The 72,089-nt window shown below is 41.4% G+C and overlaps 1 protein-coding gene across 3 annotated transcripts; it reads right to left on the minus strand.

The window, feature by feature from the left end:
• Positions 1-9,433: 9,433 nt before the first annotated feature.
• RRP12 (ribosomal RNA processing 12 homolog) lies at positions 9,434-36,725 on the minus strand. Of its 3 annotated transcripts, XM_044662658.1 has the most exons (34): positions 36,587-36,725; positions 31,853-32,082; positions 31,566-31,649; positions 30,746-30,822; positions 28,774-28,879; positions 28,422-28,538; positions 27,656-27,794; positions 27,376-27,503; positions 24,978-25,076; positions 22,939-23,030; positions 22,010-22,121; positions 21,600-21,697; positions 20,616-20,730; positions 19,864-20,006; positions 19,482-19,603; positions 19,309-19,373; positions 19,038-19,200; positions 18,436-18,590; positions 18,076-18,143; positions 17,688-17,781; positions 16,934-17,092; positions 16,690-16,770; positions 16,469-16,574; positions 16,026-16,133; positions 15,640-15,797; positions 15,141-15,232; positions 14,878-15,030; positions 14,546-14,712; positions 14,285-14,404; positions 12,839-12,888; positions 11,256-11,328; positions 10,945-11,006; positions 10,367-10,449; positions 9,434-10,193 (listed from the first exon to the last, which is right to left on the minus strand). In XM_044662658.1, the coding sequence occupies exons 1-34, from the start codon at positions 36,723-36,725 to the stop codon at positions 10,091-10,093; spliced, it is 3,861 nt and encodes a 1,286-aa protein (XP_044518593.1). In that variant the 3' UTR covers positions 9,434-10,090. The 3 variants fall into 3 exon arrangements, with proteins under 3 accessions (XP_044518593.1, XP_044518594.1, XP_044518595.1); XM_044662659.1 differs by lacking the exons at positions 28,774-28,879; positions 30,746-30,822; XM_044662660.1 differs by lacking the exons at positions 28,422-28,538; positions 28,774-28,879; positions 30,746-30,822.
• Between the last annotated feature and the right edge of the window lie 35,364 nt (positions 36,726-72,089).

Raw genomic sequence — 72,089 nt, forward strand, 5'->3', positions numbered from 1 at the left:
CTCTGTAGTCATTCTTCAAATAATGTTTCTGCTGCTGTATATAATGTTCTCTTGATTCTGCTCCTAATGGGAAAGCTAACACATAAGAGATGTTTCCCTTGTGTCAAATGGGAAAATCCCTTGGTTCTTAGGGCACAGTCACAGCACAAATGGGAATGCATCTTCTTTAATGTTGTTTCCACTGGAAAAAAAAAATCACATCTCTTTCTAATATTGAGTCCTTTGACAGGATCAAGGACTTTGAGGGGTCTCATCCCAGGAGGATGGCTGCAGGAGCTGGGCTGGAGTTCAAGATCCTGGAGGGGGCAGGTAGTTAACAGGAGTTTGACTTGTCTAGCACATGAATGAATGAATCAATGATTTATTAAGTGTGTGCAAAGCACTGTACCAAATATTGGGGTATTTTTAAATTTTTAAAAAGTCGGGCAGTCTCCACTCTCAAGGAGCTCACATTCTTTTCCCCCCCCTTTCAAACCTTTACTTTCTATCTTAGTAACAATTCTAAGGCAGAAGGACAAGAGCTAAACATACAGGATTAAGTGACTTGCCAAGAGTATTTTTTTGCCCAGAGTATTTGCCTAGAAGTATTTGAGGCAGGAGTTCACATTCTAAAGAGATAAACAATTCATCTGGAAGGGTTCAGCTGCAAGACAAATGGAACAGTCCCATGGTCCTTAGAGCATTAAAGCAAAAAAAAAAAAAAAAAAGAGTGATGCCCCTTCTTCAATGCCATCTCCACAGATAAAAGGATGTTAGTGTTTGATTCGGGGCCATTTGATGGTGCCAAGGATTTTGGAGATGAAGCGCTACCCTGTCTCTCTCTCCTCAGGTCCCTTGCTGCTCTTTGGCTACTTTGGCTTGCCTGACCAATGGGTTGGTTGGTAGTTAGTGGTAGCCTCTTCTCCAAAGTAATTGCCTGCCCCAGATGATGGCTGAGAGGGCTGGGCTAGAAGAGCTGGTGGTTAGGAGCTCAGACTGGCATTCTTGAGGCCCTTGGACTTCCCTGCCCATGATGAGAGGCAGTCGATCAGTGTTGGCATAGTAGGTTGGCCCTTCCCCATCTGGGATCATCCCTTTAATGAAGGATGTGGGGGCCCACACTGAATTGTTTCATCCACAGAAATAAGGAAGTTGGGAGGACAGGAAGGTTTAAGGGGACAATTTAGGGAATTTAAACAAGACCCTAGAGTTGGGGACTCTCACAATAGCAAATGTGAGTTTTAAGCTTGGATTTTTCAGAAGCCTTAGTGACTTCTCTTTCCAATCTGTTTAAAAGAAATGGGCAAAGATGGAATTGCATGTTGGCTATGGGAGGGGGATGGGAGAGAAAGAATATGAATCATGTAACCATGGAAAAATGTTCATAATTAATCAATAAAATAAAAATAAATTAAAAAAATAAAAGAAATGGGCAAGTAAAAATGCTATTTTCTGGGACGAGCAGTATGAGAACAAATCCTAAGTGTGTATGTGTGTGTATATATATATAACATATATATAAAACAGGCACTAAATAAATCTGATATTTGGACAAAGAAGAGGATCTATTTGAGTTTGAATCCTGCCTCCCATATTTACTAGTAAGTCGCTTAATCTTGTTTGTCTCAGTTTCCTTATCTGTAAAACAAAGGGGTTGAACATCTTTGCTGTTTAGGCAGCTGGTAAACATTTCTCCAATCCACAAAGGGGATAATGAACTGAAATGATCCTTAAAGCATTATCAGAGAAGCCACTATTGGGATTATTGTTTTCCTTTTCCTACTTTTGAAGATGGAACCAAAGGAAAATATGGATCCTCGAAGCCTAGAAGTGAAGCAATGGGGATTGAGACCAGTTAGCTTTGAAACAGCACTCAGAGGTATATAAAGCACCTTCCACCAGATTATCTCATTGGTCTACACAACCACCCTTATTACCCCGTGGAAACAGAGAACGCTGAGAGGTTAAGTGGGTCATTCAGTGAGTGTCAGATGCAGAACAGGAACTCCAGTCTTCCTGACTCCAAGTCTAATATTCTATCCATCTTGTTGTTGTTCAGTCATGTCTGACTCTTCGTGACTACTTTTAGGGATTTCTTGGCAAAGATTCTGGACTGGTTTGCCATTTCCTTCTCCAAGCTCATTTTACAAATGAGGAAACTGAGGCAAACTGGGTTAAGTGACTTGCCCAAGGTCATACAAGTAATAAGTATTTGAATTCAGGAAGATGAGTCTTCCTGAGTCCAGGTTGGCATTTTACCCACTGAACTTCCTAGATGCCCACCTTAGAGGCTTCATTAGGCACAATGCCATTTAAACGGCCACATATCATCCCTATTTACATAAAATCAGAATTTGGCAAATCTGATACTTAGAGAGGGGGGATGCTTCCAAGATCTGTTTTGATCCTTTGAAGAATGTTTTGCAATCAGATTTACTTCAAACTTTTTGGGCCACTGGTATCTGGAGAGTCAAATGATATTCATTTTGGGTTCTGCTAGACTTTTTCGGCATGCATAGCACATTTTGAAACCTCTGGTATGTGCAAAGGTACAAAACTGAGCCATAGTGTAATGCTAGATTCGATCTTCAAATAAACATCAGCTTTTTTAAAGCTAGTTAAGGTTTTTGTGTTGGAAAGGACCTTAGAGAGCAGGTAATAACTCAATTCTCTCATTTTACCTATGAGGAAACTAGGCTTAGAGCCCCACTCCAGGATCTTGTTACACCATAATGAACCGTAGCTAGCCAACATAGTTAGCTAAGGGTCTGCAATCCTGCTTTTCAGCAAAGTATCGGATCATCCTGGCAGCCTCTAACCCCCTCAATCCTCACCAGTGGAAACCCTATAGTAAGGCAATATTTATTATGGACGCCACTGTCAGCGATGTCCAGATAACTGTCAGAATGATAGCATCTGATCCAGGACAACTCTGAGGGATGTATGAGAAAGATGCCATCCACATCCAGAGAAAGAACTGTGGGAGCGGAAACGCAGAAGAAAAACAACTGCTTGATCACATGGGTCGATGGGGACATGATTGGGGATGTAGACTTTAATCGATCACTCTAGTGCAAATATTAATAATATGGAAATAGGTCTTGATCATGTGACACATGTAAAACCCAGTGGAATTGCTCATTGGCTATGGGAGAGAGGAAGGGAAGGAAAGAACATGAATCATGTATCCATGGAAAAATATTCTAAATTAATCAAATAAATAAAAATTTTAAAAAGACAGGATCTGAGACCTTTTTCTCAGAGTCACTTTCCAACCCTCTCCCTCTAGCTTCTGGCCCCAGGATTCAGCCTGAAATCACTCTTTCCATGGAGTCATTGTGGATTCCTAAATTGCTAACTTTTCTCAGTCCTCGAACTTCTTGATCTCTCTACCTTTTGATGTCATGGATCACCACCTTTCCTCCTGGTTACTCTGTCCCTCCTGGATTTTTACAGCTCTCTCTCGCCCTCCATATCCAAGCTGTTGCCAAGGACTGTGCATTTCACCTTCCCAACATCTCTCTGATACACCCCCTTCTCTCCTCTGACATTTCACCCTGGCGCAGACCCCTTAACATGTCATGCCTAGACTATTGCGATAGCTGTTGGGGGGGGGGTGGCGCTTAACTGCCTCACATCTCTCCCCCCTCCCATCTGGCATCTGCCTTTCACTCAGCTAGTAATTTTCCTAAAGCACAGGTCCGCTATATCCCCCCTTCAACTCTGGTTGCCTCCAGGATCAAATGCAAGATGCTATTTTTGGCATTCAAAGTCCTTCATAACCTAGCCCCCTCCTACCTTTCCAGTCTTCTTTTAAACCCTTACTTTCTGTCTTAGAATCCATACTGTGTATTGTTTTCAAGGTAGAAGAGTGGTAAGGGCTAGGCAATGGGGTTAAATGACTTGCCTAGGGTCACACTGCTGCGAGGTTATTTCTAGTCTTCACACACCTTACTCCCCAAAATCTACTCTTTGATCCAGTGCCTTTGACCTCCTGGCTTTTTCACATACAAGACATTCCATGGCTCAGTTCCAACCACTTTCACTGGTTGTCCTTCATGCCTAGAATGTTCTCTCTCCTCAATTTTGGCTACTGGTTTCCTTTAAGTCCCACCTAAAATCCTACTTTTTACAAGAAGCCTTCCAGAATCCCTCTAAATTCCAGTGCCTTCCCTCTGCTGATTATTTCTTATTTATCCTGTATACAACCTGTTTTTTATACTTGTTTGCATGTTAAATTAATTATAATTATATACAATTTTATATTTATTAAATTAAATTATAAATTATAAGCTCCTTGAGGACAGGGACTCTTTTGTTTCTCTTTTGGGTTGCTAGCACTTAGCACAGTGCCTGGCACATAGTAAGCACTAAATAAATGTTGATTGATTAGATAGTTCTCTTGTCTGACTTGAGACTCCTCCTTTCATGGTCCTGTACCCTATGTACTCTACCCTGCCACTGGTGTTTTCCCCAGGATCCTCTCCTGAGCTTTCATCCCTTTTCTTAGCTCCCATAAACTGCTTAAAAAAAAAAAAAACAAAAAAAAAACTCTGACCTTCCATCTTGGAATCAATACTGTATATTGATTTCAAGGCAGAAGAGCCCTAAGGGGTAGGCAATGAGAGTTAAGTGACTTGCCCAGGGTCATGCAGCTAGGAAGTGTCTGAGGACACATTTGAACCCTGGACCTCTCTTCATTGGATCCACTGAGCCACCCAGCTGCCCCCCTAAACTGCTCATTTCTATGAAGATGACTCCCAAATCTACACATCCCACTTTCATCACTTTCCTCATCTCATCCTACATGGATTCATTTGCTGAACAAACCTTTATGAAGCTCCTCCCAGGCATTAAAGATACAAAAAGTGAATGCAAAATACACAAAAAGTCAAACTTCAGTCATTTTCTAGCTGGGCATGAATACCCGTAGAGGGCGAGTGAAGGAAGCTTCGAAGGAAGCCAGAGGTTTGGTGCATTTCTGGCACGAGGGGCAGCCAAAGGAGAGGTCGAGGCACAGATGTCACGTGGAGCGTGGGGAACAACCAGCCAGCAGGCCGCTGGGCTGGAATAGAGAGTGGGTGGAGGAGAGTAAATAGCTAAAAAAGGTAAACTAGAACCAGTCTGAATTTTATCCTGGAGGCTGTCGGAGCTTCCTGGGGAGGGGTGTGAAATGGGGCAGGTGTGTGCCCGTTAGGGCTATTTTGGAGGAGGGGAAAAATAGGGTGCCAGATAAATTTGGAGCCATTTCAATGCCTGTACCTGTACTCTGGGAAGAGAAGGGCAGCCTGACACAGCGAGGAAGGATCCTCCGGTACCGTCGTCGCCCTTGTCCCGCGTCAGGTCTGAGCCCGGTGGCTCCAGTCCTGGAGATGATGCCCAAAAGCCATCTTGTCTAGTCAGGGAGCAGGGCTTGGAGTCCCAAAGGCACGAGCTCCCTAGAGAAGGGTTGCCCCGGCCGCTGAACAGGGTCTTCTGCACGTGTGGGGCAAGAAGGTGCTGCCAAACGACCGGCGTGCCCGTCAACTCTAACCCAGGTCCAGTGCGAAGGACGACGCTGGGGCCGGCTTGTTCCAAGCCGGAGCACACATCCTTCCTTCCTGTTAACAAATGCTTCCCCAAAAGCTCCCTTGTAGAAGTACACTGCCAGAAAAAGAAATCTGATGGAAAACAAAGAGGGAAGTGTTCTTGGATAGTATGGTAATAACATTAGCCGTTGGTTGTAGGTGCTCTGTTCGGTGGCCTCTTGCGTGTCCTTGACTCAATAATCCCGTGTCCAATAAAGCTGAAAACATAAATTACCTAGGAAAGAGCTCTCCGTGCGATAAGGATGCTGGGGGAAATGGAAAGCAGTCTGGCAGAAATGAGGCTTTAACCAATATTTCTCACCATATCCCACAAATTCAAAATGTATGTGACCTGAATATTAAAGATCACACTACAAAAAAATGGAGATAATCAAAAACCTTTAACAGCATTAGCTAGGGGATGAATTCTTGGCCAAAAAAGGGACAGAGACAATTACAAGGGGCAAAATAGATCATTTATTTCATGAAACTGAAAACGTCTGCATAAATATTTTAATAACCATATTCCTTCACCATCCTTCTTCTATTCCCTCCCATGTGTTTTCTAAATACAAAAAAGAGGGAAAATAAGCATAAGTGATCACTACAGCAAAAAGTCCAAAAATATACACCATATATCATACTTGTGGACCTCTTATTTCTACAAAAGGGTAAGGGAGTCTTCTTATATCTCTTCTTTAAAAACACATTCATTCTTTTAAATTTTGAGGCATTCACTTACACTGTTGTAATTTACACTGTTTATTATTTAAATTTGTACCATTATACTGTTTTCTTGGTTCTGCTTATTTCATTCACCCTGCATTAATTTGTGCAGATCTTGCCATGTTTCTCTGTATCCCACACGTCATTTCCTATAGTACAGTAATATTCTATTATGTTCATATATTATCACAATTTGTTTAGCCCCCATCTATGGGCATTTACTTTGTTTCTAATTCTTTGTAATTATGAAAAACTACAGAAACAAAATTAATATATCCAAAGTCAAAAAAGGAAGTGGCTGAATGGAGGAAAACTCTTTGCCTTTGCCTTTGATCAAGGTTTGATGTCCAAGACACAGGGACAACAGAAATATTTAATACCAGAAGTCATACCCCAATAAGCAAGTAGTCAAAGAGTATGAGCAATTATCAAAGAACTGCAACTATTAAGAATCATATGGGAAAATGCTCTGAATCACTAACAAGGAAACAAATCAATAAACAAATGAAAAAACTTTGAAGTTTCATTTCACATATCCAGTGAACTGGCAAAGATGATAAAGGACGGAAATATTATTTAGAGAGGTTGTGGAAAGACAGGCACACTGGTACATTATTGGTGGAAGGCAAATTGAAATTTTGCAAATAAAATTTTTTGGCAAATAATTTTTGAAAATAAAAAAATTTGCAAATAAGCAAAGTCATTACAATGCCCATATCCTTAGACCCAGACATTCCCTACTAAGCATACAGAAGGTCACTGACAAAAAGATGTTACAATCAGATTATATTTTTGTGGTAGTTAACACAGAATGGTTAAGCTGTAGAATGGTTAAATATAAATGAATGGAAAGAGTTATATGAACTAATAAAAAGTGGAGTCAGGAAAATAACATCCACAATGACTAAACAATGTCACTGGAAATAATCGCAAAAATTGGAAACGAATGCAACAAAAGTTTTATAAAGAACAAATCTGACCTCAAAGAAAAGATAAAAATACACCTTCTCTCCTCCTTTGCAGAAGTAAAAGGAATCCACAAATATCAAACATCGCATAGAACATCAGGGTTCTCAAAATATATTGAATTTGATAAATTTTTTCTTCTTTCATGAAGAACTCTTTGTGATAAAGGATTTCTCAGGAAGGAGACAGGGCAAAAATCTAAACAATGTAAATATCACTAAGAATCTACTTTAAAAAATCATGAATGTTGCTAAGAATATTTTTTTGTACATATATTTTATTGCTACCAATATCTCCTTGTGATATAGTAGGACCTGTGGAATCTCTGGCTCAAAGGCTACTTTCTTCCAGAATTCCAAATTGTCTTTCAAATTGTCTGAATTAATTCACCAGCAATGAATTTACTGTGCCTACCTCCCCAGAAGTCTCTCCAGCAAGTTTTCCTTCCTTCTTTTGACTTGAAAGAGGTGAGGTAATACTCCATGGTTGTTTTGAGCATTCCTCTTCCATTTTTTTCCAGTATTTTGGGGCTAGTTACCGATGTCAATCTACTGTTTGGCCTGATGTCTATTGAGGAATATATCCTTAAAGAGATTCACATATATCAGTGATAGGCAACCTTTTGAGCTTGGTGCATCAAAAATTCACCAAAAAAAGAGCATAACTCAGGTGGTGTATCACTTTGGGAAAAAAAACAATAATCTCACAATATTTATAGTTTAAATAACGAAAATGTATAATTGTAATATATAACTGTATTTAATAAACCAAAATAGGAAAATTAATATAGGTAGAATTGTCATCTATAGTACCCTACAGCAAATGTTTCATCCTTGGCATGCGGCCCCCTACTTCTCTGTATGCGGCTGCGTGTCATCGAAAATGGCTACGCGTGTCATAGGTTTGCCACCACTGACATAAATGCTCTGAACAGATGGCAGAAATTAAGTTTATGCCAAAATATTCCTCTAGTTTATATATATGTATATATATTTTTTTTGCTCCTAATTGCATTGATTTTTGTGCAAAAGTTTAAAAATTTTACACAATTGAGATTATCCCTTTTGGATTTTGTGACCTTAGAGTTCAGGGTTTTTTTTAATAGCACGTCTTGCCATGAATTTTTCTTTGAGCCATAATTGTAAAAGATACAATTTGTCCTCTGATTTTGCTTAATGCAGTTTTAAAATATTTAGCTCATTTATCCATTTGGAATTCGTTGTGGCATAGTAAGATCGTGGCTTTTTTTAAACCCATACCTTCCGTCTTCAAGTCAATACTAATGATCCATTCCAAGGCCAAAGAGCAGTAAGGTTAGGCAATTGGGGTTTGGTGATTAGAACTCAGGACCTCCCAACTCTAGGCCTGGTGCTCTTTCCACCAGACTCCATAGTTCCCCTTTTCCCCACTGGTGCTGGTGACTAGAGGGGGACTTCTCCTAGAACTTGTAACCTAGGCTTGGAGTCAGGGAGTATTCACTGTATGACCCTGGGTAAGTCACCTAACTTGTTTACCACGACTGTCACCTGTAAAATGGAAATGATAACAGCACTGATCTATCTCACAAGGCTGTTTTAAGGATGAACTGAGATATTTGTCCAGTGCCTGGCATGTGGTAATAAGCACTAATGTTAACTAAATGTTAGCTGCTGATATTACCGAGTTAATTAACCTTAAGGCTCCCTCAAGGGTGCTGCAGCCTCTTCCGTGCTCCACTAGCCCTTTTCTCTCTCTTCTGTCCAGCACCAGCAGATTTGCTGGGGGCGCTGGGATAGAGTGCTGGGCTGAGTCGGGAAGGCTCCTTTTCCCGAGTTCAAGTCCAGCTTCAGATCCCACCTAGTAGAGCAACTCTGAGGAAGTCATAATCCCATTGGCCTCAGTTTCCTCATCTGTACAATGATCTGGAGAAGGAAATGGCAAAACCACTCCAGAATCTCCGCCAAGAACACCCCAAATAGGTCATGAAGCATTGGATGTGGCTGAAATGACTGAACTATAACGACTAATATTTGCTACGGCCAAGTCCCCCTTGTGTCTGTATCTGGTATTCTTGACTTTATTTTCCAAATTTTTAAAAAACAACCCATACCTCCTGTCTTAGAATCAAGACTAAGGCAGAAGAGCAGTGAGAATGAGGCAAATGGGATTAGGTGACTTGCCCAGGGTCACTCGGCGAGAAAGTGTCTGAGGCCAGATTTACAAAGGGATTTAAAAGTTTTAATTCTACAAATGATTTCTCCGGGAAGACCGGACAACCCAAACTATCCAGCCATCTCTCCAGTTATCCACTTCTTTTGTTTCTTCATTGTGTCCAAAATCTGCCTCCTTGTGGACCCCACAAGGTTCGTGTGTCTTATGTTAAATGGAATTTCTCTTCTTTCCTCTTTAATCCCTCTTTCACATGGCCTTTGTGTAATTGTCCTCTCATAGGGGAAGCACTACTTGTTGGGGCCTATCTGCTGGGCCGAAATAAATACTAACAAGTCTGTCATTAAAAGTAAGAGTAGCAAAAGTGATGCTTATTAAGGGGATTCAGCAAGCCACACACACTCTCTCTCTGTCCCAGAAAACAGCGTCCCCGAGAACTTGGCAGCCAGGACTGTGGAATCCCAGTAGCTGCTCTCTAGAGCCGCCTGTCCCAGCCGCTGAGTGAGGAGGATTCCTCCGGGGGGTCCTCCAGGTCCCGGCTCAGCCCAGGCCTTGGTGAGTCTCTGGCCACCAGCCTCCAGGCCCATCGGGTCACTAGAGTTCCCGGTCCCAGGACGCTTTCAGAGTTGTGGCCTCCACGGTGGGCACGGGACAGAGCAGGAGCTTCACCAGGACTCGGACGGTGACCCCCACGGCCCCAGGCCTTAGACCCGAGGCTTCTTCCTTCGGTTCTTGTGGCCAGCCTGGGCCCCGCGCTGGGCAGCTTTCACCAGGCCCTTAAACTGTCCCTGCATCTTTGCCTTTTTCCTGGAAAGCCAAAGACACAGATGAGCTCCTAAGTCCCTGCAGAGCTGCTCTGTCCCCCACTGCCTTCCTCTTGCCCCTTGGGGGACGGACAACACTGGGGCCGGGGGGAGGGGGCCTCCAGCCACGCTCTGCTCCCACCCTCGTCACCCAGCCAGGGCCCGGCTCGGCCATACCTGTGATTGAGCTTGGCTTTGTTAAGGGGGATGTAGGCGTAGGGGTCGGGGCGACCCTTCTTCTTCACATCACCTCTTCCTTTCTGCTCGGCAAGAGAAAAGTAGAAGTTGGGGCCGGGGTTGGCCCAAGACCCTCCCTTCGGCCTTTCAGCCTTAGCTCCTGCCCACCTCCGGGCCTTAGAAGGCATAAAACAGCAGGGCATGGCCCAGGGCTTCCGGCCACCGCGACACCCGGGGCCTCTCTCTGCCGTTTGTTACAAGACCCAAGAAGCTCCCGTGTGGCCTCGGACACTGGCCGGTTGGGTGCTCCTGGGCCGGTCCTCTGCTCTTCTGTCTTGGAGCCCATCCCCAGGACTGATCCTAAGCCAAAAGGAGCCTTCCAAAGGCTCAGGAAGCCTCCCTCCCCTTCCTCTCCATGGAAGTCAAACTATCTTTCCAGACCCGAAGCCAGGCCGGACACCCCGACTCCACCCCTGCACTGTGGCAGTGGCCGCTATGTGAGTGAGGCCCCGCCAAGATGGTCAGCCGAGGGGGAAGCCCGAGCCCGCGGCCAGAGTCTCGGCGGTGGCGGCCCTTACCTTGGCCCTGTAGTCGGCCCCAGGCTTGCTGGCTAGCGGGCGGTGGATTCCAGAACCTCCGGCTAGAAAGAGAAGGACAGCCGGCAGAGGGTCAGGACCAAGTTTCCTCCTCTTCTTGAGCGGGGACAAGGGTGGGAAGGGGGTGTCGGGATGTCGACCCAGGTGGGTCTCAGCAGGAACGAGGGGCAGCTCGGCCCCCATTCCCCCGCTCTGCAGCCTGTCCCTATGCCTCCCACGGGCCCAGCCAAGGTCAGCGGCCGTCAGCCTGCCGTTGGGCAGGGCAGAGCAAAGCGGCTCCAACGTTTTCTCACCTCGGTACTGGGGTGGGGGCTCCGCTTCATCATCGTCCTGGTCCTGCCAAAGCTTGAGCTTTCGGGCTTTTCTCTGGGAAGAGAGAGGGAGAAAACCGACATGGACAGGCACCGGGGGTCTCCTGTGTGCCGGGCCCCGTGCTAAGCACTGCAGATACACAGAAAGGCACGAGCACAGCCACTGCATACGAGACCCACAAAGAAAAGGGGGGACAATGGCGGAGGGAGGGGGCGCTGAGCGCTGGAAGTCTATCTTCCAATCTGTGAGCATGGCGGCAGTGAATAAGCCTTCTGCAGACAGAACACGCAATTCTCTGCTGTGCCCCGGATGCTCCTGGGACAATCCTCAATTCCGAAGGAGCTGAGCCGGAGCAGCTTCCTGTGATGAGGCAGACACGCTCCGCGGCGCCCCACCACACACTCCCAGCAGGGTAGGCTCCAACCCCTTCTGACCCCACAAAGATGGGCCTAGAGATGACCTGGGAGTCGCCGCTCCGAGAGCTTCCTGCTCTGCCTCTCGTCCCTAAAGCGCCCCCCGAGAACCCGGCCAGGCCAGCGCCTCTCTCCTCCTTCCTCCCACCAAGTCAGCCCCTGTGGATGCTAAGACATGGAAGCAGTGGGGGGCTCAGGGGCCGGGATTTGGGTTTGGGGGGCTCGGGGTGACTCCTGGTACAACTTGTTCCTGCTTGGGAAGGAGTTTTTTCCTTTTGGTCTATTTGCAGTATTTTTCTCGTTCCTTACGCAAGGACCCTTTGGGATGGCTAACACATTTTGATAGTCTATTGTCATGTGAGGACATTAAGGCCAAGCACAAAGATCTTACTCAAATTAGCTGGATGTGCACCTATACAGGGGTTATAAATATGGACTTTTTTTGAAACTCATGGTTGAGTAAATTGGCTCCATGACACTGGGGGGGAAACAGTGGGTTAAGGAAAAACAAAAAAACAAAAACTGGTAGCTAAGTGGCCCAGTGAATAGTGTGGGACTGGGGACTCAGGAGACCCAAGTGCAAATCCTACCTCACAACACTTCCCAATTGTGAAATCCGGGGCATTCACTTAACCCCTTTCTGCCTCAGTCGCACCTGTCAAATGGGGAGAACACCTCTCTCCCAACGTTGTTATGAGGGTCAAGTGAGTTAATGCTCACACTACTGGTTATCATTACTCCCCATGTGACCCTGGGTCAGTCACTTCTCCTTGGGTCTCAGATTCTTATCTGAGAAATGAGGGAGTTGGACTAGGGGATCTAGAACTAGGAGACGCAGTGGGCAGCCCAGGAAGGATTGCTGGATTGGGGCCTGAGTAAGAATCCTGCCTCCACTACCTGCTCTTCCAGCTTCCTGAACCTCAGTCCCTCCTCTGTTCAATGAGGGTCTTGGACGAGGTGCTTCCTGGCTTAAGAGGACTCTGGTCCCGGGGGGAACATCTCTCCCCTCCCAGCAGTGGTCTCTGCAGAAGCAGCGCAGCACCCCCTGGCCAAAGTCTGGGGCTGGAGAAGCTTCCAGACAGCGCTGGCTGCTCCCTTCCTGGGCTCAGGCAGGAAATTCCAGGGAACCCAATCCCAGCGAGGACACTCACACTCAGGACGCGTACTTCTTGCTTGAGGTCAGTCATCTCTTCATCCACCTCTGCAGCTGTGGCCAAAGAACAAGCAACATCTCAGAGCTCGGGGGCTCCCCATCACCCCAGAGGCCAAGCCTCACCTCTTTCCTTCCTGCCCTCAGGGATGGGTATTTGGCTGCCGTATTCACAAGGCACCTCAGGGGCCTCCTTTCCTGCCCTGCCCCCCACACATTCTGCCAAGGATGCCATCTCCTGTCTAGTCAGGGGCTACTTGTTCAGGACAAACAAGATGGCCGGCTCTGCACTGGACAGAGGAAGGGACAAACAAACCAAACGCAATCTTTCCTCCAGAAGCTTCCAGTCTAGCCAGGGAAGAAGACGAAAGACCACAAAAAAGCAGGGGAGCCTACAGGGAGGTAACCATTCTGGAGCTGCTGTCCCTGAATTCAAAGCAAGATGTGATGGGGAGGAGGAAGAGAGAGCTGAGTTGGTTCTTTTTTTTTTAAACCCTCACCTTCCGTTTTGGAGTCAATACTCTATATTGGTTCCAAAGCAGAAGAGTAGTAAGGGCTAGGCAATGTGCCCAGCGTCACACAGCTGGGAAGTGTCTGAGGCTAGATTTGAACCTAGGACCTCCCGTCTCTAGGCCTGGTTCTCTGTCCACTGAGCCACCCAGCTGCCCCCGAGTTGGTTCTTGAAGGATAAGAAGGAGACAGACAGGAAAGGGGAAAAGGTCCCGAGGCACCAGGTCTCCCCTAGAAGTAAGGGGATGAGGGAAATCTTGGAGGTTTAGGACAAACGAGAGGGAATGTGAGCTGGGGGAGAAGGAGGGAAGATCAGAAATAAGGAATCATAGAGTATTTATAATGGTTTAATAACAAATGATTCCCTTTTTAAGAAGAAGGGGAAAGTTTGCCACACTAATATATTGAAAAAAAAAATCTTTAGTTATAGTAAATGTGTCTGAAAATGTTTCTTATAAAAAAAAAAGAATTGAGGAATCAGCCTAGGTTGAAATCTCTCAGTACTATATTAACAAACCAGGACTTTATTCTGCAGGCAAGAGGAAACCAGAGCTGAATTTTTGAATGAGGAAGGAGAATTGTGAAAGCAATTTTAGGAAGAATCATCTGTCAGCACAACACAGGATGAACTGGAAAGGGAAACCAATCAAAAGGCTATTCAAGAATGAGGAATAAGGGCTGGAAAATTGATGTTGATGTAGGGGCAGCAGAAAAGGGAAGAAGACACCAACCATGGGGAGATGGGAGCCCAAGGGAGAAACCCAGGCTGACCGCAAGGCTTCCAGCTTAACTGACTAAGGAATGACAAAGCCCCGAACAGAATCAGGACGCCAGGAGAGGAGGATGCTCATAAGGAAGAGCCACAGGGCCTTCGGCCTCCTCTACACTGCCCCCCACCCCCACAGCATGAGAGCTCTGGCCCGGATCTCCCACATACCTTTAGTGGCAGCCTCCTCCTCCTCCTGCTCCCCCTCTTCGCGGATGATCAGACGCCCGTCTGCACTGAGCTTGAAGTCATGGTCCTTCTTCCTCTTTGCATTTGCTCCAGGCTGAGTAGCTTAGGAGAGAACGTGCCCAGGAAGGAGGTGTGAGGACTCAGGGCTTGGCATCCCCCATCTCTCCAGAGCAGGCTTATCAGAAATGGGAAGCCCTGGATCCACAGACAGACCCTGGGGCTCTCAGGCCCTCTTCTCCTTACCGAGGACTCGCTGGGACACCTGGGGATCCAGGAAGTTGAGAGGCTCATCCTCGCCACCCTCCTTCAGCCACGCACTGCTCCTCTGCCGAGCCAGCTTCCTCTGGCCCCTGGCCCCAGGCTTCTCGGACTCCTCGTCCTCGTCCGAGTCAGCCAAAATCTCTTCGATGCTAAGAGAGAAGAGGGCAGTGTGAGCAAGGGAGGAGGGAGGCACCCTGTGGGGACCCAGAGCTGCCCAGGCAGGGCTGGGGGAGGAAGGAGGCACTGCCCGTGTCCTGGGCAGGGCTGAGCTGGGGGAGGAGGGAGGCGCCCCACGGGGCGGGGCGCAGGCTCACCTGTCCCCTCTGGCCTGAGGAGGTTCGTCGTCCTCGTCCACAGACACCGCCTCCTGTAAGGCCCGCTGCTTCTTGGAGCGGGCCTCGGCTTTGCGGATGTTCACCAAGACCCTGTGGTAGTCCTCGGGGAGCAGCCCCTTCACCAGCTCGAATCTAAGGGCACAGAGGCAGGCACACCGCTCAGAGGCCCCCCCCGGACCCCCCAGCCTCGCTCCCACCCACCTTCCTTAGGCCCTTCTCCTGGACTATCCGCCCTCACTGACCCGAACTTGCGGATGAACTTAGTGAACAGGTTCCTGAGCTTCATCCGGAAATGGCGGCGCATGTCATCCGCCAGGTTCCCGATGGCCTCCATCTGTGAAGGAAGGACACCAGTCACCCCGGGCCAGGCAGGGAGGCGAGGGAAGACGCTGCCCTCCAGCCTAAGGCCGCCCGGCCGAGGACGCGAGCCGCCTCCTCCCCGGGGCCTATCCCTACTGCTCGAGCCTGGCCACCTCGTCCTGTGTGGGTGAGGCGAGGCCGGGACCATCTTCTACAGGGGCAGCCCGAGGTGGTGCCTAGCACAATGCCGGGTGAGCTGACGTGATGACGGTGAGCCGGGTCGGGACCACGGTGGCACTCATCCGCCCCTCCCCCATCTCTAAGGGGAGGCCAGGACCCAGCGGGCCCTCGGGGGGCTCACGGGGAGGCCAGGAGCCAGCGGCCTGGCTCATGTCTCCCTCAGACTACACATACCACTATAGCACCTGGGCCGGCACTCACCATCAGCTGCAAGTGTTTGGCCACATGGGTCACGTCCATGACCAGCAGCACCACCTTGATGAAGCCCAGGGCAGACTTGACCACGTCGCGGGTGCGGGAGGCCAGAAGCAGGCACACGTTTCTCAGGAGCTGCTCTATGGCGTCTGTGCCCATGAGACCTGTGGCAAAGGCCCCGTGTACCTGCCGATCACCACCCCACCACCCACCAGCCCCTGTGCCATGGGGAGAAGGGAGAGAGAAGGGAAACTGCCCAGGGCCACGAAACAGCCAGAAGCCAGGTTCATATGAAGGAGGCGAGGGGAGAAAACTTGGTGCTGTAGGCTGCCTCAGGGCACCGAGATGCCCCCTCCTGGCTTCTGCCTGTCCCTCCTACCCTCGGTTCTCACCTTTAAACTCAAAGAGCAGGTGAGTGAGGGCCAGGACGCTGCAGCTGATCATGGTGACGGAGCCCGCGAGACCAGGGTAGATCAGGAGCAGGTATCTCTGCAAGGCAGCTAGGATAAGAGGAACCACAGTGGGATTCTTTTCCGCAAGAGGTCACAGACTCTCCTTCTTCCTGTCAGAGTCCCACCATGGATCAAGATGCAAGCCTCGGTGGAAGGAATTCTGGCTAAGAAAAGGGTCTCAGAGCAGGGAGGCACCTGGTTCTGGCCTCTAGACTCCAAGTGACCAGAATGGAGAGGACAACATCTGTCCTTTATCTCCCATGAAAGCCAAAAGCTCAGTGAGTTTGCAAAACATCCAAGGAAAAACCAGATGCTTTAAAGACCTGCCTGAGCCAAGCCCACGAGCCCAGACCCGAGGAGCCACCAAACAGAGCTTCGCTTACCTTCTTGGTTAGAGTCAAATCGCAGGAAAGCGCGCCCCATCTCCAGCAGCAGCACAAAGGCATTCTTCCGAGCTCCCACCGACACCTCCTTGGTGCAGAGAATCACCTGCAACAGACCTCGGGTCAGCCCCCAGCCAGCACAGGCCTCTGAGCTTCCCTGCCTGAAAGGACAGGTAGGGGGCCGTCTACACTGCTCCACGTTCCCTTCTGCACCCCCTCACCTCAGGAACCAGGGCAGTGATAAACTCTTCATGTTCTGAGGTCAGCTTCTTTATGATGTTAATCAGGCACTTCAAACGGGGCTGGGGGAGAGAAGATAATTCAGGAGGGTGGCTGGTTTTGCCTTCAGTTCCCACGGGACAGTGGCAAGTCTCACTCCCATTGAGACTCACCAGTCAGTGCCCCAAAGCTGGCTGGCAGAACCACTTCCCTTCCCCCCTCTGTCCATGCCCCCCAGCTCCTTACCCTTTTGGCTGGGGAGGCAGTGCTTCGAAGGGAGTCCAGAAGGGTTTTCTTCAGGTCTCCCAAGTGGCTCTGAACAAAGCGTTCTCCAGGACCCTCCTGGCTGGCACACACCTCCTCCAGCACCCTGTAGGCCTTTTTCTGCATTGTGTGCTCCTTACTCTAAAAAGGACAGAAGGGCAGGTCAGAAATAAGGAACACTCATCAGTTTGTCAAGATATTCCCCAACGGCTAAACTACAGCAAATGAATAATGGAATTTTCCTGGGTCAGAAGAAATGTCAGAGAAATATAGAAAGACTGAAATGGAGTAATGCTGAAAAATGAAAGCAGGTCCAAAAAAATATATATGACAACAATAATATTAGAAGAGAAAAAGAAATCCCACAAAGGTAAGAAAATTTGGGTTAAATACAATGGACAATATTAGTACCACACCATTAAAATCCCTCCTTTCTGCTAACAATCAGTAAGTATTAAATAATATGTACTATCAGTTGCAACTTGATATTTGGCAGTTTATCTTTATTTCTAAGAAATATATTTTTTAGGGGAACTTAAGCATTGAAAATGTCCACTGGGTCAAAATATAGTAATGAAAAGGTCAGTCTTTGTGTTACCTCCAGAACACATTTATTTCAGGGCCAGAGGAACTCATCTCTCAAGACCTGAACTCGGTTGGGGATGGGGATGGCCCTCCTGGGTCTCAACCTCTCCGTCCCTAATCTTCCAGAAAGCAGGATCCTGCAGGAGCTCACCTCTAGATAGGGGCGGATTGTACTGTACAGCTTGCTAATAGAGGTTTCATCAGCATGGGGTGCCAAGGCCACAATCAAGTCCAGGATAGAGTGTCTGTTTAGGCAAGGAAAGAAAATCAGTCAGTGGTTCATTTGTGGCTCTCTGGGGTGTTGGTATAGGGAGGGAAGGACCATGACTGGTGGCCATGTGGCAGTGTGGATACCCAATGGCTCCCCAACCCAAGTGAGGAATTCCATGGCCTGCCTAGTAGCTTCAAACTTCAGGAAGGGCAAACTCTGAGATGGCTCCATAGAAACAAGCCTCTCCTCTCGGAGACCCCCCCAGGAAGGAGCTACATACCTATCATTCCCTCCAGATCAGGAAAGAGAATGCTCTCAGCTCATTTACCTGGTGAAGTCAGAACTGGATGGGTCAAGCACTTTCTCACTGGCTTTCTCCAGGAACCCATTCACCAACTGCAGATCCATAAGAGAAATGAAATCAGCTCCATCTCTCTGTCCCCAGCTTAGCCTTGAGCTCTGGAATTATCTACCTGCACCCCTACACCCAAAGGCTCTGGAAACAGAAAACCACTCAGGACCTTCCACAAACAGTCCCAAGTCCTGACAGGATCCCCAAAGGGTAAATACAGATCCTGGCCTCTGAACTGCCCTCTGCCCCTCCAACAACTTCATCCCCCAATCTATGTATGACCAGCCCTTCCCTTTCCTCCAGACCCCTGTCCAAGGTCCTTTGCTCTAAACTTACCTCTGGCTCTGTGATAGTAAGGTAAGTTTTGATGGTGTCCAGCACGGCTCGCCGGGGTGCAGTAGTTTCTCCAGATGCCAGAGGCTGCCCATACACATTGAACAGTATTGGCAGAAAGTTCTTGGCAAAGCGGCTCACTTCAGCACGGTCTGCTTCTGCTCCAAGGCATCAGACACAGAGGACAGTGCCAAGTCCAGAGAGGAAAAAGAAGGAGCTTCATTAACCACTGAGACCTGCTGGACTTGAGCCCTGAGGTCCCTCCCAAAACCTGGGGTGGCCCCCTCCTTGTTTTGGTGATGCTGCACAGATAGAACAAATGCCCTGACAACCCTCCTGGGAAGCAGGAAATGAGCTACCCTTCTCTGGTATTTGTGTCACTGACTGCTGAAATGCCAACTGCCCAACAGCACAGGCAGGGATTCTGAGCCAGCTTCTGCCTGGGATGCAGTCCCTTCAGCTTTTTCTTGAAGAAGGGCAAGAACCCACTTTTTGGAGAAGAGCTGAAGGGAGTTCCCTGGCCAGACAGGTCTTCTGGAAAGAAAGAAAGGAAGAAAGGATGGGATCAGCCTGAGGAGCTGGCTTTGGAGAAGCAGAAACCATACCCGTCTCACAGCCCTTGGTGATCAGTGTACGCAGTGCTTGGCACACAGTGAGCCGCAGGTCTGGACGCTCGCTGATGGCTGTGCCCAGAGTTCTGGCAATCCCTTTAAAGGAGGCAGCCACATCAGTGGGCTTGGTACAGAATCCAGGCAGCAGGGTCCATATCTGGGGAGGGCAGGAAACAAGTGTCCTGAGCTCAGTCACCTCTGGCAGTCGTGCCTCTCACTTCCCAGACCCCAAGTGGCCAGCCCTGGAGGACCACCTGCATCTCACCTGCCACTGAAGAGTGTCATAGATTTTGGACTCCATAGTGCTCCCCTCCTGGGCCAGCTCTGTAGCTATAGCAGGAGATATGGAAAGAGTATGAGCCTGGCTGACCCTTCCAAGTCAAAGTCACTTCCAAGCCCATCAGCTAATGAAACCTGCCCCTCAGAGTGGTCCATCACCTCTGTTCTTCAGTGTGGTTGCCAGGGGCAAGAAGTAGCTTGTAAAGAAGCCAAGCCGTGTGTTTTGAACATGATCACGAATGACAGGCAGGAGCCAGCTCCGAGGGAAATCCAAATTTTCTCTGAGGAGAAACAGAGGTATGAACCCAGACTGCCAGGCAAATGGCAGAAAGCAGAACAAGTAATAGGATCTCCTGGTGAAACTATTGGATCAACATAGCATTCATTAACACCCCTCTGCACTAGGCACCCAGCAGAGAAAAGACATTAGGATACTTTAGGTGGAGACAAGCACCTTCCCTGGCAAGGTGCAGACCCATTTCCCACAGAACAGGTACCTACCTAATCAGTCACCTCCTGTAAATACAAGGGCCAGACTTACTCAAAGCCATCGATCTCCAAAGGCACAGCCTGAAGCACCACCTCGGGGCCCATGCTGGTCACTGCTGCTCCCACAGCCTGGTCCAGAGCAAGTGTGTGAGGGAAGTGGGGGGACAGACGCAAGTCACAGAGGGACTGAAGGCACTTGAGAAAGAGGGAAAGTACAGGGAAGAGATTAGTCACAAATGCTGCAAAGAGAAGCATGCCTGTTTCTGCTTGCAGTCAGATGCCAGCAACCTATGGAACAGGCATCCACATGAGACTCAGCTGCCTTCTCATTTTCTTCTTTTCTTTCAACTGGCATTTTGTAAAGAGGTCATCCCTTGGTAACAGGAATGGCCCAAAACTATACTACACACCCTAAAAAAGCCCACGATTCCCCAGAGAAGCTGCTCCCTATAAGGGAACCTCAGAGACAAGGTTCCTATTGCTCTTATGTGTTTTTCTGCTGTTTCCCCAAACTCAGATTCATATCAGATAGCTTGTTGGCAGTTAAGACCCCCAGCGTAGGTAGTTGAGGATTTTCTATTGCCCAAGGGATTTCCTTAGGATCTGTCTATTTTCTGACATAAATCAAAGCCATCAGCTCAAGAACCCAAAGCCGAGAAAACCAAGTAGACCTCCTTTATGTCTCTTTTCTCCATTTGTTCCCATCATAAAAACAAATGACTGAAGCCTGCCTCCCTCCCTCCATCTAAACTATAATATAGCACTCCCAAAAGAGCCCTCCCAGTCCATGTCCAGCCAACTCACTTTCCTCATTATGAGGTGAGCCTGCTTCCCACAGGCCTCAAAGAAGCCACGTAGCAGCTGCAACACCAAGTCCCACACTGAGTGGAACTTATACGTCAGGCCTTCTTCCACAGTCCTGCCAATGAGTAAGTGACTTGTCAGGGTAAGACCCAAATCTATTAGGCAAGTGATCAGTAGGTACCATGGACACTGCTGATGGGGATGGGATCACAGTGCCTAAGAAATGGCAGACCTGGGCAGAAGGCATCTTCCAGAGGAAAGCCATTGCATCCAATGTGGCCAAGAGGCCGTGGTGTCCTAGAAAAGCAAGCTGAGCATCCAAGAGGCATACGACCTCACACATGGTACTCTTTACCTGTTCTACTCTGTATATGGAAACACTTATTTTATTCAATGTTACGTTCCAAATTTCAAAAAGAATAAAAGCCTATTTTCTACTTTTCAAAGCCTTTTTATTTAAAGAAGGACTTGGAAGCAATGGCTTTCCTGCTAGATCGTCTTAACAAGTATGGCATCCTTCCCAGAGAAACTAGACCTAGGGCCAAAGCTGAAATATCTGAATAGATGTCCGAGGAAGGAAAGGAGAATAGTTAGGAAAAATCATAATATAAATGCATTTCTGATGAGCCAACTAAATGAATGAACCTCTGGCAGAGAAGATTCTGAGGACCTGAAACTGTGAAATGAAATACATCAAGTATTCCAATGTTCTGGGTTTCCCCCATCTCTTTTGCCTGTTTCTGGCAAGGGTAGTGAAGAAGGACAGAGGATGGTTGACATGTCTGCATGTATATCTTATCTCTAATGTTGGGGAAAGGGAGGATGTAGGATGGGACAGATCCATGGCTGGGTGGGAGATACACAATCTACCCCTAAACTAACACTGGTACTATACGTTTCCAGCCAAAACACAAGTTGAAAAAAGCTTCTAAATAAAGCATTCCCTGCACCCTCAGGTATTTCCATTCTACTCTGTGTTCTCACCTGAACATCTTGGCAATGTACAGCGGAGGCCCAGAGGCAGAAGAGGACACTGGGCCAATATCAGTCATATGGGGAGCAATGCATTCTGTGAGAATCACCTGGAGGAGGAGAGTCAAGGAGCCAATTAATGGCTATCTGACTGTCCCTTCAACATGCCTCCCCTCCTTAAGGGGCAAACTCCCACCCCAATGTTTCCAGGGGGCCCAACTTGGGCAGAAAGGTAAAGAATGAGTCCTGGGTGGATGGCAGAAGACAGCATGCAATACCCTTCAGCACCAACTGTCTGTCTTGTAGGCATTACAGCCATGGACTACATCAGCACAGGCAGAGCTCTGTCCAGAGTACAGGGCTCTGGGGCACAGATATCATAGACCCCCCCTCCCTAGTCGGCAATGCCCAGGCAGGAGTACCTTGAGGCTCTGGGTGGCAGCTGCTGCCACTGCTGCATGGGGTGAAAGAAGGCAGTTCATTGCAGCCCCAAAAAATCGAGGTAAATGCCCCAGACCAAGGTCCCGCTGCAACCTGAAAGATAGAAAGTGTCACTGTTTCTTGGTCCCCAGGGGCTACACAACAGAGGGCAGCAAGCAAAAAGAATCAGAGAATTGGAAAGAAAACTCAAGTCTTTTCATTAGATCCCCTTTCCTTTTTCTCCCCTTCTGTTAAATATTTTTAAAAATTCTCCATTCCTAGCATTTTCCCTTAAGGGTAAGCATGGAGAATAAAGACAGAAATAGAACTTTATACACAAGGAAGGGATCTTGGATAATCCAGCTTAGTCCTTTCATTTCACAAAGATACCCTGAGGGGAAGTGATTTTGTCAAAGGTCCCATACCTCTGGAGTACAGAAGCATAACTCTCTGTATAGATCTATTCCTGCTGCCCTATCCAATGCTGACTCTACATTTCCTCAAGAGACTAAATGAGGAGGGTATCTGACACAAACGATATTTAGTGATCTCATGGGTCAATGGGGATATGATTGGGGATGTAGACTCTAAATGATCACCCTAGTGCAAATATCAATAATACGGAAATAGGTCTTGATCAAAAACACATGTAAAACCCAGTGGAATTGCTTATTGGTTATGGGAGGGGGAGGTGGGAGGGAAAGAACATGACTCATGCAACTATGGAAAAATATTCTAAATCAATTAATTAAATGAACTAAAAAAAAAATTTGGTGATCCACCCAAGACAAACTGCAAACTTTTACCCTCTTCAACTGCTAGATAAGAGATGTAGTTTCAAAATGAATAAAATAGGAAAAGGCTCTAGCTCAAAGTGACCTGCCTTATATGTACTCCTAGAGGAAGGATGCAGGCATATAGAAGTACCTACCTGACCAGATTAGTATGGGCTTTCTCCATAACTGTAAGCCAGGCAAGCAGGGGTTGTAAATCATTCTCACTGGGAAGGTAGTCATACAGGGCCTAGAGAGAGAAAGACAAAGATAAAAGGTGATGGAAAAGCGTATGTGCCCGAACTCAATATCAATAGGTGAATGGCCACCCTAAAGTAATCCTTCTCCTCCTGAGGCTCCAACCACCTAGCTGCATCCTCAAGAAAGGGTGTGTACTAAAAGCATGTCCAGGGGGCCTCTGGAAAGCAACCTGCCCCATTTTAGACCTGTACTTATAGGCATGATCAAGTATCAACTGGTCACTAAAAAATAGGTATCATAATGAGGTTGTCCAAATTTTAGTCTCAGGAAACCAAAAACAGATCTGACTAATGCTAATAGATCACATTTATTAATCTAGTTATATCCATTTAAGTTTTTCCATTCTTTGATCCAGCCCTCAGTCGAAAGTGTCCCTTGCCTGGGGAATGGCTGAACAAATTGTGGTATCTGTTGGTGATGGAATACTATTGTGCTATAAGGAATGATGAACTGGAGGATTTCTATGTGAACTGGAAAGACCTCCAGGAAGTGATGCAGAGTGAAAGGAGTAAAACCAGGAGAACAATGTACACAGAGACGGATACCCTGTGGCACGGTCCAACATAATGGACTTCTCCAATAGCAGCAATGCAAGGATCCAGGACAATTCAGAGGGACTCTGAATTTCTCCACATTCAGAGAAAGAACTGTAGGAACAGCAACACAGAAGAGAAAGATATGATCTATCTCGTGGTATGATGGAGATGTGATTGGGGTTTTGACTTTAAATGATCGCCCTATTGCAAATACTAATAATATGGAAATTGGTTTTGAACAGTGATTGATACATGTATAACCCAGTGGAATTGCTTATCAAATCCAGAAGGGGGCAGGGAAGAGGAGTAGGAAAAATCATGAATCATGTAACCATGGAAAAATATTCTAAATAATGAAATAAATAAATGAAATAAGAGTCACTGTGAGACCCCCCCAAAAAATTTTTTTTGCCATTAAAAAACCTATTTATTTCAGTGAGAACAATAAGGGATTTTGAATCATAATAAATCAATAAATCTTCCAAGGTGGGCAGCTGGGTAGCTCAATGGATTGAGAGCCGGTCCTAGGTTCAAATCTGACCTCAGACACTTCCCAGCTGTGTGATCCTGGGCAAGTCACTTGACCCCCATTGCCTACCCTTACCACTCTTCTGCCTTGGAGCCAATACACAGTATTGACTCCAAGATGGAAGGTAAGGGTTAAAAAAAAAAATCTAGCTTTAAATTTTATATTCTGGTTTTCAAAAACAAACTATTAAAAAAAGTTTATGCACACGACATGACCAGATCTCCTGAAGGAAATTTTTGAAGTAGGAACTCTGTTTCTAACTCCTGATATAGTCGGAATTTAATATTACCACCACACCTTGGAGGTTCTTTTGAGTTCTTCTGCCTATTACAGTGTTTTTGAATGAAATGCATACCACCATCCAACTTATTATGCCATAATAAATCCTATGAGGCAATGATTGGAGAGTCATCTCCAGGAGGATCACATGCATTCCCTCATTTCATCTGAAGGCCTCATAACCAGGATGGATACTTTGCTCCTTTGGTGGCCATGTTTCTTTTTAAGATCCTTTCTTTCCTCTCTCCAGAGGGCTCTTTCTGGTCTTCTGATAACACCAGGGTTTCCCTTATATCAGAAGGCTGGCCCTAGCTGTTTCAAGGACCCCCTGAACTCTCTCTAGTCCAAGAGGGCAGGAGGGGGTTTGTGTCCCCAAGTGTGCCTTACATTCTGCAGAGCCAACAGCCCAGAGAGCCTGAGCCCTTTGGCCCCCCAGGGCAGCCCATTCCTCTTCTCAATGACACTACCTGCTAGGGAAGTCCTCTTTCTTTATGTCATCTTTTCAGAGCAATAAGAGCTCCCAGTCACCCTCTTTACCCAGTCTATTTCCCAAAGGCATCCCAAGACCAAAATCACCTCCCCCAAGTCTTACCGTGATAATCTGGGCATTGAGCTCCGCAGAAAGGGTACCAGGATTGGGTTTGGAGTGGAAGAAACCATGAAAAGCTTGCATGGCACAGGCAGTCACCAACTGGGGAAGATACACAAACTCGGTTTCCAATAGTCAGAAACTACCGAGAAACAGGCAATACAGAAAAAGTGTATGGTGGGGGTGGGGGGAGATGGAGTCAGGCAGGCAGAGCCCTTAAGGTAGGAGGCCAAACACTGCTCTGGGTCCTCATCCCCCAACTAGCTGGCCCCAATATTTAGGACTGAAATATATAATTTGCATACATTAATGGGTCCCAGTGCCCTGTATCCCTAGAGATGTTTTCTTCAGATATAGGAAGTCATTATAAGAACATGCTGCTGGTTTATAGGGATAGTTGCAGAAACTTGCCACCATTAGCCTGTCTTTAATAATCTCAGGACTCAGGTTAGGAAATGAGGACCATTGGCTTCTATTCTATAATAAGAAGTGAGGCAGAACTTCAGAGTTGTTGAATCTGCATGTCTCTGTGAGCAGTGAAGCAGAATCAAAGCATCTCAGACCTAAAAGGACCCTGGAGATGCTAAACAAGAATTCCCCAGCGTGAGCCTTTGCTGGACCAACTCCAACAAGGCAGTTTATTCCATTTCTGACTGACTTTGTTAAGAAATGGTTCTTTACAACTGCCTGATCACATGGGTTGATGGGGATCTGAATGGGGATATTGACTCTAAACAAGCAGCCTAGTAAAAATATCAATAATATGGAAATAGGTCTTGATCAATGACACATGTAAAAATCCAGTGGAATTACGCATTGGCCAAGGGAGGGGATGGGGGGAGGAGAGGGAAAGAACATGAATCTTGTAACCATGTAAAAATATTCTTAATTAATGAATTAATTAAAAATTTCCAAAAAAAAAAAGGAATGGTTCTTTATGTTAAGCCTAAATCTTCCCCTCCGCTACTTGTACCCACTACCCTTAGTCCCTCTCTCTGGGACCAAAAAGAACAAGTCTAATTCCATTTCCATGATTCCAATACTTGAATTCAGCTCTCCCATCCTCCCCCCCCATCTAAGATCAACACTCAAGAATTTCCCTCAGCTGATCCTCCTCTGGCCTTTTACCATTCTTGGTCAATAAATTTTGGACAAGATTCCCCAACTGACAATGGTCAAGGGACATGAATAGGTAGTTTTCAGATGAAGGAATAAAAATTATCAATAATCACATGAAAAAGTGTTCTAAGTCTCTCCTGATCAGAGAAAAGCAAATCAAAACAACTCTTGAGGTACCACCTCACAGCTAGCAGATTGGCCAATATGACAGTAAAAGAAAATAATAAATGTTAGAGGGGTTGTGGCAAAATTGGGACACTAATGCATCACTGGTGGAGTTGTGAATTGATCCAACCATTCTGGATCAATTCTAAAGCCAAAGGGCTTTAAAAGAAAAAAAAAAAGGATTGTACAAGAATATTTATAGCTGCGCTCTTTGTGGTGGCAAAAAATTAGAAAATGAGGGGGTGTTCCTCGATTGGGGAATGGCTGAACAAAGTGTGGTAACTGATGGTGATGGAATACTATTGTGCAGTAAGGAATGATGAACTGCTTTGATTTCTATAAAAACTGGAAAGCCCTCCATGAACTGTTGTGGAGTGAAATAAGCAGAACCAGGAGAACATTGTACACAGAAAATGAAACACTGTGGGACAATCAAATGTAATTGACTTTACTACTAATAGCAATGCAATGATCCAGGACAATTCTGAGGGATTTATGAGAAAGAACGCTATCCATATCCAGAGAAAGAACTATGGGAGTAGAAAAGCAGAAGAAAACATGTAACTTATCACTTGTTTATATGGGCATATGATTTGGGGTTTTGGTTTTAAAAGATTGCTCTATTGGGGCAGCTGGGTAGCTCAGTGGACTGAGAGTCAGGCCTAGAGACGGAAGATCCTAGGTTCAAATCCGGCCTCAGACACTTCCCAGCTGTGTGACCCTGGGCAAGTCACTTGACCCCCATTGCTCACCCTTACCACTCTTCCACCTAGAAGCCAATACATAGAGGTTATGGGTTTGAAAAAAAAAAAAAAAGACTGCTCTATTATAAAAATAAATAATATGGAAATAGGGTATCAAGTGATAAGACATGTATAATCTAATGGAATTGCTTATCAGCTCCAGGAGGGGGAAGGGAAGAGGGGAGGGAGAGAACATGAATCATGGAATCATGGAAAAATATTTAAAAATAAATGAACTGATTAAAAAAAAAAGACTCATCTTGGACAAAAAGCTACAGATCCAAACTAGGGGCTCCTGAGGGAATTTCCAGCCCCAGTTAGCCCCTGAACCCACTCTGTCTCCAGCTCTCCTGGCCTGGGAAATCTCATCTTACCACGTGGCCAAGAGTCATGACCCTTAGCAGCGTCTCACAGCAGCTCTTCACCGTGCCCACTGGGAAACTTGACAATAGCTCAGTTAGCAGCGTGAGCACGTGCAGGGTTGTGGTGGCCTCTTTGGAGCCTGGAAGAGAACCAGGAAGATGAGCCCACACAACTATTCTCCCTTGGTTCCCCGAACCCCCACAGACAGCCTAAACAATCTGCCACTGCCTCCTCGTCCTGAGGCCGGCCCCCCAGAGGTCATACTGTTTTCTCTCAGCCCAGAGGCTCTACCTCCAGACTTCTCAATCTCCTGGATACAGAATTTGGCGGTGGAGAGGGCAGCTGGGTGATGTGTGGGGGCCTTATCTCCAAAGAGGAACTCGCTGCCCTTGATGACTGAGCACACTCCATGCTGGGCTGCCTTCCGGACCTATAAGAAACAAACAGGGTAGAGGAAGCCAGGTTAGTGCCCAGCTGGCCTCCTAATGAGCCAACATCAGTCAACAAGGATCTGAGTGTTTCTTTAGGTGTCCTCTATGTTCTCTGGGAAATACCACAGAACAGAGGGTCCCTGCCTTTAAGGAGCTGTCCCCTGAGTTCAGAAGCAATTTGGGAAGGTGCTGATATCTAGCAGATCTTTTCAGCAGACACACAGGTCAAAAGAAGCCTCTGGAATGCCCTACAGACAGCTAAAATATCCCTAACTGAACATCTTTCTCAATTTTGAAACCTCCCAGGTTTTAAGTGGGGCCAGTCCTTTGTGCATCCCTGGACATTGCCTGGTTAAGTGCAATAGGACCTGTTTGCCATGGATTTTGGTTCCACACCATAAAATATTAAACTGTCTCCCATTCTTAGTTTAAAAAAATAAGGAAAAAAAAAGCTCAATTAAATATGACCACCAAAGGGGACTTTCAAGTCACGGGGGAATCCTCTACCAACCTCAGTTTCAGTCAGCCTCACTCCCAGGTTCAAGCACCAGTCCTATGCTTTTGAGACCAAGTGGTTTATAAAAGAGTTCCCACATCTCCTCCTCATTCCATACCAAAAAGCTCACCTTGGGTTTGGCATGAACGACAAAGCTCAGCAGCCCATGAAAAACCTGTAGAGTGACAGGGTAGCTCCAGGTTGTCAGGTCTTGCTTGCGTAGGAGGGTAGCCAGGCAGGAGAGGGCCTGTAAAGACACAGCAATATGAGCATTGCCTCCCAAGAAGAATACCCCTACTACCCAAAGTCCTGCCCCAGGGCTCTTAAAAGACCCTGAAAAGGAGCTGAAAGCTTTCAATCCCAGAGAAACAAAGGAAGCAATCCCCTCATAAGCTTCATATTTCCCCATTATCAGCCTCCCTCTGCTATATCCTCAAAAGCAAAACTAGTCCCCTTCAGAGAATGGCAGCTGAAAGAATTACCCATCGAAGCACTGCTGTGGAACCAAGGCTGGCCTGAGAAGACAGAATACCCATAAAGGCTTTGGAGGTATCAGAGAATTTCTTAATGAGCACTGGGCTAGGAACCCTATAGAGAAAGAGAACACAAGACCAGTAAACAACACTTTTCTGAACCCTCTACAACGCCAAGCTCCATGCTACTTGTATTACTTATCAAAATAAATTTAACATCACTACAATCAAGTAAATTCTATTAGCAACTACTTTATATTTAAATAAACTGATTTCAATGAATAAAGTCTAATAATTTTTCAGTCATTCCCTTAAATCCTCATTAGATCTTATCTTGTCCATTTTCATTACTTTTCTTTTTATATAGTCAGAATTCGTGTGGACTGTGTTCTGGGGTTTCCCTTGCACTTTACAAAACTAAAGTTTCCCCCCTATTTCTTCATATTCCTCATATTTGTGAGTCTTAAGTATGTTATAGTAATTCATTCCATTCATGTACTACAATTTATTGAACCATTTCCCTATTGTTAGATAAGGGCAGATAAGTGGCACAGTGGATAGAGGGCTGAGCCTGGAGTGAGGAAGACTCATTCATCTTCCAGAATTCAAACCTGGCCTCAGATACTAGCTGTGTGATCCTAAGCAAGTCACTTAACCCTGTTTGCCTCAGTTTCTTCATCTGGAAAATGAGCTGGAGAAGGAAATGGCAACCTATTACAGTATGTTTGCCAAGAAAATCCAAAATGAGATAACAGAGTTGGACACGGCTAAAAAAATGACTCAACAATTGTTAGATATTTAAACAGTTTCTAGTTTTTGTAATTACATATAATACTACAAGGAAAACTATTGAAAAAACTTCCTTTCTATTTGGGGGGGGAGGGAAGATTAGTGTTCAGCTGGAGAGGTCTTTTGGTAAGTCTTCATATATATTCCCCAGACTGGATTTATTAGGTCAAATACTGTGGCGTGTGATTATTTTTTGTGACCTGTACTGTGTACTAACAAGACTTTTCTACAAATGATTCTACAAGTTTGTATTCCATCAGCAATAAGTGACTGGACTGTTTTTCCGCTACCAACATTGAGTTTTATTAATTTTAATGATTTTTGCCAATTCAGTAAAGTGAAAGGTAGTAACTGAAGAGTTGTTTGGATTTGTATCTTTGATTATTAGTGAAAATGAGCTCCTTTTGGGCTACCAAAGTTTCGTCTTTTGAAAACTGTCTATTCATATCCTTTGGCCATGTAATCATGCTGGTGTAGGAGTTACTACTCTGCCTTTTCTACTTCCTTAAATTTTAGAAACCAGTTTTTCATCTGTCATATTTTGTTCTATTTTCTCTTGATGCTATTTTTCTTCAATTACTTTTTTTTGTTGTACACAAATTTAATGCTGTCAAATACAATCTTGTTTCAATTTTTTTCAGTTTTCAGAAATTTCAAAAAATCATCTCCTTTCCACAACTAAAACAATTATTGCATTTCATTTTGTTTGATTTTTTAAAATATTTCTTTTATGTTTGTCTATTATCCAGCTAGTAATCACATGGGAGGATGGCAATCACTTTCCCATTAAATGTCATCCATTTTTCTCAAAGGACGTGTTAGATATTTTTCATTTTCACTGTTATTTCCTATATGCTTATCAAATTACTAATCTTGTATATATATTTAACCAGATGTCTGGTACGTGTTTCTATTCCAAAGAGCTATTTCTGTCTTTTGTCTAGTACCAGATAATTTTAATGATTACCCACAGGCCCAATTCTTCACTTAACTTTAGGAGCCTCACTACATACCATTGCAGCTTCATTTCTGAGAATCCAAGCTTCCGCTATCCCATGTTTCTTAGCCTATAGTTCCTGTCACCCTTGGGTTCCATGTAGTATTTAATACTGTGATATGAAAAAAACTCCTCATTCCATCTCTTCCTTCATCTTCCAGGAATCTGGAGATTATGAAAGGAGCCTATACTCACCGCTTCATAACCAGATTCAGCAAATAAACAACAGCAGCTAGAGATTCTGTGGATTCCACGGCTTCTAATGTTGTCATCTGAAGAACAGATAAAGAGAGTGGAGTGAATGGATGCCTGGCTCACTGGATGAGATGGAATTTTGACCTGGTGTGTATACAGGGTAAGGTAGGGTATATGGACACATACCCTATGGGTAGCATTTAGTAGTCCTTATTCTTTGAGAGTGCCAGAGCCTACTGGCACCCAAGGTTTGAGGAAGAGAGAATATGGTAATGGTGTTTGTTTTTAAATAACTTAGGGTATATCATCGACTCTGTTGGACAATGTTGCCATTCTTTTTTCTTCAAGAACTATGTGTTTGGAATTCAGGGAGGTACCATTTAAAAGTACCTTACAAACTTCCTGTGGACACGTGGGGAACTTTGAGACTACATTCCCCGTGATCCAATGGGGTTTCCGGTTTCTGACGTGATTATGTCAGAGAACGGGAACCAACACATAAATTCGGAGGGCAGGCTTGAGACACGATTTTTTTTCTCCGCTACCTGAACGGGCTCCCGGGGGTCAGAGAGGAGAAGGAAAGGTATGGAAGGAAATGGCAGAGGCAGCATTTGAATAGATTTCTTACAGGCGCGTGGTCGATTTATCTCTATCAGCATGGCAATTAAAATATTAATTTCTCTAGTAATATCAGCCTTTATCATTTTTAATCTTAACAGAACAAAAATGCACACTAGGCTATACCTTTCAGATCTGTTTTGTTACAAAGTATGTGGGACTTGGGTAGGGCTGAAACTACAGAGAGAACTTCCCAACTCACCAGTGCACCGAAGTATTCCGTTTCAGTCTCCTTCCCTCCCTGGGAACGGATCACTTCTGTGACAGCAGCCAGAACTGCACAGATCTAGGAGAGGGAGAAGGGATCCATGACTCATCCACCATTCCACCAAAAACATTTGTCTCCTGGACAAATTAATCTGTAACCAAAGCCTAGCAAAATCATATGCTATGAAGGCTTGAGAGTGAATTTTAGAAATCAAACAGGCTATGTCCACACCCCCTCCTCAAAGATCCTATGAGGGCCCAAAGCTCACCGATATTCCTTACCTCCTTGTGAGCAGCTGAGTTGGACTCCCAGAAGCGTTGTACCTTGCTAAAGGTGACATTGGTACAGTCAGAAAGGCCACTTAGGAAAGTGCCTGAAGATTTCTCTGAAAGCACTGGGTCTGATTCATCTTCCATGAGGGAACGAGCCTTCTCTCCCCTGGCCAAAGGCAGAGGCCCAGTTTGTAGCTCATTATGCAGTTTGAGAGCATCAACAGTTAGATCACTTTTTTCTGAGAAAAAAAGGCACAGGATTAACTTTTATACAGGGCAGAGGTCATTGGACTTTCTTTAATCTCTACCTATCTATCTATAAATATATTTAGGTCTCTTATCCTAAAAAATAAATTGAAATCTTTTCCCTTACCCAGCTATGATCACCTCAAGTCACTGGTTTTCTCCTCTTAACCAGACTCTCTTCAAATATGACTCCATTTGCTGTCTCTGTTTCCTTAGTTATTTACTTCTTCACCCCTTGTGTATGATTTAGTAGTCCTTATTCTTTGAGAGCACCAGGGCCTACTGGCATCCAAGGTTTGAGGAAGGGACCACCACCCTACTGAAACAGCTCTCAAGTCACTCTTGAATTGACAAATCCAACTAGCTTTACCCCAGTCTTCATCCTGAGCTCTCAGTAGCATCAGAATCTGCTCAATACTCTTTCCTGACATTTGATTTGATTGTTACTCTTCCAACTGGCTCCTCTTCCCTCCTGGGTTCCCTAAAATACAGGAGATTCCCCCAAATTCTACCTCTGCTCTCCATTTCTCTTTATGCTTTCCCCATCAGTAATCTAAATCAACTAATGGTTTCAATAACCTCCTCTATCCAGATACATCCCCATTCCCATCCTCTCCTGGATCCTCCTTTAATAAGAGTCTCCACCTGGATGTTCCACCAACACTTCATACTCAACAAATATAAAACAGAAAGTTTTACATTTTCCCCAAAATAGCTGCCACATTTCCTATAATAAGGGCATTGCATCACTGTAGGGAAAAAGGAAAAGAATCTACAAGTTCTAAATATTTATAGCAGCTCTCTTTACAGTGGCAAAGTATTAGAAACTGAGGGACTATCTGTCAATTGGGGAATGGCTGAATAAGTTGTGGTATATGATTATGAAGGAATAATTGTGCTATAATAACAAGCAGGTTGACTTTAGAAAAACAAGCAGACTTGTATGAAATAATGAAGAGTGAAGGGAGCAGAACCAAGAAAATATTGTATAATATTGTTTGAAGAGCAAATATGAATGATTAAGCTATTCCAAGTTTAATGAATATTCAAATAAACTACAAAGGACCTATATGAAGTTGATCTCCACCTCGAAAATTATATATGTAACTATGTATAGTTTCACAGATATATATCTGCGTCAAATATTGGCCTTCTTTAAGTGCAGGTTGAGAAGAAGGAAAACAGCTTTGAACTCAAAACATAACCAAAAAATAATAAATATATTTTAAAACCAAGGGCATCACTATCCTTTTTTGAAAAGTTTTGAAAAGGAGTGGCAAAGAACTATAGTATCTTTGCCAAGAAAACCCCAAATGAGGTCATAAAGAGTCAAATATAACTGAAAAATTGAATATCCTTTAAATTACCCAGGTTCCAAATTTAGGGGTTATCCTCCTCATTCAATAGCTATATCCAATCAGTGCCCAAATCTGATCCAGTCTACCTTTACAGCATCTCTTATGCTGTTTATGCTCCCCTCTTACTCTCTCATTTCTTGCTTCTGCTCTGGGCAGAGTAATGAAATCTACTATCCATTAAAAGAATGCCTTAAATCAGAAATTGTCTTGCTTTTTGTTTTTGTGTCTTCATTCATTCCATACCTATTCCCATCCTACCCTTACATTATCCTTATCTTCTATATAATCCTTCAAAGCTACTTCTCTAACAGGCCCCCTCCCATTGTTAGTGCCCTTCTTTCCCCTGAAATTATGTCCCAGAATGTAAATTTTTTGAAGGCAGAGATTATTCTGTTTTTGTTGTTTATCCAGGAATGCCTAGCATCTAATCCTAGCTAAGAGAATGAATGCTACAATTACTTCTTGAATCACCCAGTCTAAAAATTTACCTTAAAGTTTTATTTTTGACTCTTCTTTCTCCATTCCCTAATTCAGGAGTTCTTAATCTGGAGCCCATGAATTTGCATGATTTTTTAAAAATATACAAGATGTAAAATGAATAATTTTGATTATATTAAATTTAAAAGATTTTGTAAGAACAAAACCAATGCAACCAAGATTTAGAAAGAAAGCAACAAACTGGGGAAAACATTTTATAACAAATTTCTCTGATAAAGGTCTCATTTCTTAAATATATAAAGAACTAAGTCAAATTAATGAAAATTCAAACCGATCCCCAATTGATAAATGGCCAAAGAATATGAATAGGCAGTTTTCAGATGAAGAAATCAAAGCTATCAATAACCATATGAAAAATGTTCTAAATTCTCTTGATTAGAAAAATGCAAATTAAAACAACTCTGAGGTACTACACCTCACACCTATCAGATTGGCCAATATGACAGTAATGGAAAATAATAAATGTTGGCAGGAATGTAGCAAAATGGGGACACTAATGCATTGCTGGTGGGAGTTGTGAATTGATCCAACCATTTCTGGAGGGCAATTTGGAATTATGCCTAAAGGGCTATAAAAGAATGCATACCTTTTAATCTAGTAATACCACTACTAGGTCTGAATCCCAAAGAGATTTAAAAAATGGGAAAGGACCTATTTGTACAAAAATATTATATATACAAAAATATTGTCTGTGGTGACAAAAGAATTGAAAACTAAAGGGATGTCCCTTAATTGGGGAATGGCTGAATAAACTGTGGTAGATGATGATGATGGAATACTATTTGTGCTATAAGGAATGAGGAACAGAATTATTTCAAAAAGAACTGGAAAGACCTATGTGAACTGATGCAGAGTAAAATAAGCAGAACCAGGAGAACATTGTACACATCAACAGCAATATTATGGAATAATGAAATGTGACAGACTTTGCTAATAACAGCAATACAATGATCCAGCACAATTCTGAGGGACTTATAAAAAAGAATGCTACCCACCTTCAGAGAAAGAACTGGAATATAAATGCAAATGAAAACACATGATTTATCACTTGTTTATTCGGGTGTATAATTTGGGATTTTGGTTTTATAAGATTAATTTACTTACAAAAATAAATAATAATGGAAATATGTTTTGTGTGATAATACATGTATAACCCAGATTGAATTGCCTGTCAGCTCTGGAATGGGGAGGGAAGAAGGGAGGGAGACATGAATCATATAACTTTGGAAAACTTATGTGGAAATTTGTTATTAAAATAAAAATTAAAAATGTTTTAAGTATTGTGATAATTATTTTAATACAACCAATTTTGTTTGTGATTCTTTGTATTTTAATCATTTAAAAAATATTATTATAAAGAGTCCACAGAACCCTCACCTTAATCAGCTGTCAACATCCTCTCAATTAAGTCTACTATCATCCTAGTAGAGATACTCTAACTTTATCCAAACCACTTCAAACAGTCACCTAAAGATGTCTCTTCCCTCTAGTATCCCTATATTCAATAAATTCAACAACTAGATTATTCTTTCTAAAACACAGCTTTGACATCATTTACATGCTTGAAAGTTGCAATGATTCCTTACCACCTACCAATTAAGTCCTAACTCCCTAAACTTTTACTCAAGGCTCATTATCCTCTGATCCCACTCTACTTTTCCTGCTTTAAATTCCCACTAGTTCCTTAAATATCTACCTACTTTATAATTCTGTCAAACTAATCACTTCAAAACTCTCTTTATTTCCCAAGATGCACAAGGCATTTTCCAAGAATAAGCCTTTTCTCCATTTTAATCTGGCACAGATGCCACCATAGATGCTATTCAACTGCCACACTACTCCACTAGTGTCTGCATGCTCTCTTCACTAAATTATTCTACTTTGTTGTCCAAACAGGTTCATGCTTTCATGCTTTGCTTGTTTCCAAAGATGAATATGCCCACTCTTCCACGACCCCATTTCCCCTTATTGAAGTCCTTTGGAATTCAAATGCCACTTCCCCCAGGATCAGACTTCCAGAGACCATCCAGTCAGAAACAACTTTGTCGTTCCATGAAAAACCACCAATCCACAAAACTTCCACTACCAAAAGTCTCCTTAATGTCTTAAAAGCAACACGTATTTTGAAAATGATTCTCTGCTTATAGTTCCTTCCTTTGCATCCTACTTTTCCTACAATTCTTCTTTTCCTGGATCTCACGGTACACTTTTTCAACATCTTGAGGACAAGAATCTCATTTTATCCAAACATTCTCCAATACCTAGTCTAGGGCCCTGAAGGCCACAGACTCTCAGGCCCCACCTCCTAAAGCTTCACCCTTTCATGTGTCATGGGGTTTTGGGAATCTGGTGAAGCCTATGGCCCCATTCTCAGGACAGCTTTTTAATGTGCAAAAAAATATATAGGATCGCTACGGAAACCAATTATGCTGAAATGTATTGATCAACAGATTAAATAAAAGCCAAGTTCAGTAAGCCCAGAAATCTCTCTTTAGATCCCATGGTGGGGAATAAGAATCGTGGTCCAAGGCCCCTCCGGGTCCCAACCCAACTCAACAGAAGCTTCCAAGCTCTAGCTCTCCCCCACATCCTCCGCCCCGAGCAATTCTAAAGAGCAGCCCCGGTCCCGCCCCGCCGGTACCTGAGGGCCTGCTGAAGAAGCGGCTGCGAGCAGCCTGCCGGTGCCGCCGGCCTGTGGGGTTGGAATCACTGCTATGGCCCTTCTTCCAGCGCTTCAGCTTGGCAGAAGAGCCAGAGGGCAATTTCCCAGATCGCCCCATGGCTAAAGTCTGCCAACCCGGGATCCTGCAGCAGCAGCGGAGAAGATTTCTCCAAAACACGCAGAACCCACGTGCAGCTCCAAACGTGACTAACTTCCGCTTCCTGCGAGCGACTTCCTGCTCCCCGCCCCCAATTACCAAGGAGTCAGAGAGCAACATCCTGTTTTGAGAAGCAAGGTTCCATATGGGAGGGGCCTTAAGGAGACTAGAAAACTTTGAAACTCCTGGTTCTCAAGCTTTTGGGTCTCCCCACTTGTTTCTACTCTTTAGAATTTTCAAGGATCCCAAAGAGCTTTTGTTTGTGTGGGTTATATCGATACTGTATTAGAAATTAAAACTGATGAATGTCTAAAAATATTTATTTATTTTAGAATAATAATTAGCCCATTACAGGTTAACAGCATTTTGGGTTTTGTTTTTAATATATTTTTATTTCGTTAAATATTCCCAATTATATGTAAATAATTTTTAAACATTTTTTAAATTTTATTTTTAAAAGATTTTCCAATGGTTACATAATTCATGTTTCCACCTTCCCCTCTACCCTCCCCCTTCCTGGAACTGACAAGCAATTCCATTGGGTTATACATGTATTATTTCTCAAAACCTATTTCCATATTACTCATTTTTGTAATAGAGTAATCTTTTAAAACCTAAACCCTAAATTATATACCCATATAAACAAATAATAAATCATATGTTTTCTTTTCCATTTCTACTTGCACAGTTCTTTCTCTAGATGTGGATAACATTCTTTCTCATAAATCCCTTAGTTATCCTGGATCATTGCATTGCTATTAATAGCAAAGTCTATTTTATTTGATCATCCCACAATGTTTAAGTTACTGTGTACAATGTTCTCCTGGTTCTACTCTTTTCACTCTGCATCAGTTTATGTAGATCTTTCCAGTTCTTTTAGAAATCAAGCAGTTCTAAGCATTTTTTTTAACCCTTATGTTCCTTCTTAGATTAGATATCAGTTTGAAGTAAGAGCTAGGGGTCGAGATTAAGTGACTTGCAAAAAGTCACACAGCTAAGGCAGTGTCTGAGATCAAATCTCAACCTAAGTCCTCCTGACTCCAGACCCAGGGCTCTATCCACTGTCCTTTAGCATTTTTCTTAAACCCTTGCCTTCTGTCTTAGAATCAATCAATACTATGTATTGGTTCTAAGGCAAATGTGTGGTAAATGCTAGCATTGGGGATTAAGTGACATGCCCCCAATATGCTATCAATTACAAATGTCAAATCATAATATAACATTTTAATAATAAAAAAACTTAGTGAGGGGAGTAGTATTGTTTTTACATATTTTTAAAATTTCTTTAATACCTTCTAAATTCTCATACCTACCTCTGCATTGTCTGTTTTCATTGTGTTATCTTGGTTGAAGTATGTAAAGAAAAGCAGGCCTCAACCAGATAGGTAGTTGGGAAAAGGCAAATATATAAAATAAAAATATTTTAATAGGCAAATAACATATTAGTATTATTATTTAAATAGATTTTTTTACCTGAGGGGTCCCCTGAAAAAGGTTTCTGGGATCACACTTGTAGAAATGCTGATTTCCAGCAAGCCTCTGTTACAATGTCCCCAACTAATAAATCTTCTATATTTTGTGTTAATGATTGCAAGCTATTGCATTGAGTCTAGCTCCCTGAATCTATAACAGGGAATTTTTTGTTCTCTCTGAGTTTACACTTGTGAAAGGGAATCCTTAATTCCCTTTGTCTATTTTGAGTTAATTAATTTAAGTACCCCACCAGATTGGGAAGACAGGATTAACTCTCCTTCGTCTACTTTTAAATTGAATCAACAAGAACACCCTACTTCAGTGAAAGGCAACCTTTTGAGCTTGGTGTGTCAAAGTTCGCCAGAAAACTGAGTATAACTTGGGTGGTGTGTCACTTTGAGAAAAAAACCATAATTTCATGATATTTATAGTTTAAGTAACAAAAATGTATAATTGTAATATATAACTATTTAATAAACCAAAATAGGTAAATTAATATAGGTAGAATTGTCATCTATAGGGCACAGAGTGTCTACACTACATTACAGCAAATGTTTCATCCTTGGCATGTGGCCCCATACTTCTCTGTATGTGGCCGCGTGTGGCCATGTGTCATTGAAAATGGCTACCTGTGTTAGTGCTGACACGAATGTCTTAGGTTTGCCATCACAGCCCTACTTCATATTAGGTGAGAAGCTAGCAAGGTACTTAGAGAATTCACACCCTTAGAAATTCAATCAAGAGACTGTGAACCTTTTTGATTCAATCTGCCAGGAATTTGTGAACTCTCTTGAGTATTCACCTCTCCAGAAGGCGAGAAGTGGTTCCCACAAACACTGCCCCCTGGGCAGTGCTGGGCAATTTGGAAGCTGTGATTTGTGAAAAGGGGAAGGGACAAGGAGCCACTATAAAAGACCCTGAATTTCTGGAACTAAGGAAGTTAACTCCGAGAAGGAAGTCTCAGCTTCAAGAAGGAGTTGGACTTCAGGAAGGAAGTCAGTTTCAAGAACAAGGTCATCTCAAGGAAGAAAGTCGGCCTCAGGAGTCACCTTCAGCTCCAGTCATTGTCTTGACCTGCCTCTTGGAAGGAACTTGGACAGTGGCTGGCTGGCTTTCCCTTCCTGTCTTCTGGAGAGAGTTTAATTCCAGCTATAGTCAACAAGTCCTGGCTGAGTCGAGCACCAGAGTAATATTTAGCTGGATAGGCTAAATACCTTCTCTATCTTTTGTATTTCTTTACTTTCACTCTTTCCACCTCTTTTGTAAATAAAAACTATTAAAAGTCATTCCAACTTTGAGAAATAATACTTTAGAATGGCAATCATCCTTAATTATTTATATTTTTCATATGTTTTAGTCAAGCCATTAATATTAACCCTTACAAATCCCAGAAGACTCCAAGTCATAAAATTATTGACTGTCAGACCATTATTTTACAAATGAGGAAACTGAGGTTCAGAGAAGAGAAATGATTGGCCTCCATTGATATAGCAGATCTGGGACTGGGAATAATAATATATATTCCTATTGCCATTGTTCAGTCATGTCATATCTGACTCTTAATGACCCCATTTGAATAGTTGATCATTTCCTTCTTTGGCTCCTTTGACAGATGAGGAAATTGAGGCTAACAGAGTTCAAGGTCACATAGATAGTAAGTATCTAAGGCCAGATTTGAACTCAGCAAGATGAGTCTTCTGGACTTCAAGCCTGGTTCTCTATCCACTTGTGCTTGCCTGTATATTTATATAGCACTTTATAATAATTTTTTTCTTCATGACAAGCCTAATTTATGGAGGGGGAAACTAAGGCAAAGCTGATTTACTCCAAATCAAGTAGTGAACCTATACTCTAATTAAAGTTTGTTTTTTAATCACATGTTTTTCAATTAACAAGCATCTACCCTTCCTCCATTCTCCCTCTTCTTCCCCACTAAGGGGATAGGGAAGTGGAAACCACCAGGTTTTCTGATTCACTGTAGCCAAGTTACATGAATGGGAGGGAATCATCTACCTCACAGGGTTGTTTTAAGGATCAACTGTGATAATGTTGCTTTGCAACCCTTAAAGTATATTATAAATGTGGGCAATTATTTTCATCTCATTTGGATCCCACAGCCTGGGAGTGTTCATGATTGAGGGGACATTTGTTATTAGAGTAAGATATTGTAATCTCAGAGCAAAGTATCACAATAGGTAGGTCCCATGATATAGTATAAAGAGCCCTAAACTAGTAACCAGGAACCTGGGTCCTTATTTGGTCTCTGCCATTAATCATCTTTGTCATTTAGCTATAGGATTCAGTTACCTCATCCATAAAATGAAAGGGTTGCATTGAATCATCTAGAAGGTCCTTTAGAGTTCACACAGTCTATCACAATGATGAAAATAGTTCACATATTTTGAACGTCTCACATTTCAAACTATACACCTATTTTAATAGTCCCAGTAGAATGTAAGGATTAAAATTGGGGTTTTATGACTAAATAAGAGAGTTATAAAATAATATTGTAGTTGCCAATTTTAAAATATTATGGCTTAAGTCAAAATGACTTTTAGCAGCTTTTATTTACAAAGAGGTGGAAAGAGTGAAAGTGGAAAATGTAGATAAAGAGACAGATTCTTAACAAGCCTACCAACCCCAAGAACTTCTCTGGTGAAGTGGAGTCCAGTTCAGCACCCCAGCAGGAGGCTTCCTCCGTCTTCAGCCAGAAATGCACCAGTGCAACCTCCTCCAAAGCCAAGACAGGAATCTTAGCCCCTCACCCAACAAGCTGATGCAGAATCCAGGGAAACAGTCTCCTCCAAAGCCAAGGCAGGCATCTCAGCCACTCTCTCCAACTGCCAGGAAAGGAATGCACCTCTCCAAAGCCAAGGAAGTAAAGAGTCCTCCTCTAGCCTGGTTCATGAACACAGAGTGAGTAAATCAGTCCTCAGGCTGGCCTTTTTAAAGCAGTTTTCTCGATGTCATTTCCTGTCACTCCCTCACTTTATGGAAACCAATCACAGCCTCCCAATTTGCCTAGCACTAACCTGGGGGTGGGGGAGCACAAGGGCCTTTGGAGGTGTCATTTACTCTAGTAAGTGACTTATGAACTCTCTTACTTAATGGTTAAGTGGGGTACTTTAAGTTCTTGTTTTGATTAGCTAAAAATAGACAAGGGGAGAGTTAATCCTATCTTCACAATCCTCCCTGTGATTCTTTGGGGGATTAGTCTCCCTAGTGAATCATTTAACATAACTAATTTATACCTCTAAAGATCTTCTAGTTAAAGGTACATACAATATTGTACTTTCTAAGAGGAAACTATAATAAGTGGAGATAAGAGGGAAATAGAAGAGAAACAGCAAAACCAATGTTTGCTTGGCGCATTGACAAAAAGCCAATTAGGGGCACTCCCTTTTGGCATAATAGTTTACATTTGGAATAAACGATATGTTCAAGTTCAGTTCATTATATCCCAAAGTTCATTCTGGATCTTTTGATGCAGTATAGGTTTCTTTTTGGTACTTTCTTCAAAGAGTTCATTTTTCTTGATTTTGAGGAATTAACTAGCTTCTTTTCCTGGAATTTTTCTCAAAATTTTTTAAATCTTGGAACTAGTTTCATCTTGGACATATAAGGAAGGAACCATATCTCAGCCTCCGTATGATAGTGTAAAAGGGAAATCTTAATCCCTTTTTCTAATTTAACTAATTTTTAATTTCTCTAATTAATTAATTTTCATTTAATTTCTCTAATTTAACTAATAAAGATGTATAAAGATATACCAGGCCACAGTGAAAGGAAGTAGAAACCAGAGAGACAGGAAGTGAAAAGGCCAGCAGGAGGACTTTGAGGGGCTTTTTGACCTTTTATAGGTTGGGAGGTGGTTGGTCATTGGTAATTGGTGGTTGGGGGTTGGTTGCTGGTGGTGTGGGTTGGTGATTAGTTGGTGGTTGAGAGATAGATAGATAGATCTTGATTCTGCCTGGGAAGCTGAGCTGGAAGGTGATCAGCTAGACTTTCTCTAAAACAGTTATAGGCAGTTATAGGCAGCTATAGGTAGTTATAGGATAGCTAGTTAGGCAATTTCTCTCTATACCTCTTTCCTATATTTCCCTCTTTTTATTATATTCTCATTAAAACTAAAATTGTTAAAAGTTGCTCTCTTATTTTTGTCAAACTCCTAATTTAACCCTTATAATAGTCATTTATCTATTAAAAACAACTCCTTTCTTCACTGTGTGACCCTAGGCAAGTCACTTAACTGTCACTGCCTAACCCTTACTGTTCCTCTCTGCCTTGGAACCAATATGTAGGCAGGTAGTTTTAAAAAAAACCTTTGAAAGGGAAGGAGAACTCAATTTTAAATTTATAATATATTCAGTATAAAATTATAGATTGGGTAAATTGTGATTAAAAATTTAATGCTACCTTTTTATTACATATCAAGCAAATTGTGAGATGCTATGCTATAGTTTTCAGTAGAAATACCATAAAGTAGTACCTAGCTTTATGTGACAAATATACATTTCTTTAAAATGTTTCTTTTGTGAGTTAAATAATTTAAAATGTCCTAGGGGTGATTCCTTATTTAAAGGCATTCTAGATGAATCCTTTTGTAAAGCGAATACCATTGAATTTATTTGTTTGTTTTTCAATTGTATCCAACACTTTGTGACCTAGTTTAAGACTTTCTTGGCAAAGATACTAGAATGGTTTGCCATCGCTTTCTCCAGCTCATTTTATAGATCAGGAAACTGCCACAAATGGAGTTAAGTGACTTACCCACAGTCACACAGCTAGAAAGGGTATGAGGCCAGATTTGAACTCAGGAAGATGTCTTCCTGACACTGGGTCTATCACTCCACCCTCTGTGCCATCTAGCTATTTTCATACTAAGAGTACTAAAATTGCTTAGAATGGGAAGATTTGTTCTTAATTGTAGGGATAATAGAGCATCTATGAATTATTGATCTATTTACATGAAGAAATCAGCAATTGACCAGTTTTGTAACTGACTGGGAGACTATAGCTTGTTACAGCTTTGTAATCACATAGTTCACAAATCACACAGTACACACAGTTCACAAAATTGCTTCTTCAAGCTACATGGTGAGATGTGGAATTCCTTTCTTCATTCATTCCCATTTTACAGATAGGAAAATAGGTTCAGTTGTTGGAAATATTAGAAGTTTTAAACCATATTAAATCTTTATTGAATCTTGGAAATAACCCAAGAAATTATTTCTACCAATAGCTCTGGGTGCTTTTTAATGACCTTGCTAAATGCATTTACTGAAGGTATTATTGCGTTGCCCAGTGATACAACAGTTAACACATTAGGCTATGATCCAACAGGATTAATGTATGCCTGTGTATTTTGTGTGGCGACAGAGTCCATGAGACCTCGAAGCCAGGCAGGACCCAGAGGGAGGGGAAGGAGTGGAATTTTGTCCTGCCAACTACCCCTGCTCTTGGCACTTAATTCTATAGTAACAGTTCCCAACTTTTTTCCATCCTTGAATCCCTTTCAATAAAAACAACAAAAATGTGTTGTGAACCCATAGGATAATTTAATATACATAGAGGTGGCTAGTGGTCCAGTGAATAGAGTCCTGGAATAAAGAAGACCTGAATTCAAATGTCACCATAGCCTTTTACAAGCTGTGTTATCTTAGGCAAGAATCCAGCTTCTGTTTGGCTCAATTTCTTCAAATCTGGTTCATCTGTCTCCCTGGACCTAAGCTATCCTGAAAAAAGGGCTATAGTCATTATAATTAGGATTTAAAATGTATGATATTGGGCACACATACACATGCACATACAGAGATGTCAAAAATGTGCTAGAAAAGAAGACACCCATGAACTTGGGGGGAACGTGTACATATTTATTTTCACTAATTCTCTGAATTTTAGCATTTCCTTCATCTCCTTAAAAATATTATTCTGAGAAGAGGTACATTGGTTTCAGCAAACTGCCAAAGGGGTCCAAGATCAAAAAAAAAAAAAAAGATTAAAAACTTCTCTAAAATGCAAATTAAAACAACTCTGAGGTACCACCTCACCCCCATGATACTGGCTAATGTGACAGAAAGGAGAAATAATAAATGTTAGTGGGGATATGGAAAAATTGGGTTACTAATATGCTGTTGGTGGAGCTATGAACTGATACAACCATTCTAGAGAGCAATCTGGAACCATGCCCATAGGGCCATAAAACTATGCATACCCTTTGATTCAGCAATACTTCTACTGGGCTTGTACCCCAAGGAGATTAAGATAGGGGAAAAGAACCTATTTGTACAAAAATATTTTTGTGGTGGTAAAGAAACTGAAGGGAAGTCAGTTTAATTAAGAAATGGCTGAAGAAGTTGTGATACATAATTGTAATGGATTATTTTGAATTATTGTACCCTAAGAAATAAGAAACAAGATGATCACAAAAAAACCTACAAAGATTTATAAGAAGTGTTGCAAAATGAAGTGAGTAGAATTAAGAGAACATTGTACAAAGTAATAATGATAATGTATGATGATCAACTGAATGATTTAATTTTATCAACAAGGCAAGAATCCAGGCTAACTCCAAGAGACTCATGATGAAAAAGGATATCAAGTCATAGAAGGAACAGATGGAATCCAAATGCAGATTGAAACATATCATTCTTCATTTTATTTCCCCTATGAATTTTTCTTTACTACAAGCAATATATGTCTTCTTTGGCTACATGATGAACATGGAAATAAGTATCATATGATAATACTGTATATGTGCAACTTATGTCATATTACTTACATTCTTGGGGAAGAGGGGAAAGGTGAGAGGAAAAGAAAGAATGTGGAATGCAAAATTTCAAATAACAAATATTAAAAATTGTATGAACGTGTAATCTAGGGGAAAAAAAGAACCCCTGCTGTAGATGGTACTTTGCAAATGTACTGAGAACTGATTTCTATTTCTCAGTCCCTCTTAATTCTAATGCCTTCCATATGTTGTTTATCCCATACATTGTTTATATATTGTCTACCCCATTAGACTGTGAGCACTTTGAGGGCAGGAACTGTCTTTTATTCCTAGCACTTGCATAGTGTCTGGCACATAGTAGGTGCTTAATACATTTTTATTGGTTGATTATTGATTGGTGGATTGTTTTTATACAATATAAAAATTGAATGGAACCTGAAATTATGTAATCCAATCCCCTCATTTAACATATGAGGAAACTGGGTCCCGGCTTTCAGTATTGCCCCTACGATCTGAGAGCTGACCAAGGGTTGATTTCAAGATCACTAGCTCTTTGCCCTCTGAAGAAAGAAAGCCAGGATATTGTTAGTGCCAAATAAATGTTAAATAATCCTAATTCTATAGCATTGTAATGACAGAGTTCTGCTGATAGGATGGATGGAGTTTATTCTCAGGAATCTGAGAAGGGTGAAAACTTGTGAGAAACTATTTGGTCTTCTTAGTCCTGCATCCACCTTGCCCTGGTGTCAAGAATCAGATCATCTCTGTTTGGGTGATTGACTATAAGGATCTTCATCCTACAGTAAAAGTGTAATCCTAGAGTTTATCTTCTTTTGATTTTCCCTGGTCTGGAATATAAAACCTCTGTCTCTAGGGGATCTGTAAATAGGCAGCCCAGATGAGCTAAGGACAAATGTCAGGAAAGGAAGCCCACTCTACTGTGCACAGGTAGTACCTGCTTAACCATAAGTAAATCACTACAACTCTCTCACTTGGAAATTAGGGGGTTTGGACTAGATCTATGAGATAGCTAGTGGTGAAGTGAATAGAGCACTGGACCTGGATTCAGGAAGATTCATCTTGAGTTCAAATCCAGCTTACTAGCTCTTTAAATCGCTTAACCCTGTTTGCCTCAGTTTCCTCATCTGTAAAATGAGCTGGAGATGGAAATGGCAAACCACTCCAGTATCTTTGCCAAGAAAATCCCAAATGGGGTCACAAAGAGTCAGGCACAAATGGACAACAAGTAGGTATGTGTTCTCATCTGTAAAATAAGGGGATTAGACTAGTTTGTCTCTAAGGTCCTTTAAATTATAACTTATGATCTTCTGACCCTGTTTATGGTTTCTATAATAAGTTCTTCCAACCTATTCATACCTCATTTAGAGATTTAAACCTCTATTTGAGGCATCAGGGAAATGCTCTTTTGTTCCTAAAGATAGGAATATATATTGACAGCTGCATGTACATAATAAAATAATCATGAAGAAGACAATGACTTTGTTTACATAGTTTAGCTTTTGTGCTTGCTAAGAAGTCTTCACAAGGCAAGACCCAAAGGATTCAGGACTCCCCACCCCTTCCAAGAAAAAAACAAAAACAAAATCTATACACACATAACAACCCAGGATAGCTGAGACACATACAATTCAATGAGGTTTCTTTGGTTCATTCTCCTGAAATTGGTTTCATAGAGCAGGATTCCCATAAGGGAATTAAACAGAACTTACAAAGACTGTTAGTTTAAGTGAGAAGCTTGGAAAAAAGAACTAGCTCCTCCTAGGGAAGAAATGGAATTTAAGTCAGGCTAAATCTTTGTCCAGGGATACACTGTTGGGTTTTCAATTCCCTTTGCTAGGAATCTGTGCTTACAACCACTGATATGTCTAAAGAGCTGTTAGCCTGGTTCTTATCAGGGAGGAAACAATGAAGAGCAAACCCAGTGGGTACAATCTCCTGAAGATATTATTTCACCAAACAAAAATAATATAGAGGGAGAAGAGAAGATGGCCCAGGACAGAGTCCTGGAGGACATGCATGGAGGGTAGGCATGACCTGGAGGAAGATCCAGCAAAGCATACTGAGTAGGTTAGTATTATTGGAGTAGTGTCATGAAAACTTGGAGAGAAGAGAGTATCTAGGAGAAGATAGTAATTAAGGTTCAGAGGCAACAGAAATGTCAGAAAGGATGAGGATTATTGCTAAATGGTCAAAGGATATACACAGGCAGTTCACAGAAGAAGAAATTAAAAACTGTAGTCATATAAAAAATGCTCCAAATCATTACTGAGTGGAGAAATTAAACTAAATTAATGCAAATTTAAACAACTCTGAGGTACCATACTATGTATACTCTTTGATCTGGTAATACCACTACTGGGTCTGCATCCCAAAATGATCCCCAAAAAAGGGCAAAGTACCTACTTGTACAAAAAATATTTATAGTTGCTCTTTTTGTGGTGGCAAAGAATTGGAAACTGAGGGGATGCTCATCAGTTGGAGAATGGATGAATAAATTGTGGTATATGAAGGTGATGGAATACTATTGTGCTATGAGAAATGATGATTAGGATGATTTCAGAAAAAAACTGGAAAGACCTACATGAACTGGAGCAAAGTGAAATAAATGGAACCAGGAGAACATTGTACACAGCGATAGCAATACTGTGGAATGATCAGCTGTGAATGACAGCTATTCTCATCAATGCATGGGTGAAGACTCCAAAGGAGTCATAATGAAAAATGCTATCCATTGCTACAAAAGGAACTGATGGAGTCTGAATGCAGATCAAAGGATACTACTTTTTACTTTATTTCCTTCATGAGTATTTTCTTGTACATATATATGTAAAATAGGCCTTTTTTCACAATAAGACAAATATGAAACTCTGTATCATATGGTAGCACATGTATAATCTATATCATATTACTTGCCAAAGAGGGGAGGAAACAAGGGAGAGAATTTGGATCACAAAAAGTAAAACAGAAAACGTTAAAACTTTAAAATTATCTCTACATATAATTGAGAAAAAACAATAAAATATTGCTTGTTGGGGAAAGAGGATAAGGATTGAGAGAAGGCCATTGGATTTAGTAATTTAGAGATCATTAGTAACTTTGGAGAAAGCACTTTCAGGTGAATGATGAGGTCAGAAGGCAAACTATAGATGAAAAGGAAAGATGTGGAGGAATAATTTTAGATGACCTTCTCAAAGAGTTTAGCCCCAAAAGAGAAGAGAGCAATGGAACAATAGAGGGATGACTGGATCAAGTGAGATTTTTTTGGAGACTGAGGGGAGATATTGGGCATTTTTGTAGGCAGTAGGGAAGCAGCCAATGGGCAGGGAAGATATTGAAGATTAGAGAGAGCAAAAATGATAGAAAGGACTGTCTACTTGAGAAGATAGGATGAAAAGGGATCACATGCATGTGAGGACTTTGCCTTGGGAAGGAGAAGGGCTACCTAAATACACAAAACAGGAGTGAAGGAAGAGATAGCAGCAAAAGGCATCTGGGTAATATGAGATGAGGAAGAGAGAAGAGAGACCTGTTGGTGAATGGCTGCAATTTTTTCAATGAAATATGAGGTGAGGTTCTCATCTAAGAGAATGGGGGACAGGGAAGCTATTAACTATTTGAGGAGGGATGAAAAGGTTTAGAAAAGCCACTATGGTGAATGAGATAGCAGGCCAATTAGTGGGATGCAAAAAAATTGCCTTGCTATAGTGAAGACCCAGTTGAGCTTATGCACCTAATTTCATAATGGATCCAGTCAGCATGGTTTTGCAATTTTTCCCCCTTCTTAATTTAGCTGCAAATGAGTGGGAGAGAAGATAGTAAAAGGTCAGAGTAATCTACAACTGAGGTTTGGCAGGACAAGAATAGTGATAGGATAAGGATCAAGGGACTCAAGAGAAAAGGGAAGTGTGGAGTTGAATTGGCTCACCAATGGGTCAAAATGGGGAAGGGAGAAGAATATAGCCAATACAGTGAGGGTAGTAGAGGCTAAGCTTGGAAGTGACAATGAGAAACAAGGAGAATCCCAACTTCCTCTCTCTGGGGCAATCAGTAAAAGTTCAACCAGTACTAGAAAGAGTGGCCAGGGAGTTTGTGACATCAGGAGGAAAGAAAGTCTCAATGAGAACCAAGGGATGCAAGGAGTGGTAAACAAAAAAAAGATTTAAAATGAAAGCAAGTTTATTACCTATGGAGCAAGCATTCTAACCTTAGCGTGGACCTCAGTATGACTGGATTGAGCAGGGATAGGAATGAGGGAGTGGTTGGTAAAGGATTAAGAATGGCATCTGCATGAACAGGATGATTTCAGAAAGAACTGGAAAGACCTTCATGAACTGATGCAGACTGAAATAAGAAGAATCAGGAGAACATTGTGCATAGTAACAGCAATATTGTGGAATGATGACATGAGATAGACTTAGCTACTCTCAGCAATACAGTGATCCAGGACAATTCTGAAGGATTTATGACAAAGAATGCTATCTACCTCCAGAGAAAGAACTGTTGGATGTAAAACCCAGTGGAATTGCTCGTTGGCTATGGGTGGGGGAGGGGGAAGGAGGAGGGAAGGGAAAGAACATGAATCATGGAACCATGGCAAAATATTCTAAATTAATTAATTAAATAAAAAATGTTCAAATAAGTAAAAAAAAAGAACTGTTGGAGTTGGAATGCAAATGAAAGTATAAGATTATTTCACTTGTTTATTTGGGTTTATGTTTTGGGGTTTGGGTTTTATAACATTTCTCACTTATGGAAATATGTTTTGCATGATAATACATGTATAATCCAGATCCAATTATTTGCCAGCACAGAGGAGGGAAGGGAAGGGAAGGAGGGAGATAAGTTCAATCATATAACTTAGGAAAACTTGTGTGGAAATTTGTTATTACATGTGATTAGTAACAAAAATAATATTTTTACTGACATTAAGCTTTAAAAAATGACACCTGTAAGTTCAGAATTATTGAGATGGGGAGGCTATGACTGGGTAGGAGTTTGTTAACCATTGATGAATGAGTTCAGGCAAGGTATTAACATTTCTAAGAGTTCAGCCTCAGGAGAGAGTTCTCTCCGGTCTAGGCAGTTCAGGGGAGAGGATACACATAGAGTATTTGTGGGAGAGTCTGAAACAGGTTTATGAGGGGGAGATGCTATATAATAACTGTTCTTACTCTGTTATCTTATTAGATGCCATTGCTTTTAGCTAAGTGTTGTGTACTGTCTGACTATTTAAGGGAAACTCTCTGGTGAATTGTTTTTTTCTTAGGTTCTTTCCTTCCATCTTAGAATCAATTCTGAATATTGGTTCAGCAATAAGGGTTAAACAATGGGGGTTAAGTGACTTGCCTAGGGTCATATACCTAAGAAGATACCAAGATCACATTTGAACCCAGGACTTCCTGGCTCTAAATCCACTGAGCCACCTAGCTGCTTACTCTGGTGAGCTTTGACCACAGTTTTAGGAGTATCAACCCAAATGTCACCCTAGAACTTGTGAGAAGAGGCAAAACTGAAAAAGTATGAGTGTCAAATTGAGAAGGGAGCTCCATGGAACCCAATAGAAGGGTGAAATTGTTTCCAGCTAAAGAAGTTAGTCAAAAGTATGGAAGTGATGATAAATGGCACAATAACCTTAGAATCATGCAAAAATTGTGGGACAATTATATAATATATTCCATGCTTTTTACAAAGGTAAGACCAGTGTGTCATCAATTAACAGTACGGTTTGAGGTGCTATGGCTGCTTAAGCCACAAACGGGTACTCTAGGAAGTAGTTGCTCCTTCTACATGAGACCTAAGAGCCCAGATTCTCATCTAGTCTAAGGTATGACATATGAATATTTCTGAATCTCCTTCCTAGCTTTCTGTGACCTGAAAGAACTATTTAATCAGTCATTTATTAAATGTACATTTTTCTAAAACTAACTTTGATGTCTTTTAACAGTTCTTTGCTGCTTTGTCTATAGTTTTCTCCTCTGATCAGCTTTTTTAATTGTAAATAATTGAGAGGTTTGTTCTGCTTTTCAGATTGCTTTAGTTCCTACAATAGCAGCTCATCATTCCTCTGAATATTTGGGACCATAGAAAAACAGATCATTTAGATCTGAGATCATTTAGTGCATATCACATAAGGAGATTCTGTCCCAGAGCAGTGAAGTGGCTTGTCCAAAGTTTCAGTAAAGTCCCAGCTAGTAAGTAGAAGGAACAAGATTTGAACCAACATCCTCTAATTCCAAATTTCCTGCTACACAACAATGAACAAGACAACATCATCTTTGATTCTGGAAACATTTTTCTGCTTCTAGTAATGAAATATCACCTCATCTGAAATTTCAACTCCTTCTTTCCCCAAATATTCTGTACCTAGTGTTTCCACAGGCACATGGGAGTGGGGAGAAAGCTCATCCTACAATCATTTTTGGGCTTGCTAAGTATGGTGTAATGAAAAGTGTGCTGGATCTGGACCCTCCTCTTCTCCCCTCCTCTGCACTTCAAAATACTTCTGCAAATCTAACAAACAAAAATCACATGATTATCTCAATAGATGCTGAAAAAGCCTTTGACAAAATACAGCACCCATTCCTATTGAAAACACTGGAAAGTATAGGAATAGAAGGACCTTTCCTAAAAATAATAAACAGTATATACCTAAAACCATCAACAAGCATCATATGCAATGGGGATAAATGAGAAGCCTTCCCAGTAAGATCAGGAGTGAAACAAGGATGCCCATTATCACCTCTATTATTCAACATAGAAACACTAGCAGTAGCAATTAGAGAAGAAAAAGAAATTGAAGGTATCAAAATAGGCAATGAGGAGAACAAACTATCACTCTTTGCAGATGATATGATGGTCTACTTAAAAAATCCTAGAGAATCAACTAAGAAGCTTGTAGAAATAATCAACAACTTTAGCAAAGTTGCAGGATACAAAGTAAATGCAAATAAATCATCAGCATTTCTATATATTTCCAACACATCACAGCAGCAAGAGGTAGAAAGAGAAACACCATTTAAAATCACCCTAGATAATATAAAATATTTAAGAATCTATCTACCAAAACAAACACAGCAATTATACGAAAACAACTACAAAACACTTTCCAAACAATTAAAACTAGATCTAAACAATTGGAAAAACATTGATTGCTCATGGGTAAGACTAGCTAACATAATAAAAATGACCATTCTACCCAAATTAATCTACCTATTTAGCGCCATACCTATCAAACTACCAAAAAACTTTTTTACTGAATTAGGAAAAACTATAACAAAGTTCATTTGGAATAACAAAAGATCAAGAATATCAAAGGAAATAATGGGAAAAAAATGTGAAGGAAGGGGGCCTAGCAGTACCAGATATTAAACTATACTATAAAGCAGTGGCCATCAAAACGTTATGGTACTGGCTAAGAGACAGAAGGGAGGATCAGTGGAATAGACAGAGTAAGTGACATCAGCAAGACAGTGTATGATAAATCCAAAGAGCCCAACTTTGGGGACAAAAATCCACTATTTGGCAAAAACTGCTGGGAAATTTGGAAAACAATATGGGAGAGATTAGGTTTAGATCAACATCTCACACCCTACACCAAGATAAATTCAGAATGGGTGAATGACTTGAATATAAAGAGGGAAACTATAAATAAGTTAAGTGAACACAGAATAGTATACTTGTCAGATCTCTGGGAAAGGAAAGATTTTAAAACCAAGCAAGAGTTAGAGAAAATTACAAAATGTAAAATAAATGATTTTGATCATATCAAACTAAAAAGCTTTTGTTCAAACCAAAACAATGTAGCCAAGATCAGAAGGGAAACAACAAATTGGGAAAAAATCTTTATAACAAAAAACTCTGACAGGGGTCTAATTACTCAAATATACAGGGAGTTAAATCAATTATATTAAAAACATCAAGCCATTCCCCAATTGATAAATGGGCAATGAATAGGCAATTTTCAGATAAAGAAATCAAAAGTATCAATAAGCACATGAGAAAGTATTCTAAATCTCTAATAATTAGAGAAATGCAAATCAAAACAATGCTGAGGTATCACCTCACACCTAGCAGATTGGCTAAAATGATAGAAGGGGAGAATAAAGTTGGAAGGGATGTGGCCAAATTGGAACATTAATGCACTGCTGGTGGAGTTGTGAACTGATCCAACCATTCTGGATGACAATCTGGAACTATGCTCAAAGTGCTATTAAAGAATACCTGCCCTTTGACCCAGCCATAGCATTGTTGGGTTTGTACCCCAAAGAGATCATAAACAGACTTGCATGAAAATATTTATAGCCGTGCTTTTTGTGGTGGCAAAAAAACTGGAAAATGAGGGTATGCCCTTCAATTGGGGAATGGCTGAACAAAATGTAGTATATGCTGGTGATGGAATACTATTGTGCTCAAAGGAATAATAAACTGGAGGAATTCCATTTGAACTGGAAAGACCTCCAGGAATTGATGCAGAGTGAAAGGAACAGAGCCAGAAGAACATTGTACACAGAGACCAATACACTGTGGTAAAATAGAATGTAATAGACTTCTATACTGGCAGCAATGCAATGACCCAGGACAATTCTGAGGGACTTATGGTAAAGAACGCTACCCACATTCAGAGGAAGAACTGCAGGAGAGGAAACACAGAAGAAAAGCAACTGCTTGAACACATGGGTTGAGGCGGATATGATTGGAGATTAGACTTGAAACTACCACACCAATGCAACTATCAACAATTTGGAAATAGGTCTTGATCAATGACACATATTAAAACCAGTAGAAATGCATATTGGCCATGGGAGAGGGGGAAGGGGGGATGAAAGGGAAAGTAAAAGCATAAATCATGTAACCATGTTAACGTTTCTAAAAAATAAATATTAATAAATGTTTAAAAAATAGCTCTGCACTTTCAAAATACATCTCCTATTTGCTCCTCCTTCCCTCCTAGTTCTAATAAAGAAAGAATTTGCCCTTCTCTTTGCCAAGACCAAACTCTCTACTTGCACCCGACCCTATTTCCTCTTGTTTTCTCCAGAAGCTTGTCTATTGGAGCCAAGATGGTGGTTTAGTAGCAGCAGAAGCTTGCCTTTTCTCATTCCATCTCCCTTTCTAATTTTCAATTTGCTTTGGATCCACTGGCTCCTTCCCTGCTGCCTAAAAACATGACCCAATCTCCCTCCTTCTTCAAAATTTTTCACTTGAGCCAGCCATTCTCTGAATCGATCATCCTATGACTCTTCTGTCTTGTACAGTCAAACTCCTCTGAAGTTTAATTAAGCTCACTGCTCCATTTCCCCAATTCTCAACTCCTTTCAGTTTGGTTTCTGATCTCATAACTTGACTAAGCCTGCTTTTTCCAAGACTGGCTCGGTGTCCCTAGCACCTAGGACAGTGCCTTGTAAACAGCAGCTACCAAATCATGTGTGTTGATTCAGACTAGGGGAATTCTAGCTGTAAGATAAGAGTCCTGCTACACAATCTTTTTTTTAAATTTATTTTATTTTATTTAAAAAAATTTTTTTTTTATTAAAACCCTTACCTTCCATCTTGGAGTCAATACTGTATATTGACTCCAAGGCAGAAGAGTGGTAAGGGTAGGCAATGGGGGTCAAGCGACTTGCCCAGGGTCACAAAGCTGGGAAGTGCCTGAGGCCAGATTTGAACCTAGGACTTCCCGTCTCTAGGCCTGGCTCTCAATCCACTGAGCTACTCAGCTTCTCCCAACTCCTGCTACACAATCTTAAGGTGCCTAGAAGAGAGCAGATAGCAGATGGATGAAAAGCCAGGTGCCATCAGATAATTAAAAGACTAGAAAGTCTCCCGGTGTAAGAAATAACACCAGAGAGTAGCTGGAGCCCAACAAAGAGAATCCATTGTTATCACTGGCTGTCCATTGGGGAACTAGATGAACCTTCACGGTTGGACTGCACAGCTTCTGAAGCCACTTCCAAGACCCTTTTGGGACAGGAAGATTTTCTTGGCAATTCCAAACAGTGCAGTGATGCCTTTTGGTCACCAGAGGGCGATCCTTTCTGCACTAGGAGCCTTTAGGAAGTCAAGGACATAAAAGGATCCGAATTATGGATGGTGATTTTGTAGCCATAGGAGTTATCATGTTGCCTCAAGAATCATCTCAACCTTTCAGTCCTTTTCCTTGGCCCCAGGAATCAGCTGCTCTATAAAGTCTATAGTGGAGGCTCTTCATCTGGGGCAGGGGACCTGGAAGGTTCATTAACTTGGATGGTTTAAAAACATACATGTGAGACTAGGACGTAGCTCCCACCTTTAGAAATCTAACAATCTTAGGACTATAAGAGATATATAATATATATATATATACATATATAATATATGTATACATATATAATAATTGTAAGATATTTATTTAAATAATTTGATTAGAAAATTAAGTTAAATTATTAATAATATAATAATTATAATAAAATATAATGCTTATATTAAATTAAATTAATATATTATGTATGATGTATTATAAAATATAAAAATTTATATATTATATATAACATATATGATAATGTATTATATATATAATGTAAATTGGAATATGGTAGCTACGGAAGAGGAATACAAAATGCTGTTAGNGATCTTCATTACTGGAGGAAATTTTTCTAATGGAAGTCCTTCTCATTGCTAGATGTGAGACTAGGACATGGTTCCCACTTTGGTAATCTTACAATTATAGAACTATAAGACATATATATATATATATACATATATATATATATATATAGTATAAACTGGAATATGATAGATACATAAGAGAAATACAATGCTGTTAGATTAAGTAAGAAATAAATGACTTTCAACTGCTGGATTCAAGGAAGACTTCATGGAAGGGAAAGCATTTTAAACTGGTCCTGGAGATATGAGCAGGATCCTTATCACATTTTTGCTCCCTGGCATTCACCTTCATGCTACCAACTACTTTTAAACCACTAACCCTGCTTCTAGCCTGCTTTGTCTCCCACTTTCCCACCCCAACCATCATCCAGGAAAGCAAATCCTATGGAAAAGTGGACAGCTATCCTCACTGCTATCAAAACAAGTGGCCAACAGAAGTCAAGCATCAAGACATTCTGAAAGGGGAGGCCACATATGCCAGAGATGTCAGGCTACACCCACTTCCTCAAGTACCACCTTTCTGTGGCCCCAGATGTAGATAGTATAAGGCCCAAGCCCAAGAGCCTGAGAGATTAAAGCGGTCCTGTTAAGGATGTAATTCAAAAATGCTAAGGAAATAAATTCAACTGGGTCCATACTCCAAAGAGATAATAAAAATAGGGAAAAGGAACTAATTGTACAAAAATATTTATAGCAGCTTTTTTTGTGGTGGCAAAGAATTGGAAAATGAGGGAATGTCTACCAATGGGAATGACTGAACAAATTGTGGTATATGTTGGTGATGGCATACTCTTGTGCTATAAGGAATGATAAATAGGACAATTTCAGAAAGAGCTGGAAAGACCTACATGAACTGATGCAGAGAGGAATAAGCAGAACCAGGAGAACATTGTACACAGTAACAGCAATATTATATGATGATCAACCGTGAAAACGTGACTATTCTCAGGATGATCATTCTGAAAGATTTATGACTGGGAATGTTATCCATCTTCAAAAAAAGAAGTGTTGGAGTCAGGATGGATGCAAACCAAAGCACACTATCTTTCTTGGCAGTGTATTTATGGTTTTGGGGTTTGGGTTTTATATGAGTGTGCTCTTACAACAATGACCAATATGGAAGTGTGTTTTGCATGATAATACATGTATGAACCAGATCCAATTGCTTACCATCTCAGATTGTGTGTGTGAGGGGGGATGGTTTGGATCTTATAATTTTGGAAATCATATGTTGAAAATTATTATTGCATATAATTAGGAAAATAGGATATCTTTGATTTTTTTTTAAAAGGGAAAAAAGTGATTCATAGAAGGCAGCTAGGTTGAGAGTCAGGCCTAGAGGCAGGAGGTCCTGAGTTCAAATATTAACTCGGACACTTTTCCTAGCTGTGTGACCCTGGACAAATCACTTAACCTCCTTACCCAGCTCTTACCACTCTTCTGCCTTACAACCAATACATAGGATTGATTCTAAGATGGAAGGTAAGGGTTTTAAAAAAAATTAATTAACAACTTTGAATTTCTGAAGAGTATAAACTTTGATTTTCATTGGTATAGCTGAAGCCTTATTTTAATCTGGACAGTCTCTCCTCAAAGAATGAGGTTCACCAAGAGATTTTTATTCATTCCAAAAGATCAAAGATTATCAATTAAAACCAGAAATAGCTTGTCGACAGGATATAATTCAAAGAAGATAAAGCTGCAGTTAACTCCTCTAAATTATTTAAGGCCTTGTAGCAAAGCCATACTTTGCATTTGCAGTTACAACAAAGGACATTCCAAGCTTAAAATAACATTCCAAATTCCTAAAGTCGCTTTGCTGTTTTTTTCCAGGGAAAGCTTGCTGCTCAACTAAGAGTCAGATAATTTTATTTCTTTATCATCTCTAACCATTGATCTTGCTTCCAGCCTGGTCCCCATGACCATTAGTGAGGGGAGTTATTCTAGTGGAGAATGGGTTCTATTTTTTTGCCTGTCAACTTCCACCCCCTCATAAACCCTGCTGTCAGCCCAGCCCTCCAAACCATAATCCAAAGGAGTAACCCTTGAGGAGATGTGGGACCTGTCAGCAGCCTCTGAAGAGACTGAAGCCCCTGCCTCCTCAGCAGCCACAATTACTAAAGACTCAAGAAAAAAGTCCTTACCACCAAAGCCCTTGGTTCTTTTAAATGGTCGGGGATCAAAAATAGATATGGTTTCATCGATGGAAATGGAATTAAAGAAGATGAATTTCCATTTCCTTTGCCACTGAGCCCTACAACCTTACCTTCTGTCTTAGAATCAATACTAAGTATGGGTTTCAAGGCAGATGAGCAGTAAGGGCTAGGCAGTTGGGGTTAAGTGACTTGCCCAAGGTCAGCTAGGAAGGATCTAAGACCAAATCTGAATTTAGGATCTCCCAGTCTAGGCCTGGTTCTCAATCCACTGTGCTCCCTAGCTGGCCCCTTACTGTTGATTCTAAGTCAAAAGAGTGGCAAGGACTAGGCAACCAGGATTAAGGGACTTGCTCTGAGGCACACAGCTAGGAAGATTTGAATCCAGGTCTATCCACTGAGCCACCTAGCAGTGCCCTACATAAGCTCTTGAGAACAGGTACAGTCTTGTCTTTCAATTGGTATCTCTAGCACTTAGCCCAGTGTTTTGTCTGTAGTGGGGGCTGAGTAAATGTTTTTTTCATTTGATTTGTTCAGTCTTCATTTGTAATGATGCATAGCATCCACAAGAGGGTTCTCTGTGATAAGCAACAAAGGGAGTACTACTTTTATATCTGTTGCCTAATGAGTGATGTTTGCCTCATGATTTAGTTTTGATTTTTTAAATAATGGTTTCGAGCTGAGTGAATTAATGATAACCAAAGCCTGAGACAAAAAGAAGCAAGAAGGGAGTGAGAAAAATTGATGCTAAGAAGGAAGACAGAATATGAGAGCCCTACAGGACTATGAGAAAAGGGAGAAATCTAGTTAAGAGCTATTCCTCTATCCATATACTTCTTCCCAGAGGTTGTACTCTTGGAATATATTAAGAGGCCACCTTTTCCATTCTCTCCCTCTCTCCTTCCCTTTATTGCTCCCTCTCCTTTCTCTCTCTTCTATCTCCCTCTGCCTCTCTCCCTTCCTTTCTCCTTTTCTCCCTTCTTCTTCCCTCCTTCCCTCCCTCTTTGTCTTGGTCTTGGTCTTGGTCTCTGTCTCTGTCTCTGTTCACCTAAGAGCATTGGAAGATATGACTCTTTCCCTAGTCCCACTCTGGGCTAACATTGGGTATATGTTGCCATAAACTGGACAAATTGAGAAAAAGGGATACCTTCTCCTAAACTGGATGGACATGAAAGAAGAAATGCTCTATTTGTGCCTCTTCAGTAGGAAGGGCTTATGTGTGCAACCTTCTTCACCATTTAGAATTCTTTTTTCCTTACCAACTATAGTTAGTCATCCATGACTGGCCTCTCTTTGGATTACTGAGTATTGTCAAAAATGGAGCCCTCACAGTGACTCCTTGCAAGTCCGGTCTCTGTTCGCATGCTAAGCAGAGCCCTATATAGTCTGATGTGAATGCCATCACAAGGCCTATATCTGACTAGATATTTCTCTCCACTGGCCTATCATTGTAGCAAAATTCTAACCAGTCATGTCATTCCCATTGGTTAGGTCATACTGTCCCCCGAACTCATAAAAATACATCTAAGCTACCTAATGAGGCTATCAGATTTTCAGGTTTTATGAAACTGGGTCCTAGAACGAGCTAAAAGCCTAGATGGCAAATCATGATCCAAAACATATCTCAACAGATTAGAACGAGAGCTCAAATCAAGCAGGATGAAATTTTTAAAAAGGGTTCAAAACAATCAAATGTGCAAATACAGGACTGTGGAGACAAGTGTAAACAACAGTTCATACAAAAAAAAAAAAAAACTTGGTGAGACAACTGGGTGGATCAATGTATAGAGAGCCATGCCTGGAGACAGAAGGTCCTGGAATCAAATCTGGCCCACACACACTTCCTCAGATCTTGGGAAAGTCACTTAGCCCAGATTATTTAGTCCTTACTGATCTTCTGCCTTAGTATCAATTCTAAGACAGAAGGTAAGGGTTTAAAAAAAAGAAAAAGAAAAAAGACCTGAAGCTCTTAACGGTCTTATAAACTTATTGTCAATTATGTGTTGTTGATTAAATTAGTACAAGAAACTCTAAGTGTGGAATCTTCTTCCATCAGTGAAGATTGCTAACTTATTTACAACTTTCAGAGCCACGTGGGTCACTGAAAGTTTCAGTGACTTGCTCTTGGTCCCACTGCTGGTATGTCAGAGGCAAGCCTTGTACTGAGGTCTTCTGGACAACAAGGCTAGCCCTCTTCTATCCACCATGAGAAAATGATCATGCTCATGTTATCTTAGGCCACAACAGTAGGATCCAGAATAGGATCTATTGTACTTTGTCTTGGTCACAACAGTATATTGCTGAAATGTTCAGTTTGAAGGATCACAATTTAGGGAGGACATGGACAGGTTGAAATAGATCCAGAAGAAGGTAACCACAATAACAAAGGAAATATAAACCAGGACATTCAAGGATAAGGTGAAGTAGATTTTAATGTGGAGAAGAAAATAATTAGACAGGACATTATAATTGTCTTCAAGTATTGAATTTAATAAATAATTTTTAAAAAGTATCATGTGGGAAAGGACTAGATTTGTTTTGCTTGACCATAAAGAGCAGAAATAGGACTAGGAAGAAGCTTCAGAGTCCAATGTTGGCTAGACTTAAGGAAAACCTTCCTAAAGAAGAACCCTCCAAAGATATTGAGTCTCTCATTCCTAGAATTCTTCTAGCAGAAACTAGATTATTACTTTTCATAACTTTAATAAAAGGGATGACTTATTCCTCTACAGGTTGGACTAGACAACTTCCAAAAGATCCCATGAACACCAACATTCTATGGTAGTCCTTACTTATTCCAATTAATTAGAAATCAGAGTTCCTAAGAAATGGGACACAAAGCAAGGAAATTATGACATTGGAGATAAAAAAAAAAAAAGAACAGAAGATGGGGCTCTGTAGAAGGATAATGCCAAAGGGGAAAGATCCGAGAAGCTCAGAGACAGAAGTTAAGACTCTTCCTGTCTTTAGAGTGGGAAAGAGGAACTGAAATGGAGGAGTTGACTAATGGTAGAAATGGGGAGGTAGATATCAATAAGCACATGAGAAAGTATTCTAAATCTCTAATAATTAGAGAAATGCAAATCAAAACAACTCTGAGGTATCACCTCACACCCAGCAGATTGGCTAAAATGAAAGAAGGGGAGAGTAATGAATGCTGGAGGGGATGTGGCAAAACTGGGACATTAATGCATTGTTGGTGGAGTTGTGAACTGATCCAACCATTATGGCTGGCAATTTGGAACTATGCTCAAAGGGCTATAAAAGAATGCCTGCCCTTTGGTCCAGCCATACCATTGTTGGGTTTGTACCCCAAAATGATCATAGATAAACAGACTTGTACGAAAATATTTATAGCTGTGCTTTTTGTGGTGGCAAAAAACTGGAAAATGAGGGTATGCCCTTCAATTGGGGAATGGCTGAACAAATTGTGGTATATGCTGGTGATGGAATACTATTGTGCTCAAAGGAATAATAAACAGGAGGAATTCCATGTGAACTGGAAAGACCTCCAGGAATTGATGCAGAGTGAAAGGAGCAGAGCCAGAAGAACATTGTACACAGAGACTGATAACACTGTGGTAAAATAGAATGTAATGGACTTCTGTACTAGCAGCAATGCAATGACCCAGGACAATTCTGAGGGATTTATGGAAAAGATGCTACCCACATTCAGAGGAAGGACTGCAGGAGAGGAAACAGAAGAACAACAACTGCTTGAACACATGGGTTGAGGCGGACATGATTGGGGATGTAGACTCGAAACTACCACACAAATGCAACTATCAACAATTTGGAAATAGGTCTTGATCAATGACACATGTTAAAACTAGTGGAAATACACACCTGCCATGGGGGGGAAAGAGAGTAGGGGGGGGGGTGAAGGAAAAAGTAAGAGCATGAATTCTGTAACCATGTTAACTTTCCAAAAAAGGTATTAATAAATGTTTAAAAAAAGAAAAAAGGAAAAAAAAGAAATGGGGAGGTAAAAATGACATTTGCTGAGGGCCAGTCCCATTTCTATGGGGCAGCTAAGTGGTGGAGTGAATAGAACACTACTCTGGGAATTAGGAATTAAAATCTGATCTCAGGCACTTACTAGCTGTGTGACCTTGGGCAAGTCATTTAACTCTGCCTCAGTTTCCTCATCTGTAAAATGACCTGGAAAAGGAAATGGCAAACCACTTCAGTATCTTTGCCTAGAGAATCCCAAATGGGGTCATGAAGAGTCTGAAGTCTTGACAGTCAAGGACATGACTGAATAACAACAAAAGCCTCACTTTTACAGACTAGTGGAATCAGGGACTAAGCCTCAAACACTGATTGAGAGCTATTGGGAAGGGTTGCAAGCCTTTCTTTTAGGTTTTAGGATAATCTCAAGCTGAACTTCCTTTCTCCCTCTGTTCATCTGGGGTCAAGAAAACTATATGCTGTTCCTCTTACCCAAATCATAACACTTTTCTTCCTTGTCTCCCATAGAGTGCAGTTGGGCTGGACACCTCACTTGGCAAAAGAGAGAGGCACTCTGTATTTCCAAAAAAGCCTCAGAAGAACTAGTGTAAAGGACTGAGGATTAGAACCTGGGTGTTTTCAAAGGAGCCATGTGGCACTATTTCCCCACCCCTTATCCAGGGTTATAAGTCCATGCTGCATAAACAGAAACAACACTAGGAATTTTTGTACCCAGGGCAATTTCCACGAACAGTACCCAAGGCAAGTGGCACAAAGTATAGCCTTGGATGAAGGGACAAGGAATGAGGACCAGGAGGTAAGGAAAAGAAAAAAATCTCACTCCAACCCACTCTCTATTAATTTCCTATTTTTACTAATCATTCTTGCTAACTAGCTGCTTAGAGCTCCATTTTTCTATGAAGCTAAAGTTTCTGTGCTCTAAGTCCAATAAATTTGTCACCATGGAACTGAGTCCCAATTGCCATACCCTAGTTATTACTCTGGACACAAGGAATTCAGAGTTATGTTGAAAATATTGGCCCCAGACCTGCTATTGTTGTTCAGTCATTTCAGACTCCTTATGACCCAATTTGGGGTTTTCTTAGAGAAAGAGTAGTTTGCCTTTTCCTTCTCCTTATTTTACAGCTGAGGAACTGAGGAAAACACAGTTAAGTGACTTGCCAGGGTCATCCAACTAGTAAATGTGTGAGGCCAAATTTGACCTCATAAAGATGAGTCTTCTGACTTCAGGTCCAGCATTCTATCTACTGTACTACTAGCTGCCCCAGACCTGCTGCTCTAGTGTTTCTCATTTCAAAAGTTTTTCTGATTCTGATTCTATCTGCAAAGGACATTGCTACTTTGACTACAGTCCTCATCAAAATAATCTATTCAGGATAATTGAAGCTACTCTCTTCTGGTCTCCAAAAGCTCATTTGTTTGAGGGGGTGGAGCTTCCTGGATGATTACTTAGTGTCAGAAGGTCTAACTTGAAGTCTTACCTCTACCAGTCATTAGCTGTGTGGCCTGGGACAGTTTCTGAACGTTTCCAAGGCTTAGTTTTCTTATCTCTAAAAGAGGAATTATGACATTTGTACTACTCAGTGACTAGATTATTGTGAGACTCAGAAAATCAATTTAGTCAATTATTAATCAAAAGCTATAAACCTTTTTAAGCAGCTACTATGTGCCAGGCACTGTACTAAGCAGGGGACACAAAAAGAGACAGAAAAAGCCCCTGTCCTCAAGGAGCTTACAGTCTAATGGGGGGAGACAACTTGCAGAGATGTACCAAAATATTTTGTGACCATAAAACACCACACAAATGTAAGTTGTTGTCATCATTTAATACACATTCTACTTCCTCTTTCTTTGGGAGAAGAGGCTGTGGCTCAATTTCCTCTCTTTTTTCACAACAACTTACAATCCCTTCTGACAACCCTAACTTCCAGCATTTATACTAAATATATATATATGTATGTATATATGTATATATATATATATTGATCCCTTTTTTTACATTATTCCTAATTCCTTTTTCTTTTAAAAACTATTGCCTTCTGTCTTACAATCAATGCTAAGTGTTGGTTTTAAGGCAGAAGAGTAGTAGGGACTAGGCAACTGGGACTAAATGACTTGCCACACCTAGGAAGTTTTTGAGGATGCATTTGAATCTAGGACCTCCTGTGGCATTTTCTATCCACTGTGCTATCAGGCTGCCCACTACATACCTTCCATTTGAGTCTGTCAAATGACTTTGATTAAGCTCTAGGATTGGTTTTCATCGTTGCATAATTAAGAAAAGAGACACAAGGCTGAGAAAAAGAAAAAGTGACTTGCTCCCAAAATTTCCTTAAGCTAAAGGAAAAGGGAGACAACCCAGTTCAGCCCAGTTCAAAGACTTAAACCTTAAAAATATTCATTCTTATTGTTCATTTTCATATATTCCCCAGACAATGGAATTCCAAATTCTTAATGGCCAATGGTAGTTCTTCCTTCAATTCCCTTTAGAATTCATGTCTTTTTAAAATATATTTTGGGGGTGGGCAGCTGGGTAGCTCAGTAGATTGAGAGCTGGGCCTAGAGACAGGAGGTGCTAGGTTCAAATCTGGCCTCAGACACTTCCTAGCTGTGTGACCCTGGCTGGGCAAGTCACTTGACCCCCATTGCCTACCATTACCACTCTTTTGCCTTGGAGCCAATACACAGTATTGACTCCAAGATGGAAGGTAAGGGTTTTAATAAACAAACAAACAAGCAAATAAATAAATAAATAATGTTTTTTTAGATGTCAAGAATTTAGGTTCTAATAGAGTCTAAGTTAAATTTCCCTAGTAGGGTTCTTAACTCAGGGTCCATAAACTTTTTAAAAATTTTTTATGTTTATATTTCAACATAATTATTTTTTTTTAATTTATTTTTTATTATTTTATTTTTTTATAAAAACCCTTACCTTCTGTCTTGGAGCCAATACACAGAAGAGTGACAAGGGTTAGGCAATAGGGGTTAAGTGACTTGCCCAAGATCACACAGCTAAGGAGTGTCTGAGGTCAGATTTGAACCTAGGACCTCCCATCTCTAGGCCTGGTTCTCAATCCACAGAGTCACCCAGCTGCCCCCTCAACAGAATTCTATTTATTTTATTTCATGCACTTAAGAAGGTCATTGATTCTAGGGAAAAGTCCATTGGCTTCTTCAGACTGCCAAAGTGGGTTATGACATAAAAAAAAAGGTTAAGAGCCTCTTTTCCTTAGGGAATATTTCTTTGGGAGGGAGATCACCTTGTGTTATCTTTCTGCTTAAGGCCAGAATCTCTCTTAAAAGATAGTTCATCTACAGGAGTGGAAACACAGAAGAAAAACAACTGCTTGAACACATGGGTTGATGAGGACATGATTTAGGATGTAGATGCTAAAACTACCATCCCAGTGCAACTATCAATAATATGGAAATAGGTCTTGATCTATGACAAATGTTAAAACCAGTGGAGGGGTTGGGGGGGTGGAGAGTAGAGTAAGAACATGAATCATGGAACCATGGAAAAATTTGCTTAAAAAAAAAAAAGATAGTTCATGTCTCCTTTAAGCTCCAGTCTATTGGATAACAATAAATGACTGTATATTAAACATTTTGATCTGGATATTCCACCATCATCCCAAATTCAACATGTACAGAGCTAAATTCATCTTCTCTGCCAACTTCTTTTTTTCTCTAGCAATGGCAAACTAGTATTATCCCTACCACATTGATGCAAAACCTCAGAGGCAGTTTTGTCTTATTCTCTCCTTTATATCTCTATCTAATCAGTCCACAAAGAATTTGAGAATTGGAAAGAATGACTAAGAGATCTAGCCTAATCTCCCACCCAAAGTAGGAATCCCTCACAGAGGTCATCCAACCTTTGTCTGAATTTTTCCAGGGATGGAGAGCTTACCACCTCTGGCAGCAAGCAGTCCAGGCTAGATTGCACTTACTATCCATTTATATTTAGTTTGCAAACAGAAAAATTAAAATTTAAACTCTCATATCTTTCTCCCTCATGATCTTCTGTTAAGATAGGGTCTTCTTCATCTACACCCATGTAGTTGATTTCTTGAAAACAAATATAACCTTATATTTATCCTTGTTAAATTGTAGTTTGTTAGATTTGGACCATTTTTTCTTTCCAATCTCTTGAGAAGATTTTGGATCTTGATTTTGTTCCATTAGTTAATCTTCTTTGGGTCACCTGCAAATGAAAACACACACACACACACACACAAAACTATACCTCTATCTTGAACAGAATCACTCAGAAATGTTTCTATGAGAATAGGATTTCATTCCTCCAGATTTTATATAAATCCATTTGTCAGTATTATTTAGGTATGGTTTTTCAGTCAGTTATGAATCCATCTATTTGGTCTAGCATTCAAGTCACTTTTCTCCATTTTGTACTTAAGGATATCATGAGAGACTTTATCAAATGCCTTGCTAAAATTAGATTCCCTGTGTCTGTTGCATTCTTCCGATTGCTCTGTTCAGTTTTAGATGCCATATTTTAAGAGAGATCTTAAAAAATTGGTGGAGTTCCAGAGGACGGCAGTTAGGACAGCTGGAGGACTTGAAACAAGGTTGCATAAAGAATAGTTGAAGGGCCAGGGAATATGTAGTTTAGATAAGAGAAGACTTCTGGGAGGGAAAGGGAAAAGTGATAGGTATTTCTGAAAGGGTTTGGCAACCCTGTGAGACTTGTTTTTAGTAGCCAACATTGTCGCCTATTGCTCACCAGTTTCCTTTTTTGTCCATCAGTCAGTAAAGAAACATTATTAAGTAACTACTATGTGCCAGACCCAGTACTAAGCACTGGAGCTATAAAGAAAGGCTAAAAAACAAATCTTGCTCTTTGAAGAGCTCATTGACCAGTAGAGGAGATAATACACAAACAAGTCATCTACAAGATAAATTGATAATGATCAACAGAATTAAGCAGAATAGGGAAAAGCTTCCTTTAAAAGCTGGAATTCTTTTTTGGGAATTGCTGGGAGTAGAAGGAAGTTAGGAAAACCAGGAGACAGAGATGAAGAAGGAAAATATTCCAGGCAAGTAGGATAGCCAGTGAAAATGCCCCAAATCCAGAGATGGGGTGTCTTGTGTGAAGAGCATCAAGGATGCTAGTGTCACTAGATGGCATAGGAGAAACAATGGAGTGGGTAAATGTGTAAGAAGATTGGAAATATAGGAGGGGGAAAGGGAGAGGAATAGGACTTTGCAAGCCAAATAGAGGATTTTTTTTATTTGATCCTGAAGGTAAAAGGAAGACATTGGAGTTTATTAAGAAGAGAGGCAACTTGATCAGACGTGTACTACAGTTACAGTTTGTGTAATAATTTTATCTAGAACTTTTCCAAAGATGAATATAAATTTCACTGGTCTATGGTTTCTAGAGTCTACTTTTTTCTTCTTTTAAAAAATCTAAACATAGCAAGAAAATGAATTTTTCACCATATGGTAAGGTTGCTTCTCTTCCCACCTCCACTATCTGCTTGACTGTGTTATAGGAATCTGAGTAGAAAGAAGTTGCTCAGACTGTCTATCCCCAGCTTTGTTTTTTTCTCTCTCTCATCCTTCCTTCCTTCCTTCCTTCCTTCCTTCCTTCCTTCCTTCCTTCCTTCCTTCCTTCCTTCCTTCCTTCCTTCCTTTACTCCTTCACTCCTTCCTTTCTGTCTTAGTAACAACTCTAAGATAGAATGGCAAGGGCTACTTTGATCCGGCTATACCATTTCTGGGTTTATACCCCAAAAAGACAATAAGGAAAAAGACTTGCACAAAAATATTTATAGTCATGCTCTTTGTGGTGGCAAAAAATTGGAAAATAAGGGGAATGGCTGATAAATTGTGGTGTCTGTTGGTGATGGACTACTATTTTGCTCAAAGGAATAATGAACTGGAGGAATTCCATGTGAACTGGAACAACCTCCAGGAAGTGATGCAGAGTGAAAGGAGCAGAAACCAAGAGAACATTGTACACAGAGATAGATACACTGTGGCACAATCAAATGTAATGAACTGCTCTACTAGCAGCAATGCAATGATCCAGGACAATTCTGAGGGACTTAGGAGAAAGAACTCTACCCATATCCAGAGAAAGAACTGTGGGGGTAGAAACACAGAAGAAAAACAACTTCTTGAACACATGGTTGGGTGGGGATATGATTGGGGATGTAAACATAGGGTGATCTAAACAATCACCCTAGTGCAAATATTAATAATATGGAAATAGGACTTGATCAATAATACACATAAAACCCAGTGGAATTGCTCATTGGCTATGGGAGGAGGGTGGGAGGAGGGGAGGGAAAGAACATGAATCATGTAACTATGGGAAAGAAAGAAAGAAAGAAAAAAGAAAGGAAGGAAGGAAGGAAGGAAGGAAGGAAGGAAGGAAGGAAGGAAGGAAGGAAGGAAGGAAGAAAGAAAGACAAGGTCTAGGTGATTTGCCCAGGTCACAACTAGGAAATGTCTGAGGTCAAATTTGAACGCAGGTCCTCTTGACTAAGCCTGGTGCTCTATCCACTAAGCCATGCAGTTGCTCCTCCAGATTTGTTTTAAATACTATTTAGAGACAAGCCTAGGTTAACTTGAGTGGGCCATAGGGTCATATATTTAGAGCTAGTAGAGACCTCAGAGGTTATCTAATTCAGACCCTTACTTTTCCAGAGGAGTAGGTTGAGGCCACAGGGAAATTAAATTATTTGACTAAGGTCACACAAGTAGTAAGTAGCAGATCCAAGATTCTCCTATGAAAAGGAAATATAAAGGCCAACAGTGAGTGAAGAAAGAATTATTTTGAACTCCAAGACTTAATGGTAAATACTGAATAGAAGGTACCTGTCCAGGAATTAGGAGATGGGAGGAACTTCAGAGTCCTCACCCTAATTCCCATAAGAGTAAAAATTAGAGACTTAATAGAGCAGGGCAAATAGAGAAGAGTATTTATCAGCAACCTGAAGGAGGTCTACCTGTGGTGGGTGGGAGTGTGAGACCTGAACAGAAACATCCAAGAGGATCTGTGGAGGAGGTATCTGGTTTGAACTTGAGAAATAACTAGAATGTTTGAAACATCTCAAGGGCATTCTTTTCCTGGTTATTTCATTCAGAAAAAGTGAAGGTCTATGGTTAGTAGCAGAGTGACTAGGTGGCTAAATAGAAAGAGCCCTAAGCCTAGAGTCAGGAAGTTCAAATCCAGCTTCAGATACTTACAAGCTGTATGACTCTGGACAAGTCATTTAATCCTGTTGGTCTCAATTTCCTCTTCTGTAAAATGAGTTGGAGAAGGAAATTGAAAATCACTCCAGTATTTTTACCAAGAAAATTCCAAAAAGGGGTCACAAAGAGTCGGACTTGACTGAAACAACTGAACAAATTGTTAGTAGAACCACACTGGCAACAAAACAATGGGGAAAAGAGGCAAGCATGGTGGGGAAGTGGAGCGATGAATGAGAATTGAGGATAGAGAGAGTAGAGTGAGCATGGGCTAGTGGGAGAGAATTAAGGGACACAGCAATGAGTCAGAGTGGGAGTCAGCAACAAAATAATAGTAATGGCTGATAATGAGAAGTAAACCCTGTCTTTACCTTCACAGGATTTCTATTCAAAGTTATACTACAAAATACATGGACTGGGTAAATCTGTCCCACTGGAGAAAAGGAGAAGGCTTTGACTCTGACCCTCTCAAACTCAGGAGTCCCTGAATTCTTTCCCCTTGTTGAGGGCCCTATCAAAAGTAGATGTATGAGAAAAAAGTACTGTCTAGATCCCTAGGAAGGATGTAGACACCTACCCGAAAAGTGAGGGAGTTTCTTAACTGGATATCCCAGTGTGATCCAAGGGTATGCTCCATCAGTTAGATATGCCTTGAATTGAATGAAACTTACATTTGCAAGCACATATTCAAATGTGCTTTGGTTTCTTGTAACAGGAATTAATTTTGTGCCATGGGCAATGTTTGAGAATAAATGAGGATGAATCTTTTCTATGTTCTTTATTGTATAAGTAAAACCTATTTTGGGTTGATGCCTTGTAAGCCTCCGTGCTTATAAAGGTAGATAGTGACCACCTTCTAGGTTGGTATAAAACATTAATGTTCCCAGGTTTCCTTTGGGCTGAAATAGAGGAGCCACAGAGAAGAAATGTCATCAAAGAGACCTGGGCCATTTGTGTGAGGAGGGAGCTTTTGATTTAAGGGTTACAAGGACAATATCAGTCTAATTTGTTATTAAAATTCCATATAACCACCATCTTATACTATATATTGCTCATCAATTTTTGAACCTTAAAAATTTTGATTAGCTTCTTCTTGGTAACTAAAAGGATTTTATTTTCAATCTTAGCCTTTAGATCATACAAAGAATGAGGTTTTCCTTTACCAATATATTGGTCTGAGAAAGTATCAGATAAAAACTATAGCACAAGAGATACATAGCAACAAGACACCTCACCCCCCCCCTTTTTAACCCTTACTTTCTGTCTTAGCATCAATTCTTTTTTAAAAAACTCTTCTTAGAATTGTTACTAAGTATCAGTTCCAAGGCAAAAGAGGGGCAATTGAGATAAAGTGACTTGTTCCCTCTACCAAAAAAAAAAAGTGATTTTCCCAGAGTCACACAGCTAGAAAGGGTCTGAAGCTAGACTTGAAACCAGAACCTCCTATCTCTAGACTTTTTGCTCTATCCACTGAACCACCAAGTTGCCACTTCTCATCAGTTCTAAGACAGAAGAGAGGCAGGGGCTAGGCAATCAAAGTTAAATGGCTTGCCTTGGGGCATCTAGGTGGCTCAATGGATTGAAAACCAGGCCTAGAGACCAAAGATCCTGGGTTCATATCTGATGTGTGACCCTGGGCAAGTCACCTAATTCCCACTGATTAGCCCTTACAGCTCTTCTGCCTTGGAACCAAAATATAGTATTGATTCTAAGGCAGAAAGTAAGGTTTGTTTGTTTTTTTAAAGAATATCTCATCTTCATATAGCTTTTATTCTTTTATCTTGGTTAATTTTCACAATCAATAAACATTTATTAAGCCCCTACAATATGCCAAGCACTGTGCTACAACTCAGAGAGGTAGCTGCTATTATTATCCTTATTTTACAAATGACAAAACTGAGGCTGAGTTGAAATGATTTGTCCCAGGTCACATAGATACTAAGTGTTTTAGGTAGAATTCAGATTCAGGTTTCCTAAAGCCCAAACTAGAGCACTTTCCTCTGCATCAAACTTGGACCATGTTAATTTATTATTTTGGGATCTTTTTAAAATTCTATTTTTGTTTATATTTTTTGCCTTTACATCTTAATTTATGAATATATATTCCTCCATCTTCTCCCCATTGAGCCATTTGAATTTATTATGAACACTGTCCACTCCCTCACATACAGATTGAATAGTAATGTTCAGACTCTGATGCTCAGATCCTAGTAAATAACTGAGCATGTGCAAAACAGAAGATGAAAAATAGCTCCCAGCAGTCCACAAAACAGAGTGTGTGCAGAAAGAAAACTGGGTTCAAAGGTCAGAAGAATATGAAAGTAATGGGAAGAGTCTCTTCTAGTGGCTCCTTGGAGGAATGTTAAAGGCCCACGATCTTGGGATCATCTGCTTCTTTTTTCTGCTCTCTCTCCTCACATGACTCCTGTGAATGGCCTGGTGGGAGAATTTAATTTCTCTGCCAAGAGATGCTTTTCTTCCTGGGCAGGTGCCAACCAAGACAAAGACGTTGTAATATCAGACATGCCTTTTTTAAAATGAGTTTTACAAGATGATTGAATAAATAAGAATGTGTAGATCCGGGGAGAGAATGTGGCTTGCTTGTTTCTGCATCTTAATCAGGGTCCTTACTGAATTAGCTTGATATTTTGCTGGGAGGAAAACAAAGAAAATCTCTAGAAAGAGAGTAGTATCCTAGAAAGCAGAGGAAAGCAGGAATGGGTGAACTTTATTATCTTTGCACAGGGCATGTGGACATTCTTGTTTGTTTTAGTAACAAGATTATTCCATAGATCATAGTCTGCAAACCTTTGCTGTTGCTTGTTGCTCGAGGTTATCAGCTCTGGGGAGTTTTTTGAGGAAGTCCCCAAAACTTCTGGTAAAGAAAAAAAAGTGAAAGTTCTATAAGGTAGTGGTTGGCTTATGGGTAGTCTTTCCGCCTTGAAAGCTCTAAGTTTAGTGAGGGGATGTCTATGAGGCTCTTTCAACAAACTTCTCCTCAGAAACTTTTCCCAAACAGACATAATTTGTCTGTTTCAGGAGAAAGAAACAAACTTTCCGGAGATAGTATGGGGAGTAGTTCAACCCCCCCTGGGGTCACCATCTGAA

Source organism: Gracilinanus agilis, chromosome 2 (genome assembly GCF_016433145.1).
Source record: "Gracilinanus agilis isolate LMUSP501 chromosome 2, AgileGrace, whole genome shotgun sequence".
NCBI classification, from domain to species: domain Eukaryota; kingdom Metazoa; phylum Chordata; class Mammalia; order Didelphimorphia; family Didelphidae; genus Gracilinanus; species Gracilinanus agilis.

Excerpts from the sequence above, each read along its gene's own strand:
- RRP12 (XM_044662658.1), bottom strand. The coding sequence starts at position 36,725 with ATGGGGCGATCTGGGAAATTGCCCTCTGGCTCTTCTGCCAAGCTGAAG. Across the intron at positions 22,122-22,938 it reads GCCCATACTAATCTGGTCAG|GTTGCAGCGGGACCTTGGTC; the intron begins GTAGGTACTTCT and ends TCTATCTTTCAG. Across the intron at positions 17,093-17,687 it reads CAATCCGCCCCTATCTAGAG|AGTAAGGAGCACACAATGCA; the intron begins GTGAGCTCCTGC and ends TGTCCTTTTTAG.